The sequence below is a fragment of the Haliotis rufescens genome, unplaced genomic scaffold (assembly GCF_023055435.1).
Source record: "Haliotis rufescens isolate VD_foot unplaced genomic scaffold, xgHalRufe1.0.p SCAF_6, whole genome shotgun sequence".
Classification (NCBI taxonomy): domain Eukaryota; kingdom Metazoa; phylum Mollusca; class Gastropoda; order Lepetellida; family Haliotidae; genus Haliotis; species Haliotis rufescens.
In genome coordinates, this window is record NW_025964334.1 from 31,089,401 (window position 1) to 31,161,489 (window position 72,089).

Genomic DNA, 72,089 nt, shown 5'->3' on the forward strand with positions numbered 1-72,089 from the left:
ATGTGTAAAATACAATCAGAACTGTCAGCAATTATTTTAATTTGTTCATTTGGGGGATCATGCATGCAAAGTTTCAGCTTCGTAAGTGTAGGCCTTGTGGTTTAGAGTTTGTTTGTTGTTTAACGCCGCACTCAGCAATATTCCAGCTATATGACGGCGGTCTGTAAATAATAGAATCAGGACCAGACAAGCTAGTGATTGACAACATGCGCATCGATCCACGCAATTGAGATACAATGACATGTATCAACCAAGACAGCGAACCTGACCACCCAATCCCGTTGTGGTTTAGACAACTGTAGAACACCTAAACCTTTATGAAAATGAACCGCAATGAACCTTGGCAAAACTCACTAAAACCCTCTTTGTTACAATCTCATTCCATCTATAGTCCTGAAATAGATGTTGATGAAGGCAAGGAAAACAAATTACTATTCTTCATCCAGTGATGCAACTTGGTTGTCTCAGGTAACCGGAGAGCCAGATGAAATTTCAGGCTTACCTGTTACCACTATTTTGGCTAGTACGCTCACGTTAATTTGCATCCCTGTCATCTAAACATAAAAACACATAAGAATAGATTCTTTATTTGTTCTACAAATACATCTCAGTTGTAAGATCATCAACAATGTACACTTTCTATTCACACATCACACAGGTATTCACACTCTCATGCTTCACACAAAGGTTTGAAGGGCCATGTTTGATGTCCACATGCTTTCAAAGTGCAGGTGTGAATTTTATCATTTTTTTTCAATACAATTAACATCAAGTTATACAGTACTGCAATGGAAATAGGAACCAATGCAACAATCAAAATGTTAGTATGTGCTATCACATACATGTATTTGAGAATATCCTGATCATTAGTTTACCAAATATAACATAGTGATCTGATTGTCCAGTCACTGGTTTGGAGACCCATAAGGACCCAGGGTAGAATAGGTCTTCAGCAACCCATACTTGTCGTAAAAGGCGACTAATGGGATCGGGTGGTCAGGTTCCCTGACTTGATTGATGCATGTCATCGTATCCCATTTGTGTGGATCGATGCTCATGATGTACGTCAATCACTGGATTGTCTGGTCCAGACTCGATTATTTACAGACCGCCTTCATATAGCTGGAATATTGCTGAGTGCAGCGTTAAACAACAAACAAACAAACAAACACTGGTTTGGAAAATCTGTCACGTGAAAATGTGATGTGATACTTTGACCTCACAGCTGACCAGCACATTTAGTCACACGACTGAGTATCCCTGGCAGATCACAACATAATTCTAACACTAGTTTCCAGAAACATAAATCTTAACCTGTGAGTAATGATATATCTATTTGTTTGGCCAACAGCACCACCTCTGATTAAAAGAGCTCACAAATAAACTCCTGTACATTAGCTGGTGACCAATCTCGATAATCCAGTGCTTAATATCCCTATTTTATTGTAATAAATACCCAGGACAGATTCACTGCCATAGCTATGTTTTGGGCCTGATTGAAATAAAACGCAAAAAAAAGCCATCGGAACAAATTATGTTTATGTTCATGAGAAATCCTTTGCCTAGAGATAGGAGGAACTGAGGGTGATGCCACTTCCTAAACAAAGCTAGGGGTAAATGGTTGCCAGGTATTTATCATAATAGAATGGCAACATAATACAGTGGATCATAGAGGATGCTGGTACAACCAACAGTTCTACTTCTTGAAGCAGGGAGATTTTACTAGTTTAGGGTCCAGGGAGCATGAAATAATCAGAGAGTTCAGTGCTGTATTGTCTCTATCATCCATCACAATTCTTGCACCTCAATAACATCCTCACCATCTCCTCCGTACAAAGCACACATGATAATAAAAAATAATCATCATATTTTTGAATACCAGCCATGTACCATAATACTTAGGCTCAAAACATGATCTTCACAAAACTTTTTCAGCCACATTAAGATAAAACCTGCTACACTTCAAGCATATCAAAAGCTCACCAAAATCTTTTTCATTAACATTTTTTTGGAATAATGAGTGAAAAGAATAATGATTGAAGCCATGCATGTATTCATATATTTGTTGAGTCAACATGCAGCTAAGATATTGCTGATACAACATTTAATATCAACTTGCCCACTGAAAAGGAAATATGACTACACATTGTCAGCAATGGATTCATCTTCCTGAGGCAAGCATGTCCACTAGCCTTTATTGAAGTCTAGTTTCCATCCTTGCCATTTCAAACCTACTTTTTTGTGCTAAATGAGTGGACTACAGCACATATTGATAGTTCAATCAGAAAATATTATACAAAATCCACGTTTGCGCTGAAGTATTCCAAAAATTAAGCTGAGACAAATATGTTCCAGTGGATCAAAGTTTTCAATCGTCTAAATACTTTTATACATTTGAGTGAAAACTTCGTTGTTTTTATAACTCAAATGAATGCGTATTGCAGCGACTGAGATGCAATGCTATGTTTAGACAACCCCCGGTTTTATGTTTACATGATCTGAACAGAGATTCTAATAATCATATCATCTTCAAGCCTTTACGATGCATGTCAACACTTGGCTGCCTTTTGCTGGCATGGCTTAATTCTATCAGTAATATTGACCCAGAATTGACCCAGATGCTCATTCAAGTGCACTTTCAAATAGAACATAATGACAAAGATACTCAATCTTCTAAATAACAATATTGAAAAAAGCAAACAGCATCATTAACAAACAAAAATACACATGGATTAAATTTGTCTTTGGTCACAAAAAGTTTTCAAAAGTCTAACATGTACCTGCACATCAGACCTTTTAACGAAGCAGAACACATATGGTTTTTGATTCCTATAAACAAATACAGATCATAATAAAGAATACGAAATGCGACAAAGAGTTTTCTATAAACAGTAAGCAATATCTGAATCTTAAAGATATTACATGGTTTTAAAGGGGCACTAATCTCTGGCGTCCCCCTGGCTGTCTAACTGCTCGCTAGGACTCATTACCTGCTGCGAATTGATTTGCTGGCTAACGCAACTGAGCGTGACAAGAGACTGGGCTAACATCTGTGAGGACAGCTGACACAAACTTTGAAACTCCTGAACAGCACATTGCTCCAGTTCAGTGTATGCTTGATGTGCATTTCGAAGTTGTATGAACAAATTTTTAACGGCTTACGAGTTATGCTCCGGGAACGAATAGTGGTGGACGGACCACGTTTCTACATACCCTGCAAAACTGCATTTGGGTGGGGCATAATAAAAAGAAACCATTAAGTTAATGTGTATGTACAATCATGTACTTCAGTACCGTATATGACCGCGGATAAGCCGACCCCGGAGATAAGCCGAGGTGTTAACTTGACCATTGAAATAAGAAAGAAAATAATATGACCCGCAGATAAGCCAAACCAGGAAGTAAAAGGCAAAAAGCACTGCGAAGTCGGACTGCCAGACATGTGCCGGTACTCGCAGATATTCAAAAATATACGATGAAAAACGTTGTAATTATATTGAAAAAGTCATTATTATTTCTAATAAAGATTTAACAAACCAGTCATCCACTTTCATAATGTGGGAAGCTGTTTCTCTTGGTTTTTTTTAGTCTCATAATGATCGTTATATGTTGCCATCAACAACGAAGCGCCATTTTGTGAATCGGTGTATATAAAATTATGAACCCGTGAGAAAATATATCAGCTAAAGCGAAGACTCGCAGTTTGAATTCAGTATCGTAAGCATGGCGTTTTCGTTTCAAACTCATGATGAGAATGTCAGTCAGTAAAAATATACCAACTTTTATAACCCCCTTTAAACCACTAACCCCCTTTAAACCACTATTGTATGTTTTCGGGAAGTTGTAATCTATCGGACCGTCATTCAGGCGATGTTTCTGACAGATCACGATCTGAAAAATACTATCATGAAAGTGTATCCCGTGTATAAGCCGACCCCTTTCTACAGAATCTTTTTTCTGGTCGTCAAAATTCGGCTTATACGCGGTCATATACGGTATACATCAAATACATGAACGTAGTATTTTTGCAACAAAACAGCAACAACCCTTTATTTTTCAGGCAACTAAACTGCACATAATATGATTACTACGCCTTTATTGTCATACACCGGTGTTCTTGTCATCAATCACTTAATGCTCAGTTAATGAACTTATTACGGGGTAGTGCCACTCAGATTACCTGACAAAAATTCACATTTGCAATTTCTCAGGCCTTGGGTAATTATTCAATCTAAGACTGGCTTATAAATCCAGGTCTGATGTGAATGTATTACATGTTACGTAATATGCACATGGTAGCCCAGCAAGAGACAATGATCAGTTGAGTTACAAAGAAAATATTGATTAAAGGATTAAAGATTGATTAAATATTACAATTAAACTTATAATATGTTGATTCATTAATCAGTGTTATCTGGCACAGTGGATTTGTCAAAAGTATTTGTTTACAAATGTAGGTTTACTAAAGCATTCGGAATACACCTAAATCTGGACATGAAGTGCCTTCAGAAAAAACAACACACTTTGTTCCAAGGATTAACCTATAATACCTTGATTGATTGCTCATTGTTTGCAAACTCAATGGATTTTTTCCTAAATCCTTGACATCATGAAAGTAGTTGTCACGTGTGCTTTCACAGCTGACCAATAAGACTTCACACCTTATCAGTTGAGTGACAATAATGTTATCGTTGGGAGTTCTTCAATGAGAGACGAGTTTTCACAAGCCTTTCATTTTCAGGTGAGTAAAAGCTACAGTCAAAGTGTAACTGTGATTCACTAAGGCAATTCATAAAATGTCTCAATATTTCAGTCACGGGGAAAGAACAAATAACAACAGCAACAGCCAGTCCCAGAGAATTGTCAGAGATCAGTGCCCCTGTAAAATCAAATTCTTTAAGTATCATATTATCACCAGCCCCCAGTAATAATAAAACATTACAGTGAAATGTTTCAGTCTTGTCTTGTTTTCCAGTTGAGCTAATGTCCTCCCCCAGTCTATGAATCTTCTGAACCAAGGTACCTCTTTGTCAGATTCACAAGGTCCGCTAGAAAATGAAACATGTTTGGATATTTAGTTTGTTTATTAAAACATGTCACCCAGCAAAGCAATCTTGGCAGACCAAAGGTTAATAGCATGAGCACTGAGCCAGCCAGTTACAGTACAATGACTCAGTCATCCAGGCCACATATTGAAACCACATGACTCTCATTACATGGCTCTCCCACCCTATGATTTGGTTGGTTTGTTGCTTAACGCCGCACTCAGCAGTATTCCAGCTATATGACGGTGGTCTGTAAATAATCGAGTCTGGAACAGACAATCCAGTGACTGACATCATGAGCATCGATCCACGCAACTGGGATCGATGACATGCATCAACCAAGTCAGTGAGCGTGACCACTCGATCCCATTAGTCGCCTCTTTTACAACAAGCATAGTCGCCTTTTACGGCAAGCACGGGTTGCTGAAGACCTATTCTACCCAGGATCTTCACGGGTCCCCACCCTATGACAATTGTAAGATAGGAGGGATCTAATCTGGATCAGAGAAGTATCAAATAACACCTTCCTTCATCCTTCAGCTGTTTGACCACAACTGACTGAAGTGTCCTTATCATTCTCAAGCATTACTGAGTTCCTATCAAATACAACAGTTTCATTAATTCATCAGCCACAATAAGGTTCTCGTTTAGGTGGGTGTACGTTTGTTGCTTACTGCTGCACTCCGCTATATTCCACCTGGACCAGACAATCCAGTGATTCATAAATGATTTGGTTGGTTGGTTTGTTGTTTAACGCCCCACTCAGCAATATTCCAGCTATATGACGGCGGTCTGTAAATAATCGAGTCCGGACCAGACAATCCAGTGATTAATATCATGTGCATCAACCCCGCAAAATCAGTGAGTCTGAGCAACCGATCCCGTTAGTCGCCTTTTACGACAAGCATAGTCGCCTGATTCATACATGAGCAACAATCCATGGTGTCGGGGTACATCGACACATTATCAACAAAGTTACCTTGCCTGACCACCTGACCCATTAAACTAAGTCGCCACCACCGACCAGCATTGGGAAGATTCTATCCCAGAATACCCATGGCTGACTGTGACTTATAACAACATTCACTCCCTCCCTCCTTTCTGTACTGGATACTTGAAATACACATGACGCAATTAAGTTAAATAACCCTATTCAACAGACTCATACTCACAGGCAAGGATTGTTGAAGATTTCTGGACATTTTCATTTGAATCCACATATTCATCATATCGCAACATTCCTGACACAAATACTCGGTCACTGGAACATAATGCACATAGAAAAGTAGAAAATAGAACTTAAAATGTGGCAGTATGTTTAAACATCTCAAAATCTGACATGACTAAAAACTATACAAATTGCAGTCAAATTCTGAGAAAAATATTTCAGAGTGTTTCATAATCCCTCACGTTACTGTCTCTAATATGCTACTCAAAGAAGTTAAAGAACACCCAATTCTTTCATATTACTAAAGTCGATCTGTCATGGCATAACAGTAATATGGAAACATTGGGTGTTCTTTAACTTATTTTGAGTAGTTTGTTTGTTGTTTTACGCCGCACTCAGCAATATTCCAGCTATATGATTGTGTTCTGTAAATAGTCAATTTTCAACTAGACAATCCAGTGACTGACATCATGAGCATTGATCAACACAACTGGGATATGATGACAAGCATCAACCAAGTCAGCAAGCCCGACCACCCGATCCCGTTAGTTGACTGTAATAGTACATTTGTATCTCTATAAGCCTAAAAGCTAACAGTTGGTGCTGACTACCCAAGGCTCATAACTGGGAAAAATCAACAAATCCTTGTACCTAAGGGATTGTCAGCCACTGACAGCAATATTGCAGCTATGTATTCACGGTTGGCACACCAGTGGTCATAACTGTACCACTGGCAAATCGTGTGTGGACCATACAATCCAGTGGTTAATATAGTGAACAACAATCCATACCGTCTGGGTACGATGACACGTTATCAACCAAGACACACCACCTAATCCATGTCTGACCACCCGAGCCATTTGCTTGCTTTGTACAACCAGCATAGGTTGCTGGAGACCGGTTCTAACCCAGAATCCTCACAGGTTGATATTACATACATTTAATGCATGAAGATTTACAGCCTGAAAAGTTACCAGTGTTAATCTCAAACCTAAGCCTTTCAAAAAACTGTTATATGTAGAATATGTTTTCCAAAGTTTCTGAAACGGCAATGGATTCAAAATATAAACTAATTTAACCTCTCTGACCTGAAAAGATCACGAAACAGAAAATAATTTTACAGACAAAGCATACCCTTTCTTCAAGTTAATGGCGACCTTTTCTCTGAGTCCAGGCTTGAACACACTGACCCTGTGCCAGTCTACATGAGACACAGTCTGACCTGAAACACAGCAACAGTAAGGGTGAAAATGGAGAGAGAGAGAGAGAGAGAGAGAGAGAGAGAGAGAGAGAGAGAGAGAGAGAGAGGAGTAGTGAGCATTTGATACTTCAAAAATTTCAAGAAAACAAGTCTGACCTGAAACAGCAACAGTAAGGGTGAAAATGGTGAGAGAGTAAGTGTGAGTGAGAGAGAGAGAGAGATAGCAAGAGAGCGAGAGAGAGAGAGGTGGGTAGTGAGCATTTGATACTTCAAAAATTTCAAGAAAACGAATTGTACATAAGTCCTGTTACATTAAATGGCATCGATAATTCAAAATGGGAGACTCGTGAAGATTCCGGGGTAGAATAGGTCTTCAGCAACCCATTCCTGCCGTGAAATGCGACTATGCTTGTAGTAAGAGGCGACTAACGGGATTGGGTGGTCAAGCTCGCTGACTTGGTTGATGCATGTCATGGATTCCAATTGCGTGGATCGATGCTCATGATGCCAATCATTGGATTGTCTGGTCCAGACTCAATTATTTACAGACCGCTATCATATAGCTGGAATACTGCTGAGTGCAGCGTTAAACAAAAAACAAACAAACAAAATGGGAGGCTATGGAAGTGCTTCAGACCCAAAGAGGAACATCGGCATCTAAGAACACCTGGGTAAAATCCTGTTACAATATCAGGGACCCCATAACAAGAATATCAGCTGCACATAAACTCCAGTTCGGGGAGATGGTCGTCCAAATTTGTGCTCTTTAATTCAGGAAGTGATGTCATTTCAGTTTCAACCAATCAGGTGTGAAATTACATGTTTTGACATAATAATATACTCAAGGACAAAAGAATGTCATACATGTTGGTTAATGTATAAAGACTTACTCATGTTCAAGAGATATTATATTGGTTCGATGCACAAACAAACATACTGGTATGTTATGTGAACCGACGCTCATGAACGCATCACATGTGATGTCATAGGTCCATGACTAGAGATGCACCATTTGTCTCATGCAGGACTAGTGTGTAAAGTTAGGAAATCACATGCAGCATATAAAGATAATGTAAAATAAAGACACCGTGGTGACACTTGACTGATTGTTAGTTTTGTCATAAATAGGTACACATTGGAAACATCTCTTCTTAACCTACATACTTTTCCATATGTTTCTATAGATCGTCTTTCTTTTGGCAGTGAGTTTTTATAATAGAACAAAGACAAATTCAAGCTATTACACAAATTAACAAAATTGCATACAAAGAGGAAGAGGAGGGACAGGAATGGTTACCGTCTTGTTTTGTATACACAGAATTGGTTGCCATGGAGAAAACCACAACAGGATGTTCTGCTGACCCCCTCAACTCTGCATCTCGACCAAGGCGGCCAAGTAGGTTAACCTGGTTCACACCTGAAAGAACAGGTAAAGCGGATACATAAAATAGCTGACATCAGGAATTCACTGCTTCACTGTGTTGCAATTCCCTAACAGGACTGGGGCTATGGAAACTGAGGAAGAGGGTTTCTGGATGTCAACTTCTTTATTTTGAGGAACTCAACGGTTCAGAGTATATGCTTACTCCTTCATCAGTGAATGAATGCTATGAGGCAGAAAGCATATATGTACGTGTAAGGACAACAAAAGTAATAAAATAACAAAAGGTAGAAACTAAACAAGGGAAGCCAATAGATAATCATGATAATTGGCACTGATATGTGATTAGCAACAGACAATGGAAGCTAATGCTCTACCATGTTTACAGTAATTAGCGCTGATAGTTATGGACAACTGGAAGCCAATGCAGGAGACTATCAAGTTTGTTGTTTAATGTCCCACTTGGCAATATATATATTCCAGCTATATGATGGCAGCCTTAAGATAATCTGAGTCGGGATCAGAAGATCCAACAATCAACTCCGATGACACACAATCTACCAAGTCACACCTCCCGATCCATTGGTCGCCTCTTTCAACCAACATAGGTTGCAGGGGACCAATTCTAACCCTGAATCTCCATTGAGGTCTATATATAAAATTATTTTATTACAAAAAAAAATAGAATGACAAGGCTCTGTGGCTCATCTGAATGTTTCTGTAATTTTTTAACATCAAATCATAAAGTTTATAATAAAAGGTCAACAAGAATGTTCCTCCATCCTGCAACAATAGTAGGGATACACTAGGGTCCAAAAAAAATAAAAAAATTGCCATACAAACCCATGTTATAAATTGGTCATGTTATAAATTGTATGAAAACAATTAGTCTGTGAGCAATTTGTGGAGACATCATTGCTAGAATCATACTTCAGCAAACATTTAGTATTCCTTTAATATTGTTGCACAAAAATCAGTTTCTATTAAAAGATTACGATTTAAATAAATAACTTGGCTTATTCTAACAGAAAGATGTGACTTACATATGTCCTTGGGTAAAATCATCATGAACCACTAAGCCTGAAATATCAACAATGTCAGTGAACAAGGTGAATCACAGGCAAATCACACTGGAGGTTGATGTCAAAGTACTGACACATATACTTACTCTTTTCAAAACGCATTACTTGCATATCACTGGCATTTCCAGTGAAATCAGCCATGCACCGACGACCAACTCTACGTGACAGGGGAGCAACCACCTGAAAATAACCAAATTATCTGCTTAAAAAAAGATTGAGACAATTTTTTATATAATTGCAGTGGTAAAACTGGTGGATTAACAGAGAAAATAATGTAATTGCCCCTGAAGAATGCTGAAGACTCAAAGGCAAACACTGGAAAAGAAAATTCTTGATGCTGGTTTTCGAAATTTATCCCATATGATGTATGAAAAATGTCATCCTTGTATGCATGGAGGTTTCTGTGAAAACATGTCATCATTTGGGTTCCTGTGCAGAACATCCAAATGATGAAACAAGGGCCATAACTCTGTCAAAAATCTTTTCGATTTATGTCAACATTAGTGAACATTGTGAAAGCAAAATTTCATCCTTGTTTCCACAGTGGTTTCCGCAGCCAATTCTTTTGCAAGAAAAACACACAGAATGTGTATAACTTTTATGACCCTCCCCTAGAGACTGTCATATGTTTTGGTGACCCTTTCCTGACTCACATCCCTATAATAAATGAGTGGTCTCTAACACAACAATTACTTGCTCACTCAAAGGCGACTATGCTTGTCGTAAAAGGCGACTAACAGGATCGGGTGGTCAGGCTCGTACAGGGCATCAATCCCAATTGTGTGGATCGATGCTCATGATGTCAATCACTGGATTGTCTGGTCCAGACTCGATTATTTTACAGACCGCCATCCTATAGCTGGAATATTGCTGAGTGAGGCGTTAAACAACAAACAAACTAACTCACTCTGTTCCATATTACTAGAATATTGAGTATCAGTTTGATATCTTCCCTCAGCTAGGTTATTTGTATACTGCAATGACATGCTAAAGCATTGAGATAATAGGAGTACATCCTCCCACAATGTGCACTTCTGTGCATTTTATATACCAACAAGGTCAAGGAATACCACGGTCCTGTGTTTTGTATGCAAACAGAGAATGTATGGGTTAAAGAGAAAATGGCCCCATGCAAAAATGGCCCAAAACAATTTGGTAAAAATGGCCCCATATTTAAAGGGAAACAACACTCCAACTCCTAATCACCAGATGCCAATTAGCATGAGCAACCCAACAAACTTGGCTTTGACTTTGGCTGACCAGTGAGACATGACACCTGTATAAAACACCTGAAACAACTTACGTGTTCAGTTGAGAAACGAACACAAGTTATATTATCCTGAACGCTATATATAGTTTAAAATATTAGATTGACACGTGACATCGAACATGTTTTTTTTAACAGCTCCAGATGTAGGGGATATTGTTCATTTGATGGAAACATTCCCTGAACTGCCTGATATTATACATATTAAAATATCCATCAATAGCAATCAATTTTTTCCAAAGTGCTACGCTTATTGTTATTGACATTTTGTTAGAAATCAGTAAAAGCTGCAACTAAAATAAATCGATATTAGAATATATTATTTCTGATAAAATAATAGTTTCAGCTTCAAATCTTCAGATCATAGCATCAGAATTCTTTGAAATTATATTATTGGTAATTTTAAACCGTATCACTGGTAGATTCCAAGAAAATGTGTGTACAGCTGATTGCTGCTTAGTTTATGAGACAATGCACATGGTAATCTTCATTTCTGCATATAAAACAATGCCTAGCAGAAGAGAAAATACAATTAAAATGGTAAATCATCACGTCTAGTGATAATTTATCTCAAATTTCACATTTTTATTGACCAAGTTTGTTATCACCTGTTCGTTAACCTGAATTCTCTGATGAGACAGTATGTAGTTTTCGATTGTACATAATATGTTGACCAACAGCTTCACCCTCTCAGGTCGCGTGTGCATTAATCAACAACAAAAACACATGTCAGTTTGTCTTCAGCTCTGTATTATATATCCCTTGTTAATCATAACACGGCTTCACATTCTACAATCCTCTGATAGGAGTCACATTGCTTCGCACAGCAAGAATAGCGCCAAACACAAATCAAACCAGACAAAATAATAGTCCATAGGCATAATAAGCAAATTTTGAATCTGCGAGGAAAAGGACAATCCATCTCAATACTTCAAACTTGGAGTGTCATTTCCCTTTAAGGTAACATTGCTTCCTACCAATAAATGAAAATCAAACAAAATAACAATTAATAATGTCAAATGGGGACAATCGCATCAACTATGTTTCGTTCGGGGAAATTTTCTCCAAAATTAGTGTCCATTGTCACTAAAATTTGGGTCTATGTTCTCTAAATGTCTAGGGACATTTTCTCCAACCCGTTCTGTTCAGTCTCTTCAAAAAAGATGTATTTTGGACAAAACTTGGGGCCATTTTAACATACTTTACAAAACCCAAATAAAATGGTGTCTAGCCGGGAGAGCCACATTTCAGAAATGGCTGTTGCCGGTAGAGCCACATTTTCAGCTGAGAGCATTTCACCTATTCTAGCGGGTAATTACTTAATCCGATTACCGATACCTTTATATGAGTGTCCCACATTTAAATTATTAAGCGTGGTGTTCTTTAGAGATACCTTTAAATGAGTGTCCCACATTTAAATTATTAAGCGTGGTGTTCTTTAGAGATACCTTTAAATGAGTGTCCCACATTAGTTGGACTTTGAACGTGCAGCTCACAATGCCGTGACTGATGTATTTCCTGGGACATTAGTTAGAGGGTGTTTCTTTCACTTCACCCAATGTTATTCAAGCTTCTTGTTATGCAATTTAAACTATAATGTAATTCAGAGACATTACGCATGCCTGCACACTTAGAATGTTATTCAAGCTTCTTGTTATGCAATTTAAACTATAATGTAATTCAGAGACATTACGCATGCCTGCACACTTTGACGAAAACAACTGCACATACACAGCCCGGATGTGATGCAGTGAGGCTGCAACGTTCCCACAACTACTTGTGTGCAACGACTTCGGTATGTGCTACCCCCCAGAGATAACATTAACATACACACTTAAACTCACGATAAACTCATAGACACCAACAGGCATTTATCATGAAACATACAACTGCGCAGTTGGTGATCATGAAACGTAAACGATACCCAAAATTGTTTAAGCTGAAAACGCCCAGCCGACAGGTAGCAAACAAAGTAACGATTTTAGCTTATTTCTCACATCCTTCAAAGGACGCCTTGCATTCAGCCTGGTTGCATAAATCCGTTTTTTTAACGATAGCTGTTGAAATTCGTCTTCCTGGCATTGTTTCTGTTATATTATACTCTATTGCACACATCATCAGATGTTAATCTATTGCGCAGTGCAATTTGTGCAATGAGACGATCTTGTCAGTGTGTCGTTTTTTAGGCCTGTTCATTTAGGCATTGCCTTGGAGGCATTTCAGCGTGTGCTTAGCTCAAGGCAGGCAAACAAATAACCTTCTTGTGGATACCCGCCCACGTAGGAATATACGGTAATGAAAACGCCGATAAAGCAGCTAAACTATCCCTCAAAATCCCAGAAATAAGCTTAAACTTACCCATCTCAAAATCAGAAATTAAAAGTGTAAACAAACAAAAAATCACAAAAAAATGGCATAACCTATATCTAAACTCAAATAGCCAAATCAAAAAAGTGCTCAGGAAACCACTAACCAAACCAAAAATTCTCCACCCACACAAGGTCTGGTGATGGACTATAAGGAAGATGATGAGGTGAAGAAGCTGGTGAGAAGAGCTGCTGCCCTCCCTCTACTACCTCGTGACAAAGTGGATGATGTGTGGCTTGATGCCATTGCTGACTCTCCTGCTGGCCCTAAAGTGACTGCCTTCATGGACTACGTGACAACCAGTTGGGTTCAAGGAGGGCCTTCATGCCAGAGATTTTGAACCATTTCGAAAACCAAGGCCACCGTACCAACAATCACCTTGAAGTGTGCCACAACAAGATAAAGAAACTTGCCAAGAAGTGCCACCCGAACATCTAGGAGGTAGTGAAGCTATTTCAGCGAGAGCAGTCACTCAAAGAGGTTGCAGTCCTGAGACTCTCTCACCAGTGGTCAGAACCTTCACGAAGAAAGGAGTACAAGGCAATCGATGCACGTATTGCGTCCCTCAAGATCCACCTCCTGAACCAACACCTGAGTGAGATGGAATATGCTGACCACGTGAGCGACCTCCTTCATCTGCAGTAATGACATTAAATCCATTATGATATTCATATGCTATTCATATTCATCAATGTAAAGTTTTGATGAATATGTTATCCTTGTTGAATAAAAAATGAGAAAACAAGACTTGTTTTGTTATATACGGTAACCTGTTAGAATCACAAAGCATGTTTTGACAGCATAGCCGCGAGAGCCACATTATACAATCACGCAACCATAACCATTGCCGCGAGAGCCACATCAATTTGGGCTATCTATTTTCGAAATGTGGCTTTGCCGGCCTGTAACCAATAAAATACATCCTGAATTCAATCAATAACCACACCCCGAACTTAATTACTCTGCAGGTCTGATCGATTACTAAATAATTTTGTAAATTTGCTCTTTAAGTTTAAAACATTATGATTATGTCTGTATATACACTGGAGCCTAACCGTGTCATTGCTAAAGGAAAAATATATTACCCGGCTTATGAGACTACGAAGCATTCTTGTGGTTAAGAACAAGGCGAGTGGTGACTATGACAAAGATATGTTCCCTGTAGATAACTTCGCTACAATCAGCTTGTTTTCGTTTAGGCGGCGCAGCACGTGTTTCCGGTTGAAATTGACAGGTGCGCGGCAATAAAATAAGGGGAGATCACTCTATTTTGTTGTTATTCACAAAGTTGAGCCATGGCTGAAACAACAAGATGGGTTTTCAAGTTGGTTGTTGATATTTTGCTGATAGTTTTGAGTGAGTATCACAGTTTGACTAACCGGTTTGTGTTTGATCTGAAGGTATTTGTTTTCAAAATGACTAGCTCAAAGTGCTTGAGCTGGAATAGAAGTGTCACTTGTGTTCAGTTAGTGACTGCATTAGCAGAATCTTTGTTTACGCTAAAATTGATTAAACAATAAAATAAAAAAAGGTGTGGCCGGAGCGTTGTTTTCACAGAAAAGAACAGATTACAATGTATAATCTCTTGTCATGTCTTATATCATGTTATATGCCAATTTGTGGATCGATCTTATGATCCTTATTAATTTATTTCCGGAAGTAGTTAATCACTGTAATGAGAACACAAGGAAGTAGGTATCGTATTATCCACGCAATCCGAAAATGCTTACACTGCAGGGATACTTTTTTAATTAAACTAGGACCATCAGGCATTTTTTCAAATTACAACATCCGATACGGTTAATTCCACCTGTTCTTTTTGTCAGTTAGGTTGAAGAAATCAATTAACATGTGCCTTTTGAAATATATCAAATTTCTTTTATAGATCATGGGTAACCAATGAGTGTTCAGAAATGGGTAAAGATATTGCCTTAAAAATTATTTACGCTGTTCTTACAGACGGTAGCCCAGTCTCTTGTCACACTCAGTTGCGTTAGCCAGCAAATCGACTCACGTCAGTTATTGAACCCAAGCAAGCAGTGTTAGAAAGCAGGGAAGAAGCCAGAGATTAGTACCCCCTTCATCATGTGTTAATACCTTGTGTCATGACATTTAAAATATTGAACCAGTGCTTTCGCAGACCTAAACTGGACAAACAAATGGAAATATGAACATATGAATACACTTAATCTGCAGTTTGCCCCACAAAATATACCTGGGGATTTCAAAATTGAACTGGGTACAGTGTTATTAATCTTAATGAATGTAATAAAAATGAAAGGCAAAAACCTTATGACATACAGGTGCTTACTTAGCTCATGATGACTCAACAAGTTTTTAGATAGGCCTAATTAACAACATGTAAGTCCATCATAGCTGTCAGTGGAACCTGTTATTGTTGACTGACCTGTAATTCCATGATGACTACAGTGACCATTGAGTAACTTATGTTCATGAAAGAACAAATATTACAATCCCTGGAAGAACATAAAATGTTGATAATACTTTCTTTTTCTCTCCAAGGTCTCTTCATGCTGAAAATATATGTGTTATGTTGATTATCCAGGGATTTATCAAACAAAGAGCCCTTGGCAGGCGATATAAAAAAATTGGTTACTATGCTCAGAATTGGGATTTGTGTGAAGTTTTAATTTCTAAAGTTCAGAGGTATTTTGAGAATACACTCAATGCTACAATGTAAAACTGATCAGTAATACCTCTTCCTCTTATTGGTCAGCTCTTCAAAGCCATACAATCAGTATTATAATTTGTATAATATGGACTGTGAAATATTTAATTCCAGTTTGGGAATTTTTGCTGACATTTTCTGCAGACTTGGGGCTGAATATATCGACCTGAGCAGGTCTAGATAAATCCTTGTTATGTGTGGTATTTTGACATGTTTGATCCATGTAAAAAAACTGCTGATGTGTACATATATCTGATATATGTACACACCTCACATCAGCAGTGTCTCACAGCATGGGTTAAGCTTGTGGTGACCTAAGACCTCAGCCAACACCCACATTCAAGTGGCGTGGACTTCAGTGAATGGACGCTGTGACACACACACACAGACACAGAGAGGCGACATTTTTCATTTTTTAAGTGTTTTGGGTTTGTCATTTTGGGTTGGAAAATATGTTCAACATGCAGATTTTTTTTAGTAAACCATTTCGTATGTATTTACTAATAAATACTTCTCATAAAGCTTTGTCCTCTAAAAAGGTGTTTGCTGAGGCTATTGACGCAAACTAAATAAATTAATACATGTAATTACTTTGATTCTGTATGATTTAACAAAGCATACAACTTTATAGATAACAACTTCTGGTTTATTGCATATAGTGATGTTTCAATGTAGATTCTTACACCGTTAAGAAGCTGGAGTGACAACAACCAAGTGATGAGAGGTATATATTCATGACATATTGTGATAAGCAGCAGATTAACATTGTCAACAACAGGTAAAAGATAACAGGTAGTCATACAGATAATTGGAAACATGGAAATGTAAACAAAAAGAATTGCTTGGTTAGCCAATCAAATCTCTTGCAATTTATTTATTTAAAATATAACAACAGTTGACATGATTTAGAACAGAACAAGGGTAGCAGCAGCCACACATTTCTAGATGGCTGTACATACAGGACACAACTTCCTACTCGCTACACTTATCACTAGTATGTGAACACAGATCCTTACTTTGTCAACATCATACCCTGGTGCAACAGCTGAACATGCTGAAGGCTTTCATCAGTGAGGTAAACCTCAACAATCTGTAGCACTCTGGGCTTTACCCTCACTTAGATGGACATACAATCAAATACACATATATCAATATATAGGCTGAGCTTTTTACATCGAAATCCTTTATTTTCTGCTTGTTCAAAGTGAAATACTTTTCAAAATGGTGTTAAACCAAAACTCACTCACTCGCTCACTCACTCACTCATACAGTATTTGTTGAGCTACAGCACATTCTTGACCTTGTATGTTAACAGTTGTATCCCTGTCCATCACTCTGCGACAAGTTGGAGTGCCATTCCACCGAGGGTTCTTCTGCGATGATCAGAGCCTGATGCACCCCTTCAAGTCTGGGACCGTCAGTGCTGCCGTTCTTTACGGTGTGGGCTTTGCCTTACCCTCAGCTTTTGTGAGTAAATGCCTTTAGTTCTTCAATGAGGTGTTAAGAAATTGGTCGGACTATTTTTCTGAACAATGCAAACCATTAGGCCATTATGATGAAATTATTGGAGTGTCATCACCACTTGCCTCACTGTACAACAAGCCACACCAACATGCTCACATCCTTTGTCCTCAACTGCCTACAGCAAGTACAGGTGTACAGCCTTAGAAACTCATTTTTTAAAGACTAGTCACTAATCCTCAGAGTTTGTAGCTCGCCTCCGTGGTCTAGTGGTAGAACGTCCGCCTGGAGAGTGGAAGGTCCGGGATCTTGTCTGGTCCAGACTCGATTATTGACAGGCAGCCAGCCGCTTCAGCTGACATGTTGATGAGTGCAGTAACATTAATAACAACAAACAAACAAAGCTGTGTCAGGTTCTTGAAGATTTTACAGCAGATTCTGCCAATATGTCAGGATATGGCAAGTTTCTACTGCAAGTACAAAAAGTGTTTCTAAGACAGTATACAAAAGATCATAAATGATAAGCCATCTGTTTAACATGGATAAGGCTTATATATGTATATGTTTTGTCAAAATGACCAAGATGGATTCTTTAACTCAATGGAAACTTATTTCCCGTCTTACCTATCCAAAGCTGAACAAAATTACAAGTTACATCAACAGCACATCTGATGTCTGTAACCTGAAAATAAATTTTATAATCAGCATGATCACGGAGTTTCGAATGCAAAAACATACAACTCTGCTATTATCATGATTATGTTGTCGATGTTTTATACATTGTGTTGTTTCTGTCAGCTCACTCCAGGTAGAGAATAGGTCTCCAACAACCCATGCTTGTCGTAAGAGGCGTCTATGCTTGTTGTTAGCATGGCAAAAGCAGCTAACAGGATCAGGGGGTCAGGCTCTGTGACTTGGTTGATGCATGTCATCGTATCCCAATTGCGAAGATCGATGCTCGTGATATCAATCACTGGATTGTCTGGTCCAGACTCGATTATTTACAGAGTGCCGTCATATAGCTGGAATAGTGCTGAGTTCAGTGTTAAACAACAAACCAACAAAAACTCATTGTTCATCTGATGTGACTTTCTATTGAGGTGACCTCAGATCTTCATGCAGTCGCACAATATCAGAATATCAGATCTGATTTAGTTAGACTGGGTGTAAAACAACACTTAATTGGTAAGGCCTGAATTCATGTCCTTAGATAGGTTTCATTAAGAAGCCATGTAATCCATAAGAATATCTGTGTTGTAAAAAACATGTGTCTTTCTCACAATTTAATTTCAGATCATTGGCATAGAATCCTTCCTGGTTTACAAGAACAAGGATCAGACTGAAGCCCCAAGGAATGACCTGCTGCTTAAAATGGTCAGGCAGAGTTTTGATTATCTTGTGCCTTTCTTCTTTGGTGCTGCGGTCACTCACATGACCACAAATATCCCCAAGTATGCCGTGGGACGATTGCGGCCTCATTTCTTTGCCATCTGCCAGCCTGACTGGGCAAGGATCAACTGCTCTGAGGGGAATCGTTACATCACTGAAGATGTTTGCACTGGAACTGATGTCAAGGCAATTCAAGAAGCCAGGTAAGAATGTACACTGCCCTCTGTATTTAGATGAGAAGATTCTGCATTTGCCATGATTTAGGAGTATGTCAGCTGAAAGCACATCCTCTTGATGACTGCGTTTTTTTCAGTTTCTGAAAACATTTTCTCCCTATTCAGGATTTTGGTCTCTACACCCTCACAGTCCCCTGTTCAATGGCAACCGTGAATATCTGGGGTAGAATTAGAAGATAAATACTATGTGTGTGTCTATTTCTGGGATTTTATCGAGTATTTGCATCTTGGAAATTCATCTCGAGACCCGAAAGTGTTAGCTTGAGGGGCTCGAATGAAAATTTCCAAGATGCAAATACTCGATAAAATCCCGGAAATAGACACACACATAGTATTTATCGATATTGTAAACCTATTGTTTTATTTAGAAAAAAACATGCGCACTCTTTAACACCCCGTACTTACTCGGTTGTGAGGCGTCAACATCGAACGTTCTGTTGTTGCTATGGTGATTGTGATGGACTACTTTCCTGAGTGTCATTCATAAGTTGCTGGTGCTTCAGTCGAATGTTCACCGTATAATTAATAATAAAAAAACTCGAAATCGTCTGTGAGTTTGTTTGTTGTTATGTCAACATAATCGTTTTTTCAGAGTGTAAACCCCCTGGATGCCACAGCGACACATATGTCCCTCCTCTTCAACCCTCACTTCGAAATCGAATAAAATTCAAAATACATCACGCAGATTAATACACTTCACAGTTTTGAATTCCTTTCTGTTTATAAGGCAATTCAAAATTACTGAAAGTGTGGATATTTACTCGAATAATTAAAGTAGAAAATTAGCGATCACGGGTATCAAATCACTACTGATAATTCTGAAACGTCGCTGATAAGCCTAGAATCGTTTAGAATGTTTTGGAAAATACACGAACGCCGAAGTGTAGATTCTACGTTCCGCCATATTGCATTGTGTTTACAAAATGCCGGTTATGAGACGCCTATTCGATCAGGTATATTTCAATGTTTAATGCTATACATGCATCCCTGAATTCCTCATACATTTTCGAAACAATGGATAAATGGTCTTTGTCACCAATGCAAATTATCTAGATGAAATCATGCAAAATAAGGTTAGGTATGGAAGCGAAAACTATGCTAAAAAAACTGTACTTGCTGAAATGTAAACAAAGCAAAATTCTGATTTTACACTGTGTAGCCTGTAGAGGTACTTTCGTCTAATTGTTGCATACATTGGCTCGATCACGTGTTTGAGAACATTCATGGGAAGAGTATCATTGCACTAATTATGGAAATACACATATTACAATGATGTGGTAAATTCAACAGAAGCCGTTTACAAAAGTTTCTGTCCTGTGTGGCGCCATGACTGACGCTAAATCACGCACAACGATGACGGTAGTTATCTGCATTTCTGACTAATTCTCTTTCTTACATTGGTAAACAAATAACAGTACGCAGATTGTCAGAATGCTTCTGATTACTTACGGGACCAATTTATGTGTATACGATCCCTCAATCAACGAAAATCCTCCTCTGGAAATCCCTCGTAATGTTGTCAGTGAACACGCCATTTTGTAAAAGTCGGTCACTGGTAGTGATGTCATACGGAAGTAAACATTGTTGTACATATTTGGTAATATTGTCTAGTTTACATTTTCATCATCGCCTTGATAATCCAGATATGACGGAAACCTTTTTGTGTCGGGTCACATTATGAGTAGTTGGCAGCACATAGGATGTCGTGTCATGTATAATGCGCTACTGCAATCATGACAAATTCATCGGTTCGATGCCAACCAACCAACCAGCCAACCTGTTCAATGGAAATTGGTTCTTCCTTTGAACCAGAATGCCTACTGCCCTAATACAAAGTGTTCATGCAGATATCCCTTAATATTGTTTCAAAAGTATATCTGATTATAGTGATACCCTCACTTGGCTTCCCAGCCCAGTGGTCTTTGGCACAAGCACTATCCCCAGTGCATGATGCAGAAGGTATAACATTCACAATGCTTCATCAGCTTTTCATACAGAATTCTCATATACTGATGTAACGATTCATAGACATTTGAGATCACAGTGTCTGCTTTCTGCCTCCACAGCCTGTTAGTTGAATGATTCATCTTCTTGTTTCCAGGGTGTCCTTCCCATCAGGCCATGCTTCAGAAGCTGTGTACACGATGGTGTTCCTCATGGTAGGGCAGTGAATCATTGTTACTTGGTTTACAGATCTGCTGAGGCAGATAATTCAGAAAAGTTTCTGTTTCTTCCAATTCTGTAAACTAATTTTAATTCTGAAAAATAGCTCTTTAAAATAGGTCAATAACTGAAGGGAATTAATCCTTTGACATTTTGACCCCCAAATAGTTTTTTCACATCATCCTATCATGCCCCATGATATATTTTCCACAATCTGTCTGTTTCTGAAATTGTTAAGTCTGTGATGCATGTATACTTTTGGTTTTTCAATGATTTTACTTCAGATTATTAATAAATGTTTTTGCCAGGATTTTGTATCAGAAAATATATGCCTGTGTATGAACCATGCATATCTCATACAGGAAGATAGACATCTAACTTTGGGGTGTGGTCTTGCCCAGTTGTTATTACACTTGGATGTGATGCAGATTTGATTCAGGGGTAAGACTGGGCCCCAAGTCCCCAATAAGGGCTGAAAATATATGTTGTTGGTCCCAAATGTTTTTAGCTCTTTCTTCCAAAGAAAGAAAGTGTATATCTTGAAACAGTGACCTTTGTGACCAAACAAATCCCAGGTCCCCCTTCAGAATATTAAAGGGTCTGTTGTCAAATGTTTAGGGTTGTTATAATGGGTCACAAGGGTGTGTGTGTGTGTGTAGGGGGGATCGGGTAGCCTAGTGGTTACAGCGTTTGCTCGTCACGCCGAAGACCCGGGTTCGATTCCCGACATGGGTAGAATGTGTGAAGCCCATTTCTGGTGTACCCCGACATGATATTGCTGGAATATTGCTAAAAGCGGCGTAAAACCATACTCACACACTCACTCACTCACAAGCAGGGGTCCGGAAAATTTAAAATGCCAGTCGGACATTTGCATTTAGGCCACGCCCCCTTCAAATAGCTCATATTTGTACGACGTTTCACACACATTACAAGTTGTTACGTACAGTGTGATGTTTTATATCAAATTTCATACTTTTATTGACCAAGTTTGTTATACCTGTTTATTCACCTGAATTCGCTGAAGGGATACGATAACGCTCATCAATTATTTAGAGCAGGAAGGTAGCGTTGTTTGTTTTTTAAAATGTCTGGACAGAAAAATTTAAATGTCCGGTAAGCAATATTTTAAACCAGACATTTGAGATTCCCAATCGGACTTGTCCAGTGCATATGACCGTTTCCGGACCCCTGGTCACAAGACTGATTGATTCACAGCGCCCCGTTGGTGTAGATTGGTGTTCAGGCCATCAAACACTGGTTTGCCTTACCCTGATTTGATCATTGACAGGCCACAATCTTCTGGATGGAATATTGGACTTTTTAACCATACTATGATAACTGGCTAGACTGGCAATGATAACGTTCACTCCCTGTATGTAAGTTGAAGCATGTATTGTGGTAAATACAACCAGGGAGACTTGAGAAAATGTGATGTTTGTTTCAGATCTACCTGCAGATGAAGCTGACATGGAGTGGCCTCGCCCTGCTGCGCCCGACCCTACAGACCGGACTGTTCTACATGGCCTTCTACACCTGCCTGTCTCGCATCTCAGACTACAAGCACCACTGGAGTGACGTCCTGGCTGGGGCAATCCTGGGGCTTGTTGTAGCTCTCCTTGTGGTGAGTCTGTCTCACTGGGTTGACACCCTAGGGCTTGTAGCTCTACTGATGGTGAGTCTGCCTCACTGGGTTGACACCCTGGGGCTTGTAGCTCTACTGATGGTGAGTCTGTCTCACTGGGTTGACACCCTGGGGCTTGTAACTCTACTGATGGTGAGTCTGCCTCACTGGGTTGACACCCTGGGGCTTGTAACTCTACTGATGGTGAGTCTGTCTCACTGGGTTGACACCCTAGGGCTTGTAACTCTACTGATGGTGAGTCTGTCTCACTGGGTTGACACCCTGGGGCTTGTAGCTCTACTGATGGTGAGTCTGTCTCACTGGGTTGACACCCTAGGGCTTGTAACTCTACTGATGGTGAGTCTGTCTCACTGGGTTGACACCCTGGGGCTTGTAGCTCTACTGATGGTGAGTCTGTCTCACTGGGTTGACACCCTGGGGCTTGTAGCTCTACTAGTGTAAATGTGTCTCACTGGGTTAACACCCTGGTGCTTGTAGCTCTACTGATGTGAGTCTGTCTCACTGGGTTGACACCCTGGGGCTTGTAGCTTTACTGATGGTGAGTCTGTCTCACTGGGTTGACACCCTGGGGCTTGTAGCTCTAGTGATGGTGAGTCTGCCTCACTGGGTTGACACCCTGGGGCTTGTAACTCTACTGATGGTGAGTCTGTCTCACTGGGTTGACACCCTAGGGCTTGTAGCTCTACTAGTGTAAATGTGTCTCACTGGGTTGACACCCTGGAGCTTGTAGCTCTACTGATGGTGAGTCTGTCTCACTGGGTTGACACCCTAGGGCTTGTAACTCTACTGATGGTGAGTCTGCCTCACTGGGTTGACAACCTGGGGCTTGTAGCTCTAGAGTGACATCACAGTTGGTGGCATTGTTGGTCTCTAAGCTCTACCAATGTGCCAAATGTGTATTGCAGAATACATAAATTGGAGAACAAAGATCTAACGCAGCTATTAGACATGCTGCCATCATGGCATACATTAGGATTCGGATTGTCAAGTACTGGATGTGTTTCATAATTATTCCTTGATCTTTCAGACATACAAAGTAACTCCATTTGACAGAGAACGACGGAAGGTTCAAGAACAGACAACTCAAAAAAGAAATTCGACTCAAGTTTTGAAAGAGGACAATGAGAACACTAACCTGTAGTTAGACTGTAGTGCAGCAAGCAAGACCCACGAGCCTATCTGATTCACTTGTCATATGTTTTGGAAGGGGCTATATAGTTAGGGCCTAGGGGTGTCATTGACTGGAAAGTCTAGTATTGATATATCAACTCAAAAGTATCACAATATGTCGGAATATGTAATAACAAATTAGTTGTTTTGAATATGTGTAGATCAAAAATTCCAAATTAGACTTGCAAAAAATCAACTTTAATTCTAAATATGAACTGGGCCGACCGATTAAATTGAATTTTCTGCCTTTCATATTATCCTTTTGAAACAAAGTAATCTTTATACAAGTAAAGATTCTGTGGCAGTGAATTTTATCAAATTCAGTTTGCATCATTTAATCATGTTGATCAGAGTAGAATCTCATATATCTTACAGGTATTAATTTAGGATAAATATTCATACATTTGTATCGATATAGTATGGACATTAAAAACTTATCGATATTGCAATATACAATGACATCCTAAGCTTTGACACAACATTCAATCCGTCTTACACAAACTTATATGGATAACAAATCTCTGAATACTCAAAAAGAAGGGGACAGTCATCTCAGGTACATCAATTTGATATGTAGACTTGTGTGCCTTAGTCATGCCAGGATTTGGTGACTGTGGACTTGATTGCCAGATGCTTGTTGATTTCACCAAAGTGGTAAATGTTTATGACCTGCGTCACTTTGTGTACCCTGGCACAGGCCATCGACCGGCCATATGTACGTGAAATACTCACTCAGTGGAAGTGTTTGCAATTTCTAAAGGGGAGTCATAAGTTAAATTCAGTTTGCATCACTCTTAATCATGCTAGGTAGAGCAGAATCTCAATTGTTGTTTGACTTTTATTGGAAACCTTTTTCTGATCGTTTTCATGTTTGTTGATTGTGGTATGTCTTGTGTTAATGACTATACAGCATGGTTAGCAAGTACATATATACAAATATATTTTGATACATATTCTTATGGAGAACACTATCAAGCCCTAGGACTTGATCTGAAAAAATGATATAATATTTTGAGTGTTTATTAAGTTTCATAATGCCAATCTTTATGAAACCTGACATTTATTCTTGGAACATATACTGACATGACTGATCGGAATATGACCTTAATTGAATAGGAACTGACATGATTGATGGGACTATGACCTTAATTGAATAGAAACTGGCATGATTGATGGGAATTTATTACCTCATTTCTAATAGGAACTGGCATGATTGATGGGAATTTATGACCTTAATTGAATAGGAACTGGCATGATTGATGGGACTATGACCTTAATTGAATGGGAACTGACATGAATGATGGGAATTTATTACCTCATTTCTAATAGGAACTGGCATGATTGATGGGAATTTATGACCTTAATTGAATAGGAACTGACATGATTGATGGGACTATGACCTTAATTGAATAGGAACTGACATGATTGATGGGACTATGACCTTAATTGAATAGGAACTGACATGATTGATGGGAATTTATTACCTCATTTCTAATAGGAACTGGCATGATTGATGGGAATTTATGACCTTAATTGAATAGGAACTGGCATGATTGATGGGACTATGACCTTAATTGAATGGGAACTGACATGAATGATGGGAATATATGACCTTAATTGAATAGAAACTGACATGGCTGATGGGAATATATGACCTTAATTGAACAGAAACTGACATGGTTGATGGGAATATGTGACCTTAATTGAATAGGAACTGGCATGATTGATGGGAATATGTGACCTTAATTGAATAGGAACTGGCATGATTGATGGGAATTTATGACCTTAATTGAATAGGAACTGACATGATTGATGGGAATATATGACCTTAATTGAATAAAAACTGACATGATTGATGGGAATTTATGACCTTAATTGAATAGAAACTGACATGATTGATGGGAATATATGACCTTACTGGAGTATGAACTGGCAGTTGTAATGGTTACTGCTACCATAATGTACTGGCATTAATCTATATTGAATTAATGGTGTAATATATCCTGACAATAATGCCAGCTAGAGGTTCAGACTTAATGCCTGTAATATATGTCGACTTTAATGTTTGCAGTGTGTTGGACTGTCACTTTTTGAAGCAACTACCAAATGTATCAGGTGTTGTGATTGGCTGTTATATGTGTCAATCACTCTAAACAGTAAGATTATGTAGGTTTGTGGTTAAAGCATTCGCTCACTTGGCTGAGGACCCAAGTTTGACTCCTTACATATGTTCATGACACACCCAGGAGTGCCCCGCCATGATACAGCGGAATAATGCCAAGCGCAACAAAAAAACTACCAGCCCACCATTACCTTCGAGTGTTGTATTGTTAGATTGTACAATGTGATTTTATTGTATTGCTTAGTGTGTGAAATGGTGTGTACATATCCAGTCCTGGCGGCCTATGTGATGCATCTGTGATATTGGTATGACACCAACCTGTCCCTCACTGTTGGCCTGACTCCTAATCTCTTTTATATGTCCATAGCCTCAGAGTTCATCTGGTCCGTGTGGGATTCCAGATCAAAATAGGCCCCCAGTTGGAATTGGGCATCTTCCTGAGGCAAGGGAGTTAACTGACTGTTAAATTCCAGTTTCTGCCCTTGCGGAACTTGGCCAGAATTTCTGGGTTCAATCGTAGCGCAACCAGTGGCTATTACGAGTTTTATCCCTTCTATGTCCCTCCTATTGACCAATCAGATTCCACTTCTGATATCAATTGGCTTTGCTTCAAATAAAAAAAAATCCAGTGAAGGCGATCCGATCGATAATTAAGGTTTATATTGTATTTAAACGGGCCTTACTTCATGATGTGCATCAAATCGTGTGAGCACCTTGATTTAAAGCATGAAAAGATTTGGAAAATGTCTGACAGTAAGTTGACGGTACACATGCATTGCAAATCTTGCAGTCGACCAAAATCTGCATGGCAGTTTACAAACTGGATGTTGATTTTGTTGCGCGATTTTGATTGGACTATGCATAGACTTGTTAGTTAGCCAAAATATGACTTCATAATTGCAGCCTAGTTCGGCAAGGGTGGAATCTAGACTTTTATAGTCGGTTAACTCCTTGACTCAGGAAGATGGGAACTGGATGGTCAGGCTCTGACTTTCTGTCATCATACACACTTGTGGCGGGACGTTGCAGGGATATATCCAGGATTCCAAACCAAGTGCCCTTGACAGAGTTTGGGAATTTCTTTTGTTAGTTTGCTCAAATTTATCAGTCACATCTACAAAGCCACAACATTAGGTATTACTGTATAACATGAACTTGGGAAATCTTTATTCGAATTTGGGATTTTTTACAGACATTTGCTGCAGACTATCTACATAAATCCCTGCGTTGATCATGTCATCAACCCCAGGTACACTTGGCCCAATTGTTGACTTACTGCTGTCATATTGCTGTCATACTTCGGCATATAAAAAGCAGAAGCACATGGAGTTTGAACAAAAGGACACAACTCTGTGTCAGACAATTGACAATTTGATAAGAAATATCTTCAGGGCTTTTCCATGTTTTAATGCCAATAAAAATTATTTATTAGGAGGAATATTTAAAAAAGTGATCTAAAAAATATCAATACAGTTCATCATTAGACTGACATGTTCATTATCTTTCTCTAAAACTGACATTGAATGACAAGTGTACAAAGGCCAGAAGGGCTTTTAATTATTTTTTTCAACTTTAGCAAATCGTTGATGCCAGCTTATTTTTTTTGGAAATGGGGAAAATGACAGTACCATACTTTGGTGAAACATTCCTTCTTCAGTCAAGGACTTTAAATGCATTCATAGCAATAAATCTGTATTTATTGCTCCTGTCAGTACAACATTTCAAGGTTTATAAAAAGAAATATGATTTTTGTCAGTCCTGTAGATATTTATCCATTTCACTGGAGAAAAAAGGGCTCTTACCGTACCATATGCACTGGAAACTAGTTGTCATGTTTTTTGATGATGCAACAGGCCTATGGTTGCAGATAAACACACAGATACTCAGATGTTCTCAAACGATTGTACTTCATCAGTAATGAAATCATTTATCAAGACATGAAACTCAAACAGTGATTGAAAACTGTGATGTTCAACTCATGAGATTGGAGTGTTGTTTCTTGCTCATAGCGGAATGCTCAGTGTCACTTGTTTATACAGGGATTTATCTTGAATTCTAAGTGCCATAGGAATAAACATATCTCAAATTTGATTGTATTTTTACACTGTATTTTAACATTGATGCAATGTAATATTATAAAACTGAGCAATGTGGCTTATTCCTCTTTGTTGGTCCTGTTATAGATCTACATGAATTGGGAATTTTTTTATTCCATTTTAGAAATTTTACCGACATTTACTGCAGACTTGTGGCCAAATATGAACCCCTGAGCAGATCTAGATAATTCTTGGTGTACACTCTTTTGTTCATCTATCCACATCTTCAATAGTTATTAGATCCATGTAGGATATTTGTTATGGTTGTATATTCTGTTATTCCTGTGTTTTGTTGTGTTCGCAGGCGAGAGAGATGTTTGTTTCTGTTCATCTCTGTAAAAATTTTGTTTTAAAAATATAATGACCATGTTCACAGATGTTTTTCTCCCTTGGGGATTCCTGGTTAGAATAGGTCTCCATTACCCAATTGCATGGACCGTTGCTCATGGTATCAACCACTTGATTGTCTGATCCAGACTTGATTGTTACATATAGAATACTAAACGAGATCCTGTGTAATACCAATTTTATCAAACGAGTGAACAGTTCTGGTATCTGACAAGTGAACTTGGTAATACACGTGAGTGAGTTTAGTATTTTATTTATTAATTGCCTTTGATAACTTTTTAAAATTTCACTGTTGATGCAATTATTCTTTTCATTTTTGGGGCCATCTTGTCGTTTATCATACAATTAATGTTAATGTAACTCAGTGAGCTAGCATTGTAAATCGGCATCAGTCCGGACTAGTACAAGAGCGCGCACACACATGCATACACACACACACGTGCATGCACGCCGCTATTTAAGAGCAACGCAACGTTTGGGGGCACGGGTGGCCCAGTCGTCTAAGGCGCCGCGATTCGCTATGCAGAAACCAATGATTGTGGGTTCGAATCCCGGTTCGCCCCGATTATGTTTCTAGGTTTGTCAGCACCATACCCGTGCTCGTGGGTTTCACCGAAGTGGTAAACGTCTGAGACCTGCATCACTTCGGGCTTTCCTCCCACATTAAGCTGACATGCCACGATATAACTGGAATACTGTTAAAAGCGGCGTTAAACAAAACTAACTCACTCACTTGGACGCAACGTTAAACCCCATTTCACCTCACCTGAGTCAAAACTACCCACTCCAAGTGGAACAGAATATCTACTACTTGATCATTTTGCATTAATGGGAAGAGCCTTGAACAAAAAACTTGGAGGTTTGGGGCACATTTTTGGATGAAAAATCCCGTGAATATCCGGGGTAGAATAGGTCTTCAGCAACCCATGCTTGCCGTAAAAGGCAACATTGCTTGTCGTAAGAGGCGACTAACGGGATCGGATGGTCAGGTCCGCTGACTTGGTTGATGCATGTCATCGATCCCAGTTGCATGGGTCGATGCTCATGGTATTAATCACTGGATTGTCTGGTCCAGACTCTTTTATTTACAGACCGCCGTCATATAACCTGAATATTGCTGTTAATTGCGGCGTAAAACAACAAACCAACCAATCCTATTAAAAACAACAGTTCAATTCAGTCTTCAGCCACAATAAGCTTCACTCTTAGGACCCAGTATGTCGACACAAAGACGAGTGGGGTATCCATGTTAAACTGTGGGATGGTATCTCAGTAGGCTAGCACTATGAACACCAGTATGCCTTTCTTATGTGTTGCTTGTATATGTAATGATTGTTACTTTTTAATGCATAAATGTTCCAACTTGTTGGAAATGTCTGTAGATATTTATTGGTATGCAGTTGTAATATTCACCATTATGTGTGTTCCTATTAACAGAAAGAATATTGTGCCAGGATTGTGTGTGTTCCTCGTTGCATGTGGAACCTGGTGCCAGGATTGTGTGTGTTCCTCGTTGCATGTGGAACCTGGTGCCAGGATGGTGTGTGTTCCTCGTTGCACATGGAACCTGGTGCCAGGATTGTGTGTGTTCCTCGTTGCACGTGGAACCTGGTGCCAGGATGGTGTGTGTTCCTCTTTGCTCATGGAACCTGGTGCCAGGATTGTGTGTGTTCCTCGTTGCGCGTGGAACCTGGTGCTAGGATGGTGTGTGTTCCTCGTTGCACATGGAACCTGGTGCCAGGATTGTGTGTGTTCCTCGTTGCACATTGAACCTGGTGCCAGGATGTCGTGTGTTCCTCGTTGCACGTGAAAAATTGGTGCCAGGATTGTGTGTGTCCCGTGGAAAGGTGTTGAGTGTCTGTCCCTGGCAACATATGAAGAAACGCTATGAATCCTCTGCCTGAGTATGAGTGAATATCAATACCACTAATACATTGGAAAGACGAAGTTTTAAAATTTGAATATCACAATACACACTGCCTTAGACTTACAATTATGATTCTAAGTCAAATAAAAGTCACATGATAGGTCCATGCTTGCAGTACTTTTAGACACCATATTTGCTGTATCATTTACACACAGCACATTTTTTAAGACTTGTTTGGAGGTTGCTTTCAAATAAAATTATTAAAAAAAACTGTCTTAAAAGGAGTCCTTATTTCGCAAGAAACGTCCTTACTTATTTTTTGTTTCTCATCTCCCGCTAGCAAATTTCCCTCGCGCCGAAAGAAAATTATTGTTTTTTTAAATACCGAATTAAACACTTAACACCTGTATTTGTGTGCCAGTTCTTGAAAAAAGTGTCAAATTTCATAATTGTTTGAAAACCACGATCGTATATATAAATGACAGCATGCGTTCTACAAGTAAACTGTAGAAACTTGCAATGGAAGAAACAATTTGCTGCTTTTTTTCTGTGTTGCGATATAGGATTCACCTCCACTATTAAGCGGGAGCTGTGTTGGTGTTTGAGAAAGTACATGGCATTAAAACCTGCGACAATTGCAATCTAACAGACGTGACCCGTAATAGGATGTCTTCAGATCTTTGTTTCGCGGTTGTGAGAACTGAGATCGAATTTTTGGGGGGGGATGAAATTGACATATACAGTGATTCCATCTATCGCTACGTATATTTTGTCATTTTTTACTTCATACAAATTATAGGAAACCGACTGTGAAGCCAAACCTAACCAGGCGGTTACTACTGATACACATCAGTGCGACCATCGATCTAGATCTACTGCCTTATTTCATGAAGATACAAACATTTTGATTCGTATTTGTTTTAGAATCATCAAGTTTAATCATAACAAACAATGAATAAAGATAAACACATTTAGATACACGTCTTTGCAAAAATAGCCTGCCAGCGCGGTATGTTGTAAAGGAGGCAACCCGTGCCGTGCCATCAATGCAGGTAATGGTCTAAGGGAGATAATCGTGTTATGATATGCTGAAAATATATATGAGTAAGGTCCCTTATATTAGCTCCATACAGTGTGTTTACTTAAACTCCTCACACTGCGTGGAATTTCCCGAGTTCTATAAGGAAATTCAAGCTCCTCACAGCGATAGCCCATTCACGCACTGAATAAGAGCTTAGAAAATACTGGTTATCTCCCTTGCTACAAGGTCGCATGACGTCATAACATAGTTTGGACATGCGCATAGAACTCAGATCATGTTTGACTGGTTTCCCTGCATTTGGGCTTCTCGTCGCACAACAAAGCCACAAGAAGGACAGTTCTCTAAGTGTCTACGATTATTTTCTTGACACAGTTACTTCTTTTTGACAAAGTACAACGCAGTGTCTGAAGTTTGCATGTAAAACTCGAAGGGATCTTGTACAAGGGACGTAAGCCCGTTTGAAATTACCAAAGTAATCTGGTTCAACAGTTTGTATGCGACGCAAGTTAGACAGGAGCTCAGTCTAATTACCAAGATGAATTACTTCCCTTTGACCACGAACTTTACCCCCATGGAATATAAATCGATTGAATTGTCTCCCTTTGACCATGTCAAAATATGTGTAACGTCGCAGGTTGTAGACCTAGATCGGTTTCATCTGTCATTCTTATTTATAATAAACAAAAAACATATTTGAGAAACTATCTAGATCTAAACCCTGGTCGTAAATTTACAATATTGTATCCGGTTCAATTTTAGTCGAGATTGCATGTCAGAAGATATATATTTGTTTTAAAATTAAAGTGATTTTAGATTAGTAGTCTGAGATTTGGAGTAATATCACACTTTAGAAATTGTTGCGCCAAGTTGTTTTTACATACAGGCATATTCTGTCACGTTCGGGGCACGGGTGGTCAAGTTACCTTACATGCCGCAATTCACCATGCATAACCTGATCACTTCGGGGTTTCCTCCCACATTAAGCTGACACGCCGTGTTATAACTGGAACACTAAGCCAAACTCAATTCCTCTGTCACTTTACGTATCATTTGACTAAAAATAAGATCGGAGGGCATTATTCGTCACCGGTCCCTTATGCGGTTTGAAGACAACAACGCCGTATTACGTCATCATATGGTAAATAGAATGTGGACCAGACAAGCTAGTGATTGATATTATGAGCAACGTCCCACGCCGTTAAGGTACGGCGTCGTGCAATACAAACCACCGAACCTGACCACGCACTCCGTTTACTCGTCTCGTACGTCAAGCATATGGTAACCTATTCTAACCCGGGTACCCAATGGGGTAAAACGAACAACCTTCGAAATTCACTAACCCGCTAGTCCGAGACTTCTAAGTTGTACTGAGGACACGTAAAAATCCAATGATGGTAGTCCCCATGGACAATAGCAGCATTTGAGGTCTATAATTGCGAACCAGTACTCTACGCTTAGCAACTAGCAATTTAGCAACTAGTGGAACTAAAACGTCCGATACTAAACCTCTTTGTTTGCTTCATGTAGGACTAGCTTCAAACTCGGGTGACAAGTGAAATGAGGTTTTTCACTAGTCATCTGGACTAGTCTTAAAATACGGATTTCTGAGGCTGAATAAACATATAAATTACATGTATGTAAATCCCTACAGTCAAATACAGATACACCCGCAAGAAAAAAGGTTTGTGTAGTCTCTTGGAAGTCAGTATATGTTCTACAATATCAAGTAGAGAGAAATAAACATTATCTTGGAAAATATTCGCACTGGTCTTTCAAGCTGTTTTGTTTGTTTGTTGTTTAACGCCGCACTCAGCAATATTCCAGTTATATGACTGCGGTGTGTAAATAATTGAGTCTGGACCAGACAATACAGTGATTGATCTCATGAGCATCGGTCCACCCAATTGGGATACGATGACATGCATCAACCAAGTCCGCGAGCTTGACCACCCGATCCCCTTAGTCGCCTCTTACGACAAGCATAGTCACTACAGAATAGCTACATGCCCGTTTTTGCAATACTCTGCGCTGTATATCATCATTGATATTCTTTCTAATACAGCAATGAATTTCAATAGGGAAAAATGAACAATTTGAAAAGTATGAAACAAATAATGCTTTTTTTGCATCCTGTAGAGGAGTATGGCAATACAGTATCTTTATCAGACAAAGGCTTGTGTTTTGTTAACACTAAGACTGTAATTGGACCCAGCTGGGCAAATTTGTGAACCGTGCAGTGCCTCAAAGTTGACAGGCCTTCAGTCCTTTCTTGGTGGGAGAAGTGGCGGTTTTAACTACCAATAGACATCTTCTGGAGTTGGCTAAATATTTGCCTCATATCACATCCTACAAAGTAGGTCAGCGTCGCAGCATCACATTCCAGCCTATCAGAGACAAAATATCACAGCTAAACTACGGCCGCTACTGCGGGGGTAATTTGCCGAGTCCAACACTGGGTCGCTCTGTCGAAAATAGAGAGAGAGAGAGAGAGCTCAATGGTATGGCGAGAAAAATTAGTATTCCCTCACGGTACAAGTGGCACTCCAGGGTGGCGGCAGATGTGTGTATTGTCGTAATTAGTAAGTTTTAAAGCTGAAACAGCTGATGAATGTAATGCATGTTCACTGCACGCTCTTGGGACTCTGGTAGAGATTCAAACCATTCTGTCGTCAGCCACGATAATTATGGATCCGCTCTTGATCGGATTCTGTGGAGAAGTGGGGCAGTTCATGGTCACGAGATATGTCAAATACCGGCGGCATTGTGGTATCCGTTGTTTTGTTTTATAAATGCAAACTTTTCTTTGCTACGGCCGAAAAACTAACTGTAAACTATGATGTACCAAGGTTAAATGGCAATAGTCAATGCACGGCGGCTTGTAAATTACCGCGTTTTGGCCAGGCAAATCAGTCGCACGATTACACAGTAAAGTCACACGTTGTGATTCATCCTCGATTATCCGGTATATTATAACTCCATTCTCATTATTATAACTACACGACTAGTGTGTAGATTGTCTGCCTGGGGAGAGGAAGGGCATCAGATGGAACCAAAAGACGGTACCTGGTACCTGCTTTTGGCGCTCGGCCTTCCAGAGGGTAGGGGTAGGGGCAAGTACAAGTGTCTGAGTGGGGTATCAATGTCTGTTTGTTATTTAACGCCGCGCTCAGCAATATTCCAGCTATATGACGGCGGTCTGTATATAATCGAGTCTGGACCTGACACTACGGTGATTGACATAATTAGCATTGATCCACGCAATTGGGATACAATGACATGCATGAACCAAATCAGCGAGCCCGACCACCCGATCCCGTTAGTCGCCTCTTACGACAATCATAGTCGCCTTTCACGACAAGAATAGGTTGCTGAAGACCTATTCTAACCGGGTTCTTCACAGGTAGGGTATCCATGTAAAAGTGCGGCGTGTTATAACAGTGGGCTAGCACTATAAGACCGGCATTAGTCCGGACTAGTACCAGTACTAACGGTGCCCGGAAAAGAAACTTTACTGTAGTCATTGGATTTTTCTTTGAACAAATCGTCATGACTGGTTGAAAACCTTCTTAAGTCCAGTCCATCCAAGTGTACTCTCTTCACCAAATACTCCCCTCATTTCAGTCGCAATAATAACAGCCACCTTCAAGAAGATCGTGCCTCCTGTGCACCAGGGCTTCCAGTGCCACGACCCCCGCCTGCAGCAGCCATACAAGCCAGGGGCGTCTGTCAGTAACGCAGTTCTGTATGGAGTCGGCTTCGGGCTGCCGGCTGTTGTGGTAAGGTCGTTTCAAAAAGTAACCATCATGTTTATTAAAAAAAGAATTCTGTTTAATGCCACTACCTACTGTTGTTGCAAATCAAATTTATTTTCACGTACAAAATATGAATAGTAACAGGAGTAGATTTCTAATGAAATGTATGATTTGATCGTATACTACACTAGTAGCGCTAAGGAAGCCTTGTAAAAATGGCCTTGGTAGTGAATTTTAGCAGGTCAGTCAGTCGGAGACTAAGGTGATGACACTGGAAACAAATACCTAGAACAGCATCTCGGTTATACCAATCATGACGTATTGCCCGTTTCTAACACACACAATCTAGCCAAGCTGGGATGAACCCTCATGTGTGGCTTAGTTTTTCCGTCGCCTTGAGCAGTGTCTCAACAATGGCGTGTCAGCTTCAGTGATGCATGTCGTGGATGTTTACCACACGTGTACTGGTACGGTGCTGACAGGTCAAGGAACTTTATAAGGACGATTCTTTGATAGTCTCCAGCAATCAATCGATCCCGGAACAATTATGGTCGCAGGTCTGCTCAACGAATTGCGCGTCAGGTTGTTCTGGAAGTAAAGTCAACTTCCAGAAAAGTGGGATGCAATAACAGGACATTTGGTTTTGTTGCCGTTCCTCGCAAAAGGCAACGAAAACGACGTTAATACTGCAACTAACTTTTCAGGGAACTGGTTTTTTTTCGTTCTGTATTATGTTTTGCATGTGTAATTCCAATTTTTTTACGCGAATGAATTCTGGATTCAGAAATACGTGTAACATTACCACCCTGTGTCCGGATTGTTTGGTCCAATTTGATTGTCAGGTCGCTGTCCCCTGTGTCTATTGCAGAGTAGAGCATTAAACGTTTCTAGAACTATACTCCTGAAAGTTTGAGAGGGATACGGGGCTATTTCCTACTGTTACGTAACTTGAGGACAGCAACTGGTGTACTTGAATTGTGTACTTACATTTATTAACTTTAAATGAAGCTGAACATGCTCCAGTGGCATGTTAATATAGGATACTATTTGCATGACACCCTCTCCAAGCAGCCAATCACGTACTCAGGACATCCCTATGAAAACTTGAGTAGTATATACTAGGACGGTATTTTTGTATATTTTATGCCCGTTTCAGTTACCTTTGTCAATGTACACAGGTTCACATGAGCTGAATGACTTTGAAATTATTTTTCGTCCGTTAAAGTCTGAAATGTCCCAGCTATATGCTGGGTAGGGCGGGACCAGTGGGTGACAGTATGATCAACGATCCTTACGTCGGGGCACGATGACCTTTTGCGACAATAATTGTCCGAGTCACACATTTCAGCAACCGATCCTCATAAATCGGATCATACAAGCATGGGGAACTGGGTTCCTGTACTGCCCTTGAATCCAGTCCTTAAATTGAAAAGGCAAATTAACACCTACTCGCCAATACACCCTTACCCTGAAACGCCGTATTAATCAATACACATCGAACGTACTGGAACTCAAAGAGACATTTGCTTGTGGCTTGGTGGCCTGTCACTAACATAATATGGGCCAGACAAACCAGTGATCCTGAAGAACGATCAACCCCGTCGAGGCACGATGCCACGCTATCAACCAAGTCACCGAGCCTGACCACCACCCCATCGATCTATTATGTCTTTATTACGACAAGCATAACTTCATGGGGACCAAATCCAATCCGGAATCGCAACAAGAGAATTACTGAATGACTTAAACAGCTAAGAGCCCGTTTAGGTGAAACTAACCAGGTGTCTATTTCAGATGATCTTGGTGGAATGCTTCATCATCACCAAGCAGGACAAAGGGGGAACCCTCTGGGTGTCGATGATACAGAAGTCGCTTGAAGCCATTGTTCCTTTCTTCTTTGGAGGCGCTGTCACCCACCTGACCACCAATATACCGAAGTTTGTGATTGGTCGACTTCGTCCAAATTTCTTTGATGTCTGCAAACCTGATTGGTCAAGTGTTGACTGTCGTAATGGCGGGTATATTACAAAGAACATTTGTACAGAGACCAACGAGAATATCATTAACAAGACCAGGTAAATATTTTTTTCTGAAAATACATTCAGTTTGATTTATTGTCAAATGTCAAACTTTTCTAACTACTAGTATTTTTATGCATACCCCGATTTAAAAGTTTTTTTTTATCAAATAACACATACTTGACTGGTTGTAGCTTTGACCTACAGATAATAAGTAAAACGACCGTCGCCTTTTGTGGTATCTGAGTTGGTGAGTTTGGATTTACGCCGCCTTAAACAGTACTTCAGTCATACGCGTATGACGGCATATCAGCTTAATGTGGGAGGAAAGCAGGTGATGTAGAACCGCTTGATGGGTACGGGTGTGATGCTAACAAACGTAGCCAGGGCGAATCTAGGTTTCCAACACGCGACCAAGGGTTTCTGGCACACCTCATGGGGTTTGTATGAGACTGGTTATTTTTATTCAGCTATGTACAGCTGCAAAACCAGATATTACAATTACAATTACGCACCTCAATATTTTTCAGAAGCATTTTGCAACGTTATATGTATTTTAAACCTTAACATTCATTTTCGGTCGTAGCACGGTATAGGACAAGGCACATATTGTATTGGTATTGTATTCGAGTCCACTTACGGAACTGTGAAACGAGGGTTGAGATTGTTTTAAGGGATCCATTCATATGATTTCTACCTCTATTTTGCCTTAAAGGCCCAATGGAATCTGTTTCGTCGGATATCAAGACTGGTTATTCTCTGAAGTTGACGTATTATATTATATTGACTGATGTAGCCTCACTTAGAAAGACTTGACCTAAAGACAATCAAATGATAAGTTATCAATATAGTTCTCTTCAGTATTGAGATAATACGTGATATATGCTTACTAATCTACTGTTTTGTTTGGGCTTGTCTGGGCTGGAAGTGGTGAACCCAGGCTTCCTCCATAGTCAAACATCGTTGCAAGAACCTTTCTGGATCAGCTTCAAACAGAGCTAGCTAGATTATCACGAGAGATGTGCCTGGTGATTGAATTTACTTACCACGTGTCAAAACGTAGGTCATAACGTAGGACACTGGTCACATAATAAACTAGCATTGTCCGGCCGTGATATAATTTAGTTCCAACATGTCAACTGTTGTCGTGATTCATGTCACCCACATGTATCTGTTGTCGCCACAGGGTGGCCTTCCCTTCCGGTCACGCCTCCCTCTCTATGTATTTCATGGTCTTCCTAATCGTGAGTACTTTCTCCTCTTCTCAAGATTGAGTGAGTCACTACAAACGTCATACATTTCAGTTTTATTCAACGAACTTAATGTATGGAACTTGAATTTGTTAAAAAATTCGAATCCTATTTTTAATATGGTCGCCACAACAACCATATTGATGAAGCTAAGATTTGGCACGCATGGTGGAATCCACGTTTGTTAAAATTGTTGTGATTGTATTGTGAGCTTTTAAATATCTTTTAAAACTAATATTAATGTTCATTAAAGATTTTAACGCCTCCATCTAAAAAAACCCAATAAACCCTAGAAAGTTGAAACTTTGCGAGGAAGTTAATGCGATGAATTTCAGTCTCTTCAAGGGATCATGGAATTTAGATTAGGTCGCCATAGATGATGTTGCAAAATATATTTTTCGCTTTTCCCATTTGTAGTTAATGTGCTGTAAGCCAGTTACGATGTTTGTCGATAACAAATGTCCCTCCGTCCAGTCCTGTCTATCTGTTTGTCCAGCTGTACCTGCAGCGACGCCTGACCTGGTCCGACTGTCCACTCCTCCGGCCTGTACTGCAGCTCACACTGTTCTACATGGCTCTGTGCTGCGGCCTCAGCCGTCTGTACGACCACCTGCACCACTGGGAGGACATCCTGGCCGGAGACATCCTGGGGCTCAGCATTGCCGTGTTAGTGGTGAGTGAGTTCATGAGTGGGTGGTTCGTCTCTTACGACAAACAGTCGACTTTTACGGCAAGCATGGGTTGCTGAAGACCTATTCTACCCCGGGTCTTAACGGGAATATAAATTTTAAAAAGGTCTACTCATTGGTTTTAAAATACCCAAAAAGACTGGACTCGTGGGGGTAAGATATATTGAATATCAAAAACAAACTACAAATACACAATGTAAATAGTTACACAATGTGAATGATACTGACACTATGAAATATTGTTCTGCCCTGTTCAGTACACTATCACACACCACCGACATTCTTACCTACTAGTTCTTAGTGGGAAGAAGCGTCACATCGGAAATATTATTTTGTGGAAAATGAAATGAAACGAGCCCAGAAATTCCAGCCTAGGTTTTGTATCGAGATTGGAAATGTTTCAGCTACAGCCACAAAACCAGATATATTTTTTTCAAACTACGAGCCTGATTTAAAAAAAGAAAAAAGAAGCATAATTATTATTTTTTTAAAATTCGGGGATAATTAAATTTTCGATAAAATCCCAGCTTCCCGCCCCCGAATATCAAATTGTCAGTCCCTTACAGGCCAGAGAATGTACTGCTTATACCTGATTAGAATTAACAATTGAATTATAATCAATATAATTTCAGTTCTTCAAAGTCCGCCCCGTGTATACGTGTCACGTGGTGCAGGGCGGGGAGGAGGACCAACAGTGCCCGGAGGAGGAACCGGAAGTGAAGGAGGATTCACCCGAGGAAGCAAGGGTTGAGGAAACCCCGGCTGAAACAACTAAAGTTGAAATGGCGACTGAAGTTGCCTAGCATGAGGAAGAGACACGATTCAGAGCGTCATGAAATACTTTATTGTCATAAACATAATGATGCTATGTTATCTCAATAAGAGAGTTTTTGGTTAATCGCTATAAATCTCATAAAAAAAGACCGCATGTGGGACAGCACAATAGAGGTAATAAACGATACGTACTGAACACGTAAGGTCAATCTGCATGATGATGTTTTTATTATTTCTAATGTTTACTTTTAAAAGGGTTCACCCCAATTATGTTTCTCAGTTTGTCAGCACCATACCCGTGCTCGTGAGATTCACCTTAGTGGTAAACGTCTAAGGCCTGCATCACTTCGGGTTTTCCTCCCACATTAAGCTGACACGCCGTGATATAACTGGAATTCTATTCAAAACATCATTAAATCCAACTCACACACTTACTAATGTAAAGGGGGGCTGTCAATTTGCACTCCAAGCAAATTTGTATCAGGTCAATAGACAACAACACTGTTGCTAACTGAAGGTTAATGATACATATTGATATCAATCATACGGCTACGACAATGCTAATCACAGTGAGATGGGCACAGTTCCACACAGGTAACGGTATGTGATACAGATCTGGATCGCCAGCCTGCAGACCGGAAAACAAAGTCCCCCTTTAAATATATATGGTATTCCATGAAATCGGTGTATTTTGTAGAGACGTAAAATGTCCTTTCATTACAAGAATAACTATATATACGTTCTTCCTAATAATTTACATATTTAAAGGAAATGACCTTTGAATGTGTAAATTTGAAGATTAGTAATAATGGCTATATAATGGGTGAGTACCACAACGTGGGGTAATGACAATAATACGGTAATCAATAATAACCCCGTCAAAGCGAACTGCCAATGGCGTATTAATATATGTGATACCAAGGAAATTTTATACACATATTCATCATTATCGTGTTGGTAATTTGATTTGTTTCGGGGCTGTCAGGCGTATTTGGTTTTGTCCTGTAAAACCTTGGGTTTAAATATCAGTTCCATGAATGTAACTTTTTAATGACTGGATTTTAACATTGTAGGTATCTTACCTTGTCGTACTTATGCCGCAATGTTTGATTTGGATTTGTGGGTTTACTGCCTACTGAGAACAAGGTGAAAAATGTATCTGACAAGAAACATTCTTTTATGGGCGTCCATACCATTTTACTCATTAGTGAGGGACTATTCACTGATACTGTGTAAAAACATTTAACTGTCACCCAACATGTAATATAGAAACAAGCAGTGGAGTATCAAAACGTTAATTCCGCGAACACCTGGGCCCACTTGCACAAAGCAATCTTAGCGCTATGATGATCTTAACCCCCATACTTTAACATAGGCTTACGGTAGTCTTAGCGCTAAGATCGCTTTGTGCAAGTGGGTCCTGGTGTCATCACTGATTTTCAGTGATCTGTTCAGATAATTTTCCCGTTATTTTTCCCGTTACGCTTGTAACGCCCAATGAATCTGTTTCGATGGATAATCGAGGTTATTCTCTGGCGTTGACGTTTTATGTCATTTTCAGATTCATTCAGTGTCATTAATATCAGATTTTAGTCATTGCTACCGCAAAACAAAGATCTGAGGACATCCCATTACAGGTTACGTCCGAACGACCTTTCGCGAACTTTGACCGACCAATTAAATGACTAAGAGGAAGTCGACATTGGCCAAGTAGAAAGCAGCTATCTCGAGCTATACGGCCCTTGTTTCAAACTCGCGACTACGCTTTGAAAAATGTTTTGAGAAATTCTCAATTCACAATTGGATAATTGAACAAAAGAACATTCTGGAATGTCTATCAGATCACCGAGATTGTATGGCAGTACTTCCCGTTGACAATGCAGAGTGTCTTCACTTCAAATGTTTGTCCTATCGAAGCAAGAGACAGACGATGATTTTGACGGATTCAGTCGAAATCCCGTAACTGTCGTTTGGAATACTCCGTGAAATCCCATTGCGGGTCACGTCAGACCGACCTTGTGCGAACTTTGACCGACCAATGGAATGACCAATCAGAAGGCAGCTTTCTCGTGCTTTACGGCACTAATTTCAAATTGGCGACTACGCTTCGAAACATATTTTGACAAATTCTCCATTACAAATTTGAAACCTGAACAAAAGAACATTCTGGAATGGCTAATAGATGGTCTAGATTGTATGGATTCAGTCGTTAAACCCGTAACTATCGTTCGGAGTTAAAGTTTTCGAGGTTGCATGATTAGAAATCACATTCCGACTGTCACTTTCATAATCTGGTAAGCGATGCTCTGATTGGTCGGATGAAAGGTCGTTCTGACGTGACTCCTAACGGGATGTCCTCAGATCTTTGTTTAGCGGTAGCGTGAACAGAGGTCTGATTTTAATGAGATTGGTGGAATGACTTACAAGAAGTCGACATTAGCCAATCAGAAGGCAGCTTTCTCGTGCTTTATGGCACTAGTTTCAAATAGGCGACTACGCTACGAAACATATTTTGACAAATTCTCGATTAAAAGTTTAAAAACAGATCAAAATATCATTCTGGAAAGGGTTAAAGATGGCCTAGATTGTATGGATTCAGCCGTTAAGCCCGTTAATTTCGTTTGGAATACCCCGTTTTAAATATTTCGAGGTTGTATGATTAGAAAATACATTCCGACTGTCACTGTCCGGATCTGGTAAGCGACGCTCTGAATGGTTGGATGAAAGGTCGACCTGACGTGACCCGTAATGCGATGTCCTCAGATCTTTGATTTGCGATAGCCAGAAATAAGATCTGATTTAATGAGATGGAGATTCAATGTACAACACTTCCCGACTTGATAACAGTTTGCGGCTCACTCTTCATGTAACGGTCGCAATTGTAGGTCGACTGTCGACAGCATCCTTGTTGTTGGACGTCGGGCGCAGCTTCGCAACAAAGACGCCCTGCAGCAACCAAAACACGTAATGATGTAAACAGCTGGCGTGACTGGAGCAGATTCTTCGCTTAACCTGGGACCACTTGCCTTTTTTGTTTGTTTGTTGTTTAACGCCGCACTCAGCAATTTTCCAGCTATATGACGGCGGTCTGTGTAAATAATCGAGTCTGGAACAGACAATCCAGTGATTGACATCATAAGCATCGATCCATGCAATTGGGATACGATGACATGCACCAACCAAATCAGCGAGCCTGACCACCCGATCCCGTTAGCCGCCACTTGCGACAAGCGTAGTTGCCTTTTACAGCAAGCATGGGTTGCTGAAGACACTTTCTGTTCCGGATCTTCATGGGTATTTACTCAATGAAACATAAAGTAAAGACTTATTGACTTCCAAACACACCCAGCACCATGCAGTTATGAAGAAAGAATCAAATTCATTCATTTTCTATCTTGTAAGAAAATGACACAAGTTCAATTTGAGATTTCATAAATAAAGCATCACCCCATATAGGTACACTGTAAGACTTACCAAAATTAGAGCTACAGACGCTCCAAGAACAGCGCCAAATATGACGTCCCAAGGATGGTGCCAGTAGTCGAAGACACGTGACAGGGAGATGTAGAACGCCACGCTCAGCACCAGAGCCATGGCAAGCGGTTTCAGGAGACTTGGGCCTGATTTAGGTAACCGGTCGTACAGGAACACCTGTAGGTTAATAGTGTGAAGAATGTTGATGCAAATTGTATCTCTGTTACATTTGCAAGGGTAACGTTTTAAATTTTTTTCCAAAAAAGTCTGCATCATTGCATGTAAACAATTGACTTGCGTTGCATGTGTTTGTGACGGGTGCCACCCCTTCGCGAATAGCTGGGTGCCATTGTACAAGGCGATCTTAGCGCAAAGGTGATCTTAACTCCCATACTTGAACATAGGCTTACTATCATCTTAGCCCTTAGGTTGTTTTGTACAACAGCACCCTGGTATCATCACTATTTGATATGTTTCATATATTTCGTCTCATGATATAGTCGTAATCGAACAATAAATTCTGCTTTTGGGAGAGATTTCTTATGAATAGGGAAATGGTTTCGCCGCTTTTATTTGTCTTTATAGTGGGCATTGTAAGATCTTAAAACATAAACTGAATAATAACGTAATCCAACAACTTTGACAGGTTATTTCATTCGATTTAAATTCCGTGTACTCTGTATTGCGATCCTGACACTGAATCTCGTATGACTATTTTAAGAAAACGGGTAATATAGATAGATACACACCGCAAAGTACGTCATCCCGAAGAAGGAAATTGATGCATGGCCTGATGGAAAAGAAAGTCTGAAATATAGAAAATTGTGCTATAATTTGGACTGCCGTGTTGCAATGAAGAATACAGTGATAAGTGAGCAATGTCAAGGCTGTGGTTTGGTTGGTTGTTAGTTGTTGGTTGTTTAACGCCGCACTCAGCAATATTCCAGCCATATGACGGCGGTCTGTAAATCTCATGTTATTGACGTAAAGAATAGTCAAGTCTTAAGGACATTCTATCACACATTGATTATTTATAACTGTCAAACACACATTTTTTGTCTGTTTGTGTTTTGTTTAACGACGGACTCAGCAATATTCCAGCGGTCTGTAAATAATAGAGACTGGACCAGACAATCCACAGATTGACATCATGGGCATCGATGTACGCAATTGGAATACGATGCATGCATCAACCAAGTCAGCGAGCCTGACCACCCGATCCCGTTAGTCGCCTCTTACAGCAAGAATAGTCGCCTTTTACGGCAAGCATGTGTTGCTGAAGACCAATTCTACACCGGATCTTCACGGGTTGAGTGGTTTGGACTGGGACCAAGAACTACATTGGCGAAATCAAGGTCTTGCTCAACAATTACCTTGGAGGAATCAAGGGATTCCTTGCTGTCGAGCAATATTCCACCAGGTCATGCCCTTAGAGTCCACATTTCACAACGTTTGAGGTACAGTGTAGCATGCGCTTTCTACGAAGATTTCAAAGAGCGTAGTACGACTCTTGCTCGCGGTTACAACACTCAAGGTCTCAGTAAAGCTTTCAAAAAGTTTTATCGTGGTTTGTTTCAGGTGAATAATTGACTTCCCATTGAATGTGTTTGTGACGGGCACCACCGGTGGGGCAGGATACGTAATGCGACAGATTCCATTCACCAAGTGGTTTCTCATGGCGTTAACGAAACCTTTACTACCCCGGTCAAAGGATCAGTGTGCACTCGATTTTCATTCCCTGGGGAGCATACAACCAAGCTGTCTGTGAGGCGTTGGGAGGTTAACAGTCACACTCCCATCGATCTCACCCTACTGGGTACCCATTCACTGATGGGTGAACAAAGGCACATATCGAACAATGTCACTTAACTAAGGAGACGGGCTTCAGGGTGGGCAGGACTGAAGCTCTAGAAGCTCAGGAGTCAAACGTGCCGAACACGGTCACCCATCCATCTGCACTCCGCTACCTACGCTGCCTGATTGGCGCGCTGTACAAAGGATCCCTCGATGAGGTAGATCGTTGCTCATGATTTCAATCACTTGTGTTCCTGGTCCGGACGCGAATATTATACAGGTCTCCGTCATATAGCTGGGATGGCTGACTGCCATGAAACCAAACTTTTAACCACTGACCAACTGTGCCCATTTTTTTTATCCTAACTAGACGTAATAATAACCTGGCCTCTGCAATTTTCTGAGCGTCGGACCCTTGACAAGCATCGTCCTGGGCGTATCCCTCCGCGCAGACGGTATTCAGGTCGGGCTGACATACAGAGATGAAGTGCGGCCTTAGACGCCCGATGCTGTACTTGCCGATGTCGGTGATGACCAAGGTGAGAGCAGCACCGAACAGGAACACGAGGATGGCATCATAGACGCTTCTCAGCGCCACCCGGCACGTCACGGATCCACGTAGTGTATATACTTTGAAAAGAACATCCCACATGGCCATCTGTAAATGAACAATGTGTAGGTAATTTATAATGAGGTGATGTGACATGGGGTTTAACGTCTCTTTCGAAATTACGGCCCACATATAGAGACGTACAGTTTTGACATGTTTTAGCCTGAGAATGCCAAGTTCATTGTAATATTCTAGAAACAGATGTTCTAGTTACATTGTCAACAAGTAGCAACTTTTGTAGTTTACCAGAAAATGTGTGTCTGTGTGTGTGTGTGTGTCTGTGTCCGTGTGTGCGCGCGTGCGTGTCTGTGTGTCTGTGTGTGTTCTTTGTTGACGCCTTACTCAGCAAATTTGAGGTAAGATGTGAATAGCATATTATACATTAACTAAAACATAAATATACAATCAAATAGTAGGTAACTATCACAGACGCAAAATAAAACAATCAATACGATAAAACATATCTAGACAAGCACTACAATAAAAGCGTGCTATTTGAACCCACAATTGACAATCCAAGCTGTCGTTTACAGACATACAGACATGGTAGCTGAATGCCCACGGCAATACCCTGAATATACACCCATTTGGAACTTCTTACCACTGCTAGGGGTATAACTATCGATACTATTAACAATAATGCGACAGATATGGTGCTTTGTTTGTACGGGTACTTGATCGTGTCATCGTCACAGAAGAATCCTTGCCGGAATGGAACACCATATTTTTCAAAGAGGCCGAGCACCAGCAACACTGCAAAAAAGATCGTTTTGAACTACTTCGGTAAATTAAGTTTATTCAGATAAATACAGAGGAAAGACATTGTATAATATCGATAAAGTACCGAGAATGTATTTTACCTGACTAACCACACAGTAATCTAACACACACAGAATATTCTGAATAAATATTATTAATGTATACATTTTTTGCTGTTTGAATTTTCTAAAGTGAAGCGGAGAAGAATATTGGTCTTTTTGAAAAGATCCAGGGATAGAAATGTAATTTTTCAAGTGTGCCACGGAGCCCTCATCAAGATGTTTCGGTGTGCACTTTGTAAAGATTAAAAAGATAAATGATTCTAAGAGGGTGACTCTCATTTCACCAAGCCTATAGAATAAGTAATTTTGAAATTTTGCTCCTTTCCATTTCATTGAGATTGATTGCGCTTTTTCAAGTTCTGCATGCCAAAATATATTTTGTGGATCATATTGTGTATATATTAGGCGTGTTCACATGTTGACCATATTTCACATGTTTGCCATGGATATATGTGATTTCATACAATGAGTGAGTGAGTTGTGTTGTGAGTATTCCAGTCATATCACGGCGTGTCTGCTTTATGTGGGAGGAAAGCCCCAAGTGATGAAGATCTTAGACGTTTACCACTTCGGTGAAACACACAAGCACGAGTATGGTGCTGACAAACCTAGAAACATAATCGTGGCGAACCGGGATTCGAACCCACAACCATAGGTTTCTGGTGTGCCCAAACAGCTTAATGACAAATGAAAACTAATACAAAACAGAAAATAAACTATACATATAACGGTCCCCGGGTTAGAAAAATTGGTCCTTTGCAACTCATGCTTGTCACAAGAGACGACTATTGGGATCGGATGGTCAGGCTGGCTGACTTTGTTGATGCATCTCATCGTATCCCAAATGCGTAGATCGCTCATCAATCACTGGATTGTCTGATCCAGACTTTATTATTTACAGACCGCCGTCATATGGCTGGAATACTGCTGAGTGCGGCGTTAAACAACCAACCAACCAACCAACAAGAACATATAACAGTGACAGCGATTATCACCATAATCTGACATTATTTTATCCATATCCTTGAATAATGGTTCAAACATGTTGTATCATTTTCAAACCCATGCACTCGTATATATAACATATCACGTGAAGCGTAAAGCTAAGTCTGTATTGTGTACCTACTCGGTGTGTGGGTGTCTATACATACAATACAGGTATTGCCACTTACTGAGTAATGTTATTACGACATCACCGACTCCTTTGATGAGGTTGACGCCTCGACACCCTGTACCCGTTTCCATGGTGTCCACTCTACTAGGTTCAAGTAAAATTGTTCAAGAAGACCATTCAATATCAACACTGACGAGCGGCCACAATCACGTGATAGCGCTACAACGAGGTCATTGTGTGGATTATGTTTCCTTGTACGGGTACTGTTACCGGACATGCTCCGATATATGACCTAAACAGAATCCAAGGCGAAAAGTGACCAGGCAAGATAAGCGAAATTGATTATTTTTTTGAAAATATGGATTGCATGTTTTTCACAGACTGATCTAAAACTTGGCTACACATCAACCCACAAATCAAAACAAGTCCGGAGAGAGCCTACTAAAGTCACATCTCAAGTTTTTTTCGCTTTCAAATGCTTTGCACTTCTTCTAGGAGTGAAAGTATACATTCGTTTAAGAAACATTTGACAGCGAATTTGGGGACTAATTAATTAATTAATTATAGTATTCGCTTTTACATCTTCAAAATGAAAAAGAGGTTTGAGTAATCTGTTGCTTCCAAATTTTAAAGATAAAATCTTAATTGGTAAAATCAACATAATCACAAATATTTTGTATTTGTATATAAAGCTTGGTCAAAAGTCAGGTCAATAGGCGCACACATAATTGTGTGAGTGACAGGTCTACATGTCAGACGCTCGGTTATTATACCATTTACTGCCTGGCTTATACAAATATATGCTATCTGTTGCGGTGATTAAGTATCAATACAAGTAGGTCGCCCACAGTCAGCCTATAAATACGGGCTACATGTACATTGTATACGAGGTGAGGTGTGTTGAAACAGGGATTGACATCGCGTTCAAGAATATAGTATAGTAGTATAGCGATGTTCATCCATGTGTGTGTGTGTGTGTGTGTGTGTGTGTGTGTGTGTGTGTGTGTGTGTGTGTGTGTGTGTGTGTGTGCTATTTCGGACTTATGCCGGTTTTATAGTGTTAGCTAGTCCACTCAGATAGCATACCGCAGTTTTATAGTGCTATCTAGAGATAGCATGTCGCAGTTTTTACATGTACACCCCACTCAGACACAGTATACTCACCCTAAGTCGACCAGTCCTTATTGCCGAGCGCCAGGCACAGTAACATCAAGTACTGTATTGTAACGTGGTTTGGTATGTCGTGGCCGGGGAACGAACCACCGACCTTCCGCTCCCGGCGGACGCTTTATTCACTTGATCACAGCTCACCATAAACCAAACTAACAGTCTGCTCCAAGTGTCTGAGGTTGCAGACAATCAACTAAGAGGTCCAATGATCAAATCTTCCAAAAAGTATGTTTTCACAATTGGTTTGGTTCGTTCTACTTATTTCCTTTTACATGTTATAAGATAGGATATACTTTTTAATCTAAATCTCATGTTATTGACATAAAGAATATTCAAGTCTGAGGGACATTCCACCACACATTATATCCGGTAATGATTATTTATTAACTGTCAAACACACATTGTTTTGTCTTTTTGTTTGTTGTTTAACGCCGGACTCAACAATATTTCAGCGGTCTGTAAATAATAGAGTCTGGACCACCCAATCAAGTGGTTGACATCATGGACACCGAAATACGCAGTTGGGATACTATGACATGCATCAACCAAGTCCGAGAGCCTAACCACCTGATCCCACTAGTCGCCTCTCACAGGCATGGGTTGCTAAATACCGTTTCTTACGGGTTAAACAGATAAATAGCATGTCTAAGTGATCTATAAGTATTTCTATGCCTTGAACCCGATGGCACATGATGATGACAGTTTTAAAAAAAAATTGCACTTGGTTAAAGATATCATCACTAACTCGTATCTGAACTACAGAATACACACCATAGTTGCCAGTACTGAATGTACTCAGTGCACAAATCATCTGCAGTCTTCTATGTTACAAGACCACAAACTTTAATGTTTCAGTACTTCACGATCACAGTTGTAAGTTGAAATTGTAATCGAGCACAACACACAACAATAATACTGAATCTTTCAAATGTTCACAACAAACAGCAACAATACTGAATATCTCCAGTGTTCACAAAACACGGTCTCAATACTGAATGCCTGAATGTTTCCAAAACACGGCTTCAATACTGAATGCCTAGAATGTTCACAAAACACGGCTTCAATACTGAATGCCTAGAATGTTCACAAAACACGGCCTCAATACTGAATGCCTAAAATGCTCACAAAACACGGTCTTAATACTGAATGCCTGAATGTTCACAAAACACGGTCTCAATACTGAATGCCTGAATGTTCCCAAAACACGGCTTCAATACTGAATGCCTAAAATGTTCACAAAACACGGCTTCAATACTGAATGCCTGAATGTTCAGAAAACACGGTCTCAATACTGAATGCCTAAATGTTCACAAAACACGGTCTCAATACTGAATGCCTGAATGTTCACAAAACACGGTCTCAATACTGAATGCCTAAAATGTTAACAAAACACGGTCTCAATAACTGAATGCCTAAAAGTTCAGAAAACACGGTCTCAATACTGAATGCCTGAATGTTCACAAAACACGGCTTCAATACTGAATGACTAAAATGTTCACAAAACACGGTCTCAATACTGAATGCCTAAATGTTCACAAAACACGGTCTCAATACTGAATGCCTTAAATGTTCACAAAACACGGTCTCAATACTGAATGCCTGAATGTCCCCAAAACACGGCTTCAATACTGAATGCCTAAAATGTTCACAAAACACGGCTTCAATACTGAATGCCTAAAATGTTCACAAAACACGGTCTCAATACTGAATGCCTTAAATGTTAACAAAACATGGTCTCAATAACTGAATGCCTAAAAGTTCAGAAAACACGGTCTCAATACTGAATGCCTGAATGTTCACAAAACACGGCTTCAATACTGAATGACTAAAATGTTCACAAAACACGGTCTCAATACTGAATGCCTAAATGTTCACAAAACACGGTCTCAATACTGAATTCCTTAAATGTTCACAAAACACGGTCTCAATACTGAATGCCTGAATGTTCCCAAAACACGGCTTCAATACTGAATGCCTAAAATGTTCACAAAACACGGCTTCAATACTGAATGCCTAAAATGTTCAGAAAACACGGTCTCAATACTGAATGCCTAAAATGTTCACAAAACTGAACAACGACTCTTGTTCACAAGTTCTTTTTAAGGTTACAACATTCAAGGCCACAGTAAAGCTTTCTATAGGTTTTATGGTAGACACAGGGAGGACATTTCCAAATTTGTTGCATCAGTGACAAAAATAATGTCCCATGCAGTTCCTTATTTTGACAGTAGCCAGAAGGATTGTGTAAATCCTGCTGGGGAACCATGCAGGTGAATCATGGGCTCATCTGTGAAGAAGTCTTGTCATCTGAACCTTAGATGCTGTCTACACCAAGCTTGGCGTGCCTGACGGTGAAGTGGAAGCAAACTTGGGCGTACCACTGGACGTCGGGGCCGGAAGTTGTGCTCCTGCTACTGCTTTTGTACGGGTCTGCCACTAACTGGTCTCAAGACAGGAAATCCCGAGCTGTGGCAGTTTGGTATCGATACCGTAGATGCACCATCCGACTATGGTTGTCTTGTTGACGTTGCCCTGCTGTAGATAACGTTTCCAAAGAGATAATATTGTGTTTCGATGAACATTATAATGTCAGGGAGCTTCGTTTTACGCTATTCCCGTTTGCAACATACCCACGGCGCGGAGACGTTGATTTGCAGCAAGCCGTGGAATTGCGTAAGCGCTATTTACGGTTAAACAAAAGTGTTATAATGAGCACCTGATACCTAAGTAATCCATGTGTGCTGCTCACATAAATAAAACACGTGTGAGTATCATGCTCCCAACAAACAAGCAAATATTCTAATTTTGCGGCCTAATTATTGCGCGTGCAAACGGTGAATCACGACCTCAAATTCGAGGAAATGTCTCCATGAATATGTATTGAAAGATGCATTATTATATTTCAGAATAACTTTTTTCATTGAAATCTATATATGTCATGTCCCCAGGTATTGTATTTAGGCCGCCAATAAATTCTGAAATAAGAATTTGTTAAATAAATTCTAAAAACATCATTCAAAATCTTGAGCCTCTCTCAGCAGCAGTAAAGTAGAAAAATCTGTAAAATTTTGTGACGATTTAGTAAGTCATGTGTTATAACAATTAATGCCATCGGATGAGCTATTTCCTGGCAGGATGTGAATATACAAACACTTGGACTCCCCAAAAAGGAGAGCAGCTACACCCAGTCTCGACATCATTGATGATTAAGACGGAAAACACTGATGTGGAATGTTGGATAGGAACTGCAACTTGTCACAGCGCGCATCCCTATAAGTAACCCCCGTTACCATGACACTGCATTATTGTGTCACATGGTTCTATACCTTTAAGCCAATACCTCTCAGTAATTGGACAGTATTTCAAACAAGGATGTTGTGTTGAATATATTTAAATATTTGGGGACCAATAAACTACCTAACAGCTATCTGGATAATACAATAAAAGTTACAAAACAAATTCCATATGAAAGGACTTCGAAAACACGTGTTATTGAATCCCTGACAATGTAATGGACATTTGATTCCTGTAGCTTGTATACCGTGTGCAATGCCGGCAAGTTTGCATGCAAGCTACGTTCAAGCTACTTTCAGGCTTATCCATCTTTTATCAAGTTAATGAATAATGACGTGGATTTCCTTTCACTTGCAAAGCCTTATAGGTTTGAACATCAAGCACATTCCTATGATACACATACATTTAGAATTCTGCTTTTTTATTTGATTTATATAAATGTGATTTCAAACAGGTTATAATAAACAAATAACCGATCTCATTTTATATCTATTCAAGACATATTTAGACAAAACATGTATCGGAAAAACTTTAAATTCTGTTAGCCTAATCGATTTTTTTCAACATAATTAAAATCTTTGTACTACCGCAAAACAAAGTGGTGGTAGCGAGAACTAAGATCTTATTTTAATGAGATTGGAATGTTATCATACCCTGAATGAAAATATGACAAAACGGAATGTTTGTTCAAAAAATATAAGCTACACTACTGCCTAGAAGTTCATTCCCCTTACACGCATGGGCAACGCGTTACGCAACACGTGTGCACCCCGTTGGTCACCCGTGTGGAACCCGTACGCCACGCGTGTGATACCCGTGTGCAACGCGTGTCACACTCATTAGAAGGGGAACAAACTTTTGACCAAAGGACGACCCATGGGCATGTCTACCTGAACCTGGACGTGGTAACAAGGAGATGACTTTTTGATTTCCTGACGAAAAATGTTAATACACATTTTATTATATGTACTTGCTGATGTTTCATTTTTAGATGTGATTACATGGTGTCTTGCGATGGTGTTAAGAGAATACATGATCCTGTTACATGTTATTGCTATTCAAATGCTTTTTTTGTGATTTGACATTAAGCGTCTGTAGTACGACTTTCAGTGATCATGTTTATGAGGTTTGGTGGGGCATTGTTTTTATTGGACCCTAATTACTTTATGATGGTTGGGTCTCTTTGTCTCAGCTCCATAGCCGTGACGCTGGGAAAGGGCAGCATTTAATTAATGAGAGTAGAATATATCCTGGAGGATACACTTGAGGGAGAGGGCTATACTAATTACCGTACCACAGGAAGAGACCTGTAGACGTGAGCACGGGGTTGTGTGTAAGATGGCCGTCGCATAATGGCCGCCAGGAGTGGTAAACATTGAGCTAAAGCAGTGTTGTTTTCACGGGCCTGTTGAATAAATTTCCAGCGCTGCTGTCCATATATCTTCTACTTGATCCTGGATACATCATTGTGGCATTTACATTAAAATATTTTTCAACGTGTTAATCGAAACCAGTCAAACGAGCTGGCAGATGCTAATCAGCTAGCGCTATTGAAATTCTAGCCCCGGCTGACCAGATTCAGACACAGCTGACCAGCCAATAAACAATTAACTAAGCAAGTCAGCACATCAAAACTTGCATAATTTGACCAACATTTGAGAAGCCATTGTTATCAATTCCATGTATTGAAATTCTAGAGCCGATTGACCAGTTTCAATCACAGCCGACCAGCCTATAAACAATTAACTAAGCAAGTCAGCACATCAAAACTTTCAAAATTTGACCACCATGTGGGAAACCATTGTTATCAATTCCAAACTGGACAGATGGGTAGTGACATGCTTTCAAACGTGGAATTGAGGTCTCGGGTATAAATGCAGGGGTATCTTGGCATAGGGTCATTCCTGCATTTCGCCTGAGAACCTCTCTGTCTGTTTTTGAAGGCGTGGAGATCCCGGAGTTAATTCCCCGTAACAATTCTAGGCATAAACGGTCCCTTAAAAAGGACGGTTTCAATAATATGAATATTAAAATTCATCATCACTTTTCAAGTTTACAAAAATGTCTCCAGTTGGAAGATGTCACAGATAAACAAGGATTCTAACTGAGTTTGATCGTCACAGGTTTATCTCCAATTTGCAGAGGATTAACAGTTACTGTGAGTGAGCATGGTTTTACGCCGCTTTTAGCAGTTACTGCGTTTATAAAATTCCCACAGATATCATGCCAAAAACGCTCACAGTGGTTAGTGAGTAAACTCAACTGAGGATTTTACAAGTCTGATCACAACCTTTGAAAGCTAACATGTGAATAAACTCAGTTCACTGAAACTTAAATAATTAAGGCACTTGCAGTGACCAGTTAATAAGTAATCAGTGAGATATTATAATAATACTGGGAACGCCAACCAACTTCATTATAAATAGACAAATGTACCCGTGAATGGTCAGGTTTTAAATACCGAGTGAAACAAAGACGAGGTGCCAGCCTACACTGGAAATGCTGTATGCTGCTTGTCCAGCCTGCATCAACACCTCTAGTGATCTATTCGTGATTCCGAGCCTTGCGCATAACCATTGTCATGACCTGGTTGAGTGACTTCCTTCCATCAACGTGAAAGGATTACCCACAGCGAAAGAAAGGATTAAAATCCTAAAGATATCCTATCCAAATGGTATAAGTACTCACAACCAATTTCCTCTAATAGTAAACTGTCACCTTTGGTATCCCCAATAACACTCACCATGGTCATTGTGCAAATGTAAAAATCACAAACCCACAAACGAGATTCTGTCTATATGGTCACACCCGGTGATTGTGAAGATCTAACATTCTATCAACAGTTTGTTGTTTTACGCCGCACTCAGCAATATTCCAGCTATATGAAGGCGGTTTGTAAATAATCGAGTCTGGACCAGACAATCCAGTGTTTGACATCATGTGCATCGATCCAAGCAATTGGGATACGATGACATGCATCAACCAAGTCGGCGAGCCTGACCACCCGATCCCGTTAGTCGCCTCTTACGACAAGCATGGGTTGCAGAAGACCTATTCTACCCCGGATCTTCACGGGTCGGATCCTATCCAAGCACTATCCACACATTACATCCATTGTGACAATGGAATAGTTTCATCATACATCATTATCATGTTTTGTGCATGCAGGTCATTGGTTCAATGCATAGAATAACAGATAATCAAGTATTAGCTTGGACGTCGTTTTAAAAAGGTGCCCTCGCAACGTTGCATTAACAGTTGTTCTGATTTGAGTCCATGGGTGGCCCAGTCGTCTAAGGCTCAGCAATTCACTGTGCAGAGTTAGGTCCATTGAAAACATATGATTGTGAGATCGAATCCCGGTTCGCCACGATTACCTTTCTAGGTTTGCCAGCACCACACCCGTGCTTGTGGGTTTCACCAAGGTGATAAACGTTTGAAACCTGCATTACTATGGGCTTTCAGCCCACGTCTAGCTGGCACGCCGTGATATAACTGGGATACTGTTCAAAACGGCGTTAAACCCAACACACTGACTTACACAAATCCTGACCTCAAATGTGAGGTGTCCTGTGTCAGGATTACATATATGGTTCAATGTTCAGTGTTTCATGATATATGACTGATATCATGAGCATTGACCCACGCAATTGGGATACCATGTTAGCGAGCCTGACCATCCGATCCCGTTAGTTGCCTCTTACGATAAGCATAGTCGCCTTTTACGGCAAACATGGGCTGCTGATCTTCACTGGTCACGAACCGACCTGATGACATATTGCTTTGTATATTATTACACATGTATGCTGGCCAGGTTTCCCCACGTACATCAATACATTGATTAGACCATATTGATATCCTATTTGATGCTAATGTACCAGTAAGTTGGTCAAGCCTTTGTTTTAGGAGACTTACATGCTTTCTATTTTAACATAGAATACCAATGTTGTTGATTGGATATATATACCCATTGTTGGATGTATCGTTAATGATTTGGGGATTATGTGATATCTTAAAAATGCAGTAATTGGTGCTCTTATACAACAATTCGTAATTCAACGTTTGCCATGTCCACATCAGATGTCGATTCTCCAAATTTAATTGCTCGATATTTTTATGACAGTTCATTAATCACCAATCACTGTTATAATACCACGTCACAAACGGGATCAAAGGCATTGCTCCATTCAACATGTATCTTGTAATATACAGCAAACGCCAACACCATTCCCTGATGTATTTAATTAATATGCGTGGGTGTTACACACAGTGTAACCGCTAAAATTAGAACTTGGAAATAAAAGTGACATCCGTGTACATTCTACGAGTGCGACCATATCAAGTGTTCATGTATAACTATGAAAAGTAGTGATGACATCGGATGTTTGCGAAAAGGTGCGATTTTTCTGCCCCACACATTGCGAACACTGTAAAGGCAAGTCAACGTCTCACATGGAAATGATGGCCTGAATGTGAGAATGTTAGTAATTGTAAATAAGTCAATAAAAGTTCAAGCAGTGATGATGTCAGTTCACAAATGGGCCTTGTTCTCGGTAGCTATTGAGACCACTACGTGACTCCAAAACTGATCCGCATCATCATGATTGAAGAAGGCTTTGGGTCCTAGCTAGCCCAAATGTTCTGTGGCTTTAATGTTTGGCGATTTGGACAGCCATGTGAAAGTGGTAATGTAATGTATTCATAGGCAAGAGTGGAACGTGCAGTCCGGCGTTATCTCTCTTATATTATGGTCAATAATAAGAATCATGTGTAAAACGTGATCCCTGTGACGAAAAGCTATTATAATTGTCCCGTTTTCACAAGATAGGATATCCACAATTATTCTTATGTTGAATTTTGTTTAACGACACAGTCAGCAAAAACAGACAAGCTAGCGACGGAAATTATATTTTATATTATTGTGTAACAAGCAGAGGCATAGGCAGATCCAGGGTTTCTGGTGTCACCACCCATCAATTACCCGTAGACGCATGTTTCACGAACTGACCAACAAGCAGCACATTGTTAAACGACTTTATTCTGCAATTTTAACCATTTACGTCCGGAATAATGCTGAGCTCTCTCATTCACCCGAGTGACTCAGAATTGGTGATATGTAGTCCCAGGAACTGGCTACTTTTTATGTTTCACTTTTTGTTTCCTTATATTTCTTACTTCCTCTTTTTTCAACTGATGTTTTTGTAACGTTAAATAGTCGAATAAAACAGTGGCTGTTGATGCGTCTTTTGTCCTTAAAAGCATAAGTCACTTCGCTAAAATATTCTGATCTGTCCATGTTGTGGTGTTCGCTCATTTAGAACGCTGAGTTTTGCTGTACGCGTCAGTGGAAACATTTTCAATAAAACGAAGCTGCAGGAACTACTTTCTTTGTGTTTCAATGAGTTTCCATAGAAGAGAACATATGTCATTTCTTGCCAAATATTGAATGAATGGAGCACGTTTGATCATTTATGTCAGGTCAGTTGATGAGAAAACATTATTTGAACAGAAACACCCTGATACATCCCTTCTCAGGCGGTGCGTCACACGTTTCACGTGAATATTTCACCCTGGTTACAACTTAATCGCGGTGTGAAGATATGTGTGATCATTTTTGTTAGAAAATCAAAATTAAATTGTATTGCGAGATTTGTTTTTAAACAAATGCATTGTCAACTGACAGCGAGAGCACTGTATTTTTTGTAGCCTAATTTTCGAATTTGCTAGGTTTTATATTTTATCATTTTACTGACATTTGGGTTCTCCTACGTTCTGTACCGCTTCAGACGTTTCCTCCGCATGAACCTACATGTAACACGCTGGGATATAACTTACATGAAGGAGAGGCGATACAACTTTGGAATGGTCAGCAGTCCGAACATGACCATAAAGGGATCGAGCCTACAGGAACACAATTAATAACAATGGAAAGTTTATGTTCCTCAAATGAGCTCAAATGCATTTCTGAAGAAAATTCTGACTGATTTGTTTTGTACTGCAGAAATTTCTGGAAGAAGCTTTTTTATACCTCCAGAAATTTCTGCCAGACATTTATTATTTACCACTTTGTATTATGTACTTCAAAATATCGCTCAGCAGTCATTTTTGTAGTAAACAACACGTTGGTGTTGAAACATTAGGCTCTATAGTCAATCAATATATTTTGCAGTAAGAGAAAATCATTTGGCCTGATAGACTAGGGAATCGTATCAAGATTTTCAACAAATCATTTCATATCTCTCATGGCTTCAAATGCCCGATTAGCTACAATGAAAACCAAATGGTGGATTTTTCATACTTTTATTATACATGGTTTGATACAGAAAAATGGCGTGACACTATAGTTCATGAAAGTCAGCCTCACAAGTATGATATTGAAACCACCTAGTCCCACAGTAGTTGTAAGTGTGGCATCACGTTCGAGTGATTAGAGGACGGTGCACAATCATTCGGGGCACAACTGCGAGTTTTCCAGGTGGTACCCGGTCCAAGTAATGCCCATCACAGTGGCCTTTGTCAGGTACCAACTACTTGTCCTCCACAGCTCGTTCAAGTCTTGGTGGATCAAGTGATTCATACTGAATGAAAAAGAAAGACAACGTTACAAGTAAGCACTTACAAATTGGTGACATGTAGAATTAGTATTGTCGTAACATTGATTTTCAGCCATCAGCGCCTATTGTTTCTCATAATTAATGCTATCTGTCTCTGCTAATCAATTTGAATGGCACTGACAGCATCGAAGCAATGCATTTCATACTTCATCTCGCCATGGATGTTGATCAAACAACCGCGACCATAATTTTAAAGGTTTAAATTGTTACAATATTCCCAGGTGTATGGGATCCATTTCTACCTTATGGCACTAAGCTTACATATTTACAACAGTAATGCTATTCTACAACTATCTACAGATGCAAGGACAAACATGTAAAACATATATGAATAAATATATTAAATTACATGCAACACAGTACTAGTCCCTACATAATTTTTCTTGAATAGCGAAAACTTTACCACAACAAACGTGTATCATGACCCATTTTAACATCCATCTACTCAAGTGACAGATGATCTCATCAATACATGTTTTAGATTCATCACGGATACCTCATGTTGCCAAATGCAGTAGAAATTAGTCCTGTGCCTCAAGCTGTCAATGTAAGGACTCTTGGTTTGATAACTTCACCTCTGTAATGGGAAAACAGACAAACTGACTAAATTGTAGTAAAGGCCAAACATAACATAAGCTCAATGCATCACAACTTAAAAACAGTTCTGCACAAACATTACTAAGAAAGTTGTTGGCACTTCCAGTTAAATGACATCATTTCCCGTTTGGAAAGAAGACAACTTCAAAACAGAAAGTGTTATTCCACAAGCTACCATAAACAGAAAGTTATAAGCACTTTTGGTGTAATGACCTTGACCTCAATTTAAGAGAATCACATGTTTGATTATTTTTAGTTGAAAACATAGGTGTAAGCTCTTACAAACATGTTATACACACACATTATTTCCTCAGTACGGAAAGGAGCAGAAGTACCTTAAGACAAACCAATCCAGTGACCTTAATCTTCATAGAAGGTCACTCAAAACCTCATCACTTCAAAGCGCCGCCCTCAGGACGTCGTCCATCAACAACTGGTGATGAGAACTGGTTGTAAAATCATAATTGCTGAACTAGTGACGTGCCAACCAATCGATCTTAGGAATTAATTGGTTTGTGTCATTTTAATGTTTTTCAGTGCTATGTCCAGAGAATCTAGAATACACTTAACAAAAACAAACAAACAAACAAACAAACATGAATGCTGACCTTCGACGTCAAAACATTTGGGGGATTGTTATGGAAAATTGCATTTGATTGCCTAGTCATTTAGACCTTATAGTAGGTCTTCGTCATTTCAATTAATTGTAACTACATTGAACGATTTTTATTATTGAGAACACGTGACCTTGACATTATCAATATCAACTGCAATATTTTCAAGGGTTAACCAGTATATAAAACCCAATATGAAGTCTCATGGTGGAATTCTATGTCACAACGAAAATATGGTTCATGCTTTTCATTGAAAATAGGTCACTGTGACCTAACAAATATCTGCAGAAATAGACACCGAAGTAAAAGGCACTGTTCTGCCTCCAGGGTGTCCTCGTGACAGTGACACTGAATATCTTCTGGCAATCATTTCCTCAAGAGGTCTCGAATAATTTCGTGACAGTGAATTATCACTGAATATCTTCTTAGCAATCAATGCTTCGAGATTAACATTCTTGGAACTTTCATACCTCTTCATGACAGCGAAGTGTCATTGAAAATATGTCTTTGTCTTTGTGACAGTAAAGTGCCACTCAATATATTCTTGGCAATCCATGCCTCGAGATGTAATTCTTCTGCTTCCAGGGTGTCTTCGTTACATTGTATTGACACTGAATATATCCTTGCCTGTCGTTGCCTCCTCATGATAAATGCCACTCTTCTGCCTCCAAGTTGTCGTCGTAACGAAATTGTCAATGAATATAATCTTGACAATCATTGCCCCTTGTGGAGTTATTGGCACTCTTCTGTCTCAAATGTGTCTTCGTGACAATGAAGTGCGACTCAATATAATCTGGGCAATCAATGCCTCGAGATATCAAGGAACTCCTTTGCTTCCAAGCTGTCGTCGTGACAGTGAAGTGTCTCTGAATGTATTCTTAGCAATCAACGTCTCGAAATGTCCTCATGGAATTCTTCTGTCTCAAGGGTGTCTTCGTGACAGTAAAATGTCAAGGAATGTATTCATAGCAATCAATGCCTCGAAGTGTCCTCATGGAATTCTTCTGCATCCAGAGTGTCTTCCTGACAGTAAAGTGTCACGGCACGGAACGTATCCTTAGCAATCGATGAATAGAAATATCCTCTTCAAACTCTTCTGTCTCAAGGGTGTCTTCGTAACAGTGAAGTGCCACTCAATATAATCTTTGTAAGCAATGCGTCGAGATGTCAAGGAACTCGTCTGCATCCAAGGTGTCTTCGTGAGAGTGAAGTGTAACTGAATGTTTTCTTAGCAATCCATGCCTCGTAATATCCACTTTAATCTCTTGTCTCAAGGGTGTCTTCATGACAATGATGTGCCACTCAATATAATCTTGGACATTAATGCCTCGAGATGTCATAGAATTCTTCTGCATCCAAGGTGACTTCGTGACAGTGAAGTGTCACTGAATGTATTCATAGCAATGAAAAAATCGAACTACCTCTTCAAACTCTTCTGTCTCAAGGGTGTCGTCGTGACAGTGAAGTGCCACTCAATATTATCTGGCAATCAATGAATCAATGTCATAGAACCCTTATGTATCCAAGGTGTCTTGTGACAGTGAAGTATCACTGAATGTAATCTTTGCAATCAATGAATCAAAATGTCTTGATGGAATTCTTCTGCCTCCAGGGTGTTTTCCTGACAGCGAAGTGTCACTGAACGTATCCTCAGCAATGAATGAATGGAAATATCCTCTTCAAACTCTTCTGTCTCAAGGGTGTCTTCGTGGCAGTGAAGTGCCATTCAATATAAAGTTGACAATCAATGCCTCGAGATGTCATAGAACTCTTCTACATCCAAGGTGACTTCGTGACAGTGAAGTGTCACTGAATGTATTCATAGCAATGAATGAATCGAAATATCTTCTTCAAACTCTTCTCTCTCAAGGGTGTCTTCGTGACAGTGAAGTGCCACTCAATATAATCTTGACCATTCATGCCTTGAGATGTCAGAGAAATCTTCTGCATCCAAGGTGTCTTTGTGACAGTGAAGTGTCACTGAATGTATTCTTAGCAATCAATGCCTCGAAATGTCCCCACGGAATTCTTCTTCCTCCAGGGTGTCTTTGTGACAGTGAAGTGTCACTGAATGTATTCATAGCAATGAGTGAATCGAAATATCCTCTTCAAACTCTTCTATGTCGAATGTGTCTTCGTGACAGTGAAGTGCCACTCAGTATAATCTTGCAATCAATGCCTCGAGATGTCAGAGAATTCTTTTGCATCCAAGGTGTCTACGTGACAATGAAGTGTCAAGGAATGTATTCTCAGCAATCAATGCCTCGAAACGTCCTCATGGAATTCTTCTGCCTCAAGGGTGTTTTCCTGACAGTGAAGTATCACCGAACGTATCTACAGCAATGAATGAATAGAAATATCCTCTTCAAACTCTTCTGTCTCAAATGTGTCTTCGTGGCAATGAAATGCCATTCAATATAATCTTCACCATTAATGCCTCGAGATGTCAGAGAATTCTTCTAAATCCAAGGTGTCTTCGTGACAGTGAAGTGTCACTGAATGTATTCATAGCAATCAATGTCTCGAAATGTTCTCATGGAATTCTTCTGCCTCCAGGGTGTCTTTGCGACAGTGAAGTGTCACTGAACGTATCCTCAGCAATGAATGAATAGAAATATCCTCTTCAGACTCTTCTGTCTCAAGGGTGTCTTCGAGACAGTGAAGTGCCACTCAATATTATCTTGGCAATCAATGCCTTGAGATGTCCTCAGGTATTTCTTCTGCTTCCAGGTTGTCTTTGTGACAATGAAGTGCCACTCAATATATTCTTGCAATCAATGCCTCGAGATGTCATGGAACTCTTCTGCATTCCAGGTGTTTTCGTGACAGTGAAGTGTCACTGAATGTATTCATAGCAATCAATGCCTCCAAATGTTCTCATGGAATTCTTTTGCTTCCAGGGTGTCTTTGTGACAGTGAAGTGTCACTAAATGTATTCTTAGCAATCAATTCCCAAATATGAAAACTCTTCGGCATCCAAGGAGTCTTCGTGACAGTGAAGTGTCACCGAATGTATTCACAGCAATCAATGCCTCGAAATTTCCTCTTCAAATTCTTTTGTCTCAATGGTGTCTTCGTGACAATGAAGTGCCACTCAATACAATTTTGGCAATTCCAAATTTCCAATGTCCACGTATTATCTTCAGATAACACCCATTTTTTTGAAGGTGAATCGATCAAAATCATGTGCACAGCACTCTAGTGACAAAAGTGGTTTTTCACCTGCAACTGGTCACGTGGCCACAATACCGCACGTTTTTTCAGCCATACTTGTTAGCAGTCATTAATAAAAAAAGAAAAACACAAGAAAACAAAAGTCTTTACGGCCATTTGTCATGCCACGCCTTTCAAATGTGAAACGTGAACGTGCCATCGGCATGTTGCAGACGGGAACGTCCGTAGCTGAAGTCGCAAGGACGATGGGTTGTAGTCGACGGACTGTTTATGATTTACAGACGCGTCTACAGCAAACGGGTACCACCGCTGATCACCCTCGGCCAGGCCGACCACGTGTGACGTCACATGCAGAGGATCGTCAGATTGTCTTACATCACCTCATTAACCGATTTTTGACGGCTACATCAACCAGAAATGAACTGTTTAGGGGTAGACTGAGTGCGCAAACTGTTCGAAACCGTCTGAGAACTGTTCACCTTCAAGCACAACGGTCATACTGCGGGCTGATTCTGACTCAATTACACAGACGTCAACGTCAATTGTGGGCACAGCGACACTTACGATGGACTCAGAGGAATTGGAATCATATCGTCTTCAGTGATGAATCCCGATTTAATCTTCGATTTGCTGATGGTAGAACGAGGGTGTGGAGGCGCCGTCATGAACGTTACGCCTAGTGTCGTGTACAGGAAGTTGACAGATTTCGAGGCGGAAGTGTCATGGTGTGGGGTGCTTTCTGTGGCAATGTACGTTCCAGGCTTTTTGTCATCAGTGGCAACCTCAACGCTGCTGCTTACCGCGACCAGGTACTGGCACCATAACTTCTGCCTGTTTTGCAGCACATGCACCCGGTTTGTCTTCCAACACGACAATACCAGACCCCATAAAGCAATTTTGACAAGGAACTTCCTTCCGAATGCGGGAGTCAACGTCATGGACTGGCCGCAAAGGTCTCCCGACCTCAATCCCATCGAACACGTCTGGGATGCTCTTGGCAGAAGTCTGCGCACTCTCCAGAACCAACCACAGAATTAGCAAGATCTTGGCACCATTTTGCAGCAACAATGGCGTCGTCTTCCCGATCATGTGTTCACAAGCATCAAAAGGTCTATGCGGAGGCGTTGTGTGGCAGTTGTCAACGCACATGGTGGCCACATACGCTACCGAACTTGTGTGCCAGCAGATTCTCGTGCTTGGGACTTAATTTAAACTGTTGATGTTATTACGGAATACCGTAGGTGCTTGGAACAAATTATGGTTACCACCGTTAATTAAAATCCTTCTTTGGACAATAATGATTAAAAGCTACCTTCTCTGATTCATTTGTCCGGTATATATCATATATGGGATAACTTTTAAATATGTGAAGTTTTTAATTTGACTCAGTATATTCTTGGCAATCAATGCCTCTAAATGTCCTCATCAAATTCCTCTGCTTCTAGGGTGTCTTCGTGCAAGTGAAATGTCACTGAATATATTCTTAGCAATCAATGCCTCGAAATATCCTCTTCAAATTCTTCTGTCTCAAGGGTGTCTTCCTGACAGTGAAGTGCCACTCAATATAATCTTTGCAATCAATGCCTCGAGAGAATTCTTCTGCATCCATGGTGTCTTCTTGACAGTGAGGTGTCACTGAACGTATTCTTAGCAATCAATGCCTCGAAATATCCTCATGAAATTCTTCTGTCTCAAAGGTTTCTCCGTATCATTGAAGTGTCTTAAAATGTATTTTTAGCAAGCAATGAATTGAAATGTCCTTTGAGAAACCTTATACCTCGAAGCTGTCTTTGTGAACAGTGAAGTGCCACTTAATCCACTTTTTCCATTTAATGCCTCGAGATGTCCTTATGGAATTCTTCTGTTTAATGAGTGTCTTCGTAAAATTGAAATGTCAAACAAAACATTCTTGGCAATCAATGCCTCGAGATTTCCTTTCAGAACTCTTCTGCATCCAGGGTGTCTTCGTGACAGTGAAATATCACTGAATATATTCTTAGCAATCAATTCCTCAAAATATCCTCTTAGAACTCTTCAGCCTGAAGGTTTCTTTGTGACAGTGAAGTGTCACTGAATGTATCCTCAGCAATCAATGTCTCGAAATGTCCTCATCGAATTCTTCTGTCTCAAGGGTGTCTCCGTAACAGTGAAGTGTCTTTGAATGTATTTTTAGCAATCAATTAATTGAAATGTCCTTTAAGAAACCTTATGCGTCCATGCTGTCTTTATGACAGTGAAGTGCCACTAAATTTAATCTTGGCAATCAATGCCTCGAGATGTCTTCAAGGAATTCGTCTGCCTCCAGGGTGTCTTCGTGCCTGTGGTGTGTCACTGAATATCATCTTGGCATTCATTGCCTCAAGATGCTTCATGTCACTGTTTTCCCTCCAGGGTGTGTTCTTGCCAGAGAAGTGCCACTTAATAATTCTTGGCAATCAATGCCTCGAAAGGTGCACTTTGATCTCTTCTGCCTCAGTAGCGCCTTCGTGACAGTCAGTTTCCACTGAATATCTTATTAGCAGCATCACTGCATTCATAAGTCTTCTTGACCCCCTTTTGCCTCCAGTGTGTGACCGTCGTTATCCAATGGTCAGGCATGCTTCAGGCGGATACAAAGAGGCTGACACTGCCTCTGACAACCAAACAATCCCCGATTTTGAACCTAAATCTAAATAATTTGGAAGTGTCTTTCTATAAAGTGATGCGCCTACGTGCAGGTTGTTAGTGCGGGTTAGTGCAGGTTAGTACAGTGTTAAGTCTTTGAACCTAACGTGCCTCAGAAGCATACCCGACCCTTAGATCGAGGTCTCCAGAGGTCTTATTTGGTACCAGTGACCATGGGAGTTGGGAAACCTGGTCCTGGAGAGTCTCCTGGTGATGCCTTTTCTTGGTCATTTTCTGCCCCCAGAAGTCTTGTTGGCACTCTAATGCTTCCAGTGTTTCTTTATGACAGCCAATTGCCACTGAACAGCTTCTTGGCAAACCTTGCCTCCAGAAGTCTCCTTGCAACTCGTCTGTGTCTCTTCTGTGATTTGTTACAGACTATCCTCTTTGACCTCAATGTTTCCAGAAGAAATCAAGGCACCTTTCAGCCTCAATGGTATCGTCGTGAAGTGCCACTGAATATCTTCTTGACAATCATTGGTTCAAGAGTTCTTGGATGTCTTCTTTACAGTGAATTGTCACCGAATATCTTCAAGGAAATAATTGCTTCATGAACTGCAGGACGTCGTTGTGAAAGTACATTTTCACTGAAAATCCTTTTGGCAATCATAACTCATGGATGACTTATTGGCCCTGTCCTGCCTCCAGGGTGTCTTCGTGACAGTGAAGTGTCACTGAATATCTTTTCAGCAATCAATGCCTCGAAATGTCCTCTTAGCACACTTCTGCCTTCAGTTTGTCTTCGTGAAAGTGAATTACCACTGAATTTCTTCTTAGCAATCAATGCATCCACATGTCCTCTTGAAACTTTTCTACTTCCAGGGTGTCTTCGTGACAGTGAAGTGTCATTGAATTTATTCTAAGCAATCAATGCCTCGAAATGTCCTCTTAAACCTCTTCTGCATCCAAGGAGTCTTCGTGACAGAGAAGTGCCACTTGAATTTATTCTTAGCATTCAATACCTCGAAATGGCTTATAAGATCTCTTCGTTGGTGTCTTCATGACAGAGAAGTCACTTGGTATATTCTTGGCAATCAATGCCTCGAAATGTCTTCTTGGATCTCTTGTGCCTCCAGAGCGTCTAAGTGTCAGTGAAATGTCACTGACTATCTTCTTAGCAATCAGTGCCTCAACATGTTCTCCACTGCCTGTAAAGTGTCAAATCTGTCAACTTCCTGTACACAACACTAGGCGTAACGTTCATGACGGCGCCTCCACACCCTCGCCCTACCATCAGCAAATCGAAGATTAAATCGGGATTCATCACTGAAGACGACTTGATTCCAATTCCTCTGAGTCCATCGTAAGTGTCGCTGTGCCCACAATTGACGTTGACGTCTGTGTAATTGAGTCAGAATCAGCCCGCAGTATGACCGTTGTGCTTGAAGGTGAACAGTTCTCAGACGGTTTCGAACAGTTTGCGCACTCAGTCTACCCCTAAACAGTTCATTTCTGGTTGATGTAGCCGTCAAAAATCGGTTAATGAGGTGATGTAAGACAATCTGACGATCCTCTGCATGTGACGTCACACGTGGTCGGCCTGGCCGAGGGTGATCAGCGGTGGTACCCGTTTGCTGTAGACGCGTCTGTAAATCATAAACAGTCCGTCGACTACAACCCATCGTCCTTGCGACTTCAGCTACGGACGTTCCCGTCTGCAACATGCCGATGGCACGTTCACGTTTCACATTTGAAAGGCGTGGCATGACAAATGGCCGTAAAGACTTTTGTTTTCTTGTGTTTTTCTTTTATTTTGTTAATGACTGCTAACAAGTATGGCTGAAAACACGTGCGGTATTATGGCCACGTGACCAGTTGCAGGTGAAAAACCACTTTTGCCACTATAGTGCTGTGCACATGATTTTGATCGATTCACCTGCACAAAATGGGTGTTATCTGAAGACAATACGTGGACATTACTGTTTAAATACACAATAAGGGCCCACAATGATAACTTGTCAAAAAGTTAAAGTTTTAGGATTGTGAAGTTGTTAATTTGGTTCAATATATTTACGTATTTCTTTGAAACTAATGCTTACTTATTCTGGGTATGCAATCAACAAAACCTATGGGTACAAAATCACTACATTTCAACCGGATTTCATGGGAGTGATGGGATAGTAAAAAGGAGATATATCGCCTGTAGGGTTCCTTTTCACATTTTAAAAAAAGAATCGGTTTTTTTCCATGTTTGTGCTACCTTTTACTTGAGAGCTGCAACTTGGATTCTTTCCAAATGTAAGAAACACATTCTATTCTAATAAAAAAGGTGCAGTCCAAATGTTGATTTTGATATGTGTATTTTCTGAGGCAATATTATTTTCTTAAAAGTTGTGAATGTGTTTTTTTAAATTCAACATTGTGCGATCTTTAAAGTGAGAACTGCCACATGGGTTCTCTTCAAATTTAAGGAACACTTTTTTATATTCATTGGAGAGATGCAGTGCGAAGGTTGATTTTGATATGTTCATTTAATGAAACAATATGAATTTTTTTTCATCTTTTGAACACAGAATGTTTTTTTTATTTTCTGTTTGTGCTACCTTTTACTTGAGAGCTGCTAAATGGATTCTTTCCAAGTGTGAGAAACACTTTCTATACGAATAGAAGAGGTGCGGTCCAAATGTTGATTTTGATATGTCTATTTTATGAAACAATATGATTTTTTGCATGTTTTGAACACAGAATTTTTGTTTTGATGCTATGTTTGTGCTACCTTTTACTTGAGAACTGCTGCATGGATGCTTTCCAAATGTGAGAAACACTTTCTATACTAATAGAAGAGGTGCGGTCCAAATGTTGATTTTGATATGTCTATTTTATGAAACAATCTAATTCTTTGCATGTTTTGAACACAGCATGTGTTTTTTTAATTCAACATTGTGAGACCTTTAACTTGAGAACTACTACATGGATTCTTTCTATACAAATGGGAGTGGTGCATTGATTTTGATATGTTGATTTTATGAAACAATATGATTTCTTACATGTTTTTAACTGAGAATGTGTTTTTTGATTCAACATTGTGCGACCTTTGACTTGAGATATCAGTTAGAGAGATGTATTGCAAAAGTTGATTTTGATATGTTGATTTTATGAAACAATATGAAATTCTTGAAAATGTTTTGAACATAGAACTTGAGATCTCCCACAGGAATTCTTTCCAAATGTAAGAAATTCTTTTTATACTAATAGAAGAGGTGCAGTGCAAATGTTGATTTTCATATATGTATTTTATTAAACAGTATGATTTTTTGCATATTTTGTCCATGTCACCTTCCCAGTTTTAGCAGTTTTGAACAGTTTAATGACTTGGACGGGTGGAGGTAGCACTGCTGAGATTATTTTCAGACATCAAATTATTATTTTGGGGAAGGCAACATTTTGTATGTCAAAATATGTCCTTTTCCTTGTAATTTTATAATATTTGTGTCATTGTTTTATTCAGTTACCAAGGCAAAAGCAGTGACCATGGATAAGGTTGAAGATCATCCCTGTGATAAGTTCGTCTGATTCCTCATTTGAGGACTGAAAAGGTTCCTCAACCACTTGGCCCAAGTTCTGACTTGTCATTTAATAAATAGATAGAGGTCACCTAAACCGGAATAATATTGTCATTTTGTCGCTGTCATAATATTTTTTAATGGATCAAGGCAATCAATCATAGGACATCCGATGCATGGACTATTTTGCCTGTCTCAGTGTTGCTCTCAATGCTGAATGTATTGGGTAAGGCCAAGGAAAATTAAATGTTTCAATTTGTGCCGGACTTATTGTCTGATGGTTTTTAATTTGCAAACTCATGGGGAAATAATATATCTTTTAATAGTGTTGAAACATTTGTGAACAATTTGCGCATAGTCTTGAAAGTTGTTTTGGAAAGTAAATATTATATCACGAAATTATGCATAAAATTATAACCATTTTGAATTTTGTCTTGGCCGTATTTGAAACTATGTATACCGAGGTACCCTGCCAGAAGACAGCACATTTAATTGACATGCTCTTTCATGGATAGAGTTCAGAGTGAATTCAGCTTGCAGAATTTACTGCTTGATACCTGATTTTTTAACCAGATTGGTACAAACATTTCAAGCTGCCTTGGAGGTATTGAGGAATAAAACAGGCGTAAACTAACGTTGGACCAACGATGTCTATCAACGTTGGGCCAACGTTGTTTTAACGGACGGCATAACGTCTGACTTCTTTCTGGGATGTGTCATGTGCCCTGTGATCTGTGTCGTGTAATATTTTTTGTGATATCTTATGTGATTAATTGCATATTTGTGATGTGTGATTTGCCATGTACCATATGTGTCAAGTATCCTGTGATCTGTATCATGTAATGTTTTCGTTTGTGATACGTGATATGATTATTTGTATAAACGTGATTTGCCATGTGACATGTGTCATGTATCCTGTCATATGTCTCATGGAATGTTTTTTTAATATTTTTATATGCAATGCGATTAATTTTATATGTGTGATGTGTGATGTACCATGTACCATGTGTGTTATGTATCCAGTGATCTGTGTCATGTAATGTTTATGTTTGTGATATGCGATGTGATTGATTTTAAATGTGCCATGTACCATATGTGTCATGTATCCAGTGATATGTGTCATGTAACGTATTTTCGTGATATATGATTCATTGTACATTTATGATGTGCCATGTGCCATCGGTGTCATGTACCCTTTGATCTGTGTCATGTAATTTTTTTTATGCGATATGTGATGTGATTAAGTGTTAATGTATGATGTTCCCTGCAATAATATATACAAACATCTTTGATAATAAAAATGTAGATGTTTCCTTTTTTAATGATATCCCAAATCTAAAAGGGCGGGTTGATAAAGCCATACCAAGGATATACGTCTGTCCGTCCTTCCAAAGACATTTTGTGTGTGAGTGCAGTGAAAAGGTTCATTTTGATATGTGTATTTTATGAAACAATATGATTATTTACTTGTTTTGAACTTAGAATGTTGTTTTTTTAATTCAACATTGTGCGACCTTTAACTTGAGATATTAATTGGAGAGATGCAGTGCAAAGGTTGATTTTGATGTGTTTAGTTTATGAAAGAATATGATTTTGTATATGTTTTGAACTTAGAATGTGTTTTTTAATTCAAAATTGTGGTACCTTTAACCGGAGAACTGCTACATGGATTCTTTCCAAATTTGAGGAACACTTTCTATACAAATAGGAGAGGTGAAGAGCAAAGCTTGATTTTCATATGTGTATTTTTTATGAAACAATATGATTTTGTAGATGTTTTGAACTTAGAATGTGTTTTTCTATTCATCATTGTGCGACCTTAAACTTGATATATTAATTGGAGAGATGTCGTGCAAAGGTTGATTTTGATATGTTTATTTTATGAAACGATATTAAATTTTCACATGTTTTGAATACATAATGTTGTTTTAAATTGTATGTTTGTGCTACCTTTTGCTTGAGAGCTCCTGTATGGATTCTTTCCAATTCGAGGAACACTTTCCATACAAATGGGAGTGGTGCATTGCAAATGTTGATTTTGATATGTATATTTTATGAAACAATATGATTTTTTACATGTTTTTAACTGAGAATGGTTTTTTTAATTCAACATTGTGCGACCTTTAAAGTGAGAACTGCCACATGGGTTCTCTTCAAATTTAAGGAACACTTTTTTTATATTCATTGGAGAGATGCAGTGCGAAGGTTGATTTTGATATGTTCATTTTATGAAACAATATGATTTTTTGCATGTTTTGAACACAGAATTTTTGTTTTGATGCTATGTTTGTGCTACCTTTTACTTGAGAACTGCTGTATGGATTCTTTCCAAATGTGAGAAACACTTTCTATACTAATAGAAGAGGTGCGGTCCAAATGTTGATTTTGATATGTCTATTTTATGAAACAATCTAATTCTTTGCA

At 39.6% G+C, this 72,089-nt stretch overlaps 4 protein-coding genes and 1 long non-coding RNA gene across 7 annotated transcripts; 2 read left to right on the plus strand and 3 right to left on the minus strand.

Annotated features, from left to right (window-relative positions):
- Window positions 1-4,682: 4,682 nt before the first annotated feature.
- Window positions 4,683-14,743, minus strand: LOC124117757 (single-stranded DNA-binding protein, mitochondrial-like). The gene is made up of 6 exons (XM_046479751.2): window positions 14,597-14,743; window positions 9,964-10,057; window positions 8,712-8,831; window positions 7,348-7,435; window positions 6,218-6,306; window positions 4,683-5,048 (listed from the first exon to the last, which is right to left on the minus strand). The coding sequence occupies exons 1-6, from the start codon at window positions 14,618-14,620 to the stop codon at window positions 4,999-5,001; spliced, it is 465 nt and encodes a 154-aa protein (XP_046335707.2). The 5' UTR covers window positions 14,621-14,743; the 3' UTR covers window positions 4,683-4,998.
- LOC124117756 (phospholipid phosphatase 1-like) lies at window positions 12,518-25,710 on the plus strand. 2 transcript variants are annotated; one of them, XM_048385844.1, is made up of 6 exons: window positions 12,518-12,939; window positions 17,516-17,667; window positions 18,955-19,253; window positions 21,388-21,445; window positions 22,897-23,073; window positions 24,122-25,710. In XM_048385844.1, the coding sequence occupies exons 2-6, from the start codon at window positions 17,593-17,595 to the stop codon at window positions 24,233-24,235; spliced, it is 723 nt and encodes a 240-aa protein (XP_048241801.1). In that variant the 5' UTR covers window positions 12,518-12,939; window positions 17,516-17,592; the 3' UTR covers window positions 24,236-25,710. The 2 variants fall into 2 exon arrangements, with proteins under 2 accessions (XP_048241801.1, XP_046335705.2); XM_046479749.2 differs by lacking the exon at window positions 12,518-12,939 and adding an exon at window positions 14,771-14,867.
- Window positions 25,711-34,055: 8,345 nt separating this feature from the next.
- On the plus strand, window positions 34,056-40,437 carry LOC124117781 (phospholipid phosphatase 2-like). 2 transcript variants are annotated; one of them, XM_046479792.2, is made up of 6 exons: window positions 34,056-34,318; window positions 35,361-35,515; window positions 37,286-37,566; window positions 38,696-38,753; window positions 39,256-39,432; window positions 40,081-40,437. In XM_046479792.2, exons 1-6 carry the CDS (start codon window positions 34,240-34,242, stop codon window positions 40,249-40,251), a joined length of 921 nt encoding a protein of 306 aa, XP_046335748.2. In that variant the 5' UTR covers window positions 34,056-34,239; the 3' UTR covers window positions 40,252-40,437. The 2 variants fall into 2 exon arrangements, with proteins under 2 accessions (XP_046335748.2, XP_048242382.1); XM_048386425.1 differs by lacking the exon at window positions 34,056-34,318 and adding an exon at window positions 34,756-34,837.
- A 2,193-nt stretch (window positions 40,438-42,630) lies between these two features.
- Window positions 42,631-48,264, minus strand: LOC124117778 (phospholipid phosphatase 1-like). Its single transcript, XM_046479787.2, has 6 exons — window positions 48,094-48,264; window positions 46,702-46,853; window positions 45,874-46,148; window positions 44,446-44,503; window positions 43,697-43,873; window positions 42,631-43,168 (listed from the first exon to the last, which is right to left on the minus strand). Exons 1-6 carry the CDS (start codon window positions 48,164-48,166, stop codon window positions 43,085-43,087), a joined length of 819 nt encoding a protein of 272 aa, XP_046335743.2. The 5' UTR covers window positions 48,167-48,264; the 3' UTR covers window positions 42,631-43,084.
- Window positions 48,265-58,783: 10,519 nt separating this feature from the next.
- Window positions 58,784-59,665, minus strand: LOC125374614. The gene is made up of 2 exons (XR_007218692.1): window positions 59,610-59,665; window positions 58,784-59,077 (listed from the first exon to the last, which is right to left on the minus strand). It is a non-coding gene; the product is annotated as an uncharacterized LOC125374614 (long non-coding RNA).
- Between the last annotated feature and the right edge of the window lie 12,424 nt (window positions 59,666-72,089).

Coding starts and splice junctions, on each gene's coding strand:
- LOC124117757 (XM_046479751.2), bottom strand. CDS start 14,620: ATGCTTCGTAGTCTCATAAGCCGG. Junction 7,436..8,711: donor TGTGTATACAAAACAAGACG/GTAACCATTCCT, acceptor GCTGTGTTTCAG/GTCAGACTGTGTCTCATGTA. Junction 6,307..7,347: donor GCCATTAACTTGAAGAAAGG/GTATGCTTTGTC, acceptor ATTATGTTCCAG/TGACCGAGTATTTGTGTCAG.
- LOC124117756 (XM_046479749.2), top strand. CDS start 14,807: ATGGCTGAAACAACAAGATGGGTTTTCAAGTTGGTTGTTGATATTTTG. Junction 21,446..22,896: donor ACACGATGGTGTTCCTCATG/GTAGGGCAGTGA, acceptor TGTTTGTTTCAG/ATCTACCTGCAGATGAAGCT. Junction 23,074..24,121: donor TTGTTGTAGCTCTCCTTGTG/GTGAGTCTGTCT, acceptor TTGATCTTTCAG/ACATACAAAGTAACTCCATT.
- LOC124117781 (XM_046479792.2), top strand. CDS start 34,240: ATGGCGAGAAAAATTAGTATTCCCTCACGGTACAAGTGGCACTCCAGG. Junction 38,754..39,255: donor ATTTCATGGTCTTCCTAATC/GTGAGTACTTTC, acceptor CTGTTTGTCCAG/CTGTACCTGCAGCGACGCCT. Junction 39,433..40,080: donor TCAGCATTGCCGTGTTAGTG/GTGAGTGAGTTC, acceptor ATATAATTTCAG/TTCTTCAAAGTCCGCCCCGT.
- LOC124117778 (XM_046479787.2), bottom strand. CDS start 48,166: ATGGAAACGGGTACAGGGTGTCGAGGCGTCAACCTCATCAAAGGAGTC. Junction 44,504..45,873: donor CAGAAAATTGCAGAGGCCAG/GTTATTATTACG, acceptor TCTATATTTCAG/ACTTTCTTTTCCATCAGGCC. Junction 43,169..43,696: donor CGTCTGTAGCTCTAATTTTG/GTAAGTCTTACA, acceptor TGGTTGCTGCAG/GGCGTCTTTGTTGCGAAGCT.